General features: G+C 36.1%; 1 protein-coding gene and 1 pseudogene across 1 annotated transcript; one reads left to right on the forward strand and one right to left on the reverse strand.

Moving 5' to 3' along the window:
- Nucleotides 1–10,841: 10,841 nt before the first annotated feature.
- On the forward strand, nucleotides 10,842–17,022 carry LOC145108364 (phosphatidylinositol/phosphatidylcholine transfer protein SFH6-like). The gene is made up of 10 exons (XM_079045382.1): nucleotides 10,842–11,168; nucleotides 12,164–12,449; nucleotides 12,893–12,992; nucleotides 13,588–13,854; nucleotides 13,944–14,018; nucleotides 14,709–14,810; nucleotides 14,891–14,940; nucleotides 15,027–15,126; nucleotides 15,656–15,748; nucleotides 16,690–17,022. Exons 1-10 carry the CDS (start codon nucleotides 11,135–11,137, stop codon nucleotides 16,774–16,776), a joined length of 1,194 nt encoding a protein of 397 aa, XP_078901508.1. The 5' UTR covers nucleotides 10,842–11,134; the 3' UTR covers nucleotides 16,777–17,022.
- Nucleotides 17,023–35,541: 18,519 nt separating this feature from the next.
- On the reverse strand, nucleotides 35,542–35,922 carry LOC145105950 (putative mitochondrial protein AtMg00820 pseudogene; annotated as a pseudogene).
- Between the last annotated feature and the right edge of the window lie 36,167 nt (nucleotides 35,923–72,089).

Raw genomic sequence — 72,089 nt, forward strand, 5'->3', positions numbered from 1 at the left:
ATTGCCAAAGGAAGGGGCATTGGTTACGAAGCTGCCAAATTTACCTAAGGATGTTAAAGTCAGTAAGTTTGGCTCTACTTCAGGTAAAGTCCATTGTCTAACTCTATTAAGTACATGCTGATTCTGATCGCGAAGATGGATTTCAATCGCATGGTTCGGTGATCAGAATGTTGGGCTATTACTTAAGAGTTATGATATTTATATTGCTTAGGAATAGATAACAACAAGGTTTTCATATGGATTGTAAGGATAAGTTTTTCCGCAAAGTTTTAAAATAAAAGAAAAAGGTTTTGATTTTATTTATTTTAAGTATCCTTACAATGGCATTTGTGAAAATTTGTTGCTTATAAGATTCCATTGATAGCAATATTGGAAAAATGGATTTGATTCTTTCGGTTGTGGCAGTGTCTAATATTACCAAATAAGGAAAGATTCTCATCACCCAAGGTTCAATTGGACCGAAACTTGGAATCATGCAAGTTGTATAGTATGATGAATGAGAACTTTCAGCTTGGAAAATTAAGACTAATTCCTTATGTGAATAAGGAAAGGACTAAGGGATCGAGTACACATTCTTGTGCACTGGTCAAGTCCACCACAAAAGATCAAGAAGACTATTCGTCATGATTTACTTAAGTTCAGTAAATATGGTTATACTTATAAGTTTAAGTATAAGTCAGTAGCATTGGAGAAGTTTCAATGTGAGACAGAACGAATAAGAAGAATCAAAGTATGGCAGAAAGATAAAAGTTTCTCAAATCTGAAAAGATGGGAGAGTACTTTAGTATCATGTTTATGATCATCTTAATGATTAAGATACCATATCACAATTGGTCCTCTAAAGTCATCTTAGTGCATTCTTATGACTAAGAAGAGGAGTCATGAATTGTTGAAATGGTTAAATCAAAAAGATGAGTCATACTTCGTTCCAAAACAATTCTTAGAGTCATACTCCAAGATTGTAACTTGAGTGACATATCTTAAAGAGGGTTTGTTAACACTAGTCAAATGTAAGAGTAAAAGGTTATCTACTCTTGTACATTTGAAATTGGTAAGTTATGATGTTTTGGATAAAACAGAGACCAACTTAGGCCAATTGTGTAAAGTGTTAGTCTTGATAAAGAATCCGCACTATCTCTTGAATATTTGACAAGGGAGTCTTATATGTCAAGAGGACAGTGGGAGTCTTAAAGCTCTTGAAAGTTTCAAGACTTAATCAAGAATAAAACCTAAAGTCCTTCACTAGCACACGACTTGAGGTTTATAACCTATCGTGTTGAAATTTTTGTGCCTATTCAAGTTGGCTTTGCATAGGAGTTCTGAGAGTTCTCAATTGGTTGCACAACTACTTGGAAGCAATGGCAGGTACCTGAGCTGCCAAATGGCAAGAATTTAAGATTGCACAAGTTTAATCAATATGAGTTTGGATTTGTCACTAACCTTGTCTTGTGATTATGGTTTTGACAAATCCACATGGATAAGAACACATACACTATTAAATCTAAGTGTCATAAGGTTTCTCTCCGATTCATGAAAATGATGGTGAGGAAACACTTTCACTAAGTAGATTTTAGCTAGATAGCAATTGTGATATTTGCATTCTCAAAGTCGTTAGTGGAGCGTGTGTGGTTTACCGACACACTAACATGGACTTGTGAGAAGTGGCAAAGGTCTAAACAATTGAGACTATGATTACGACATCCCTTTTCATAGTTCTAAAATTGTTTAGACACACATGTGAGCTATCTAAGAGAGGTGTATGATTTTGATAAAGTTTTATCAAAACAATCTAGTATCAGAAATCTGAACTTTGGTAAGAAAGTCATCTGATTTCTGAGTACATGTCAAAGCTAGTGGGAGCATAAGTGTTATGCTAATAATCATCATGTTAGTGGGAGCATGATAATTATGACAAAGGTTTCAAGTTAGCAATGTTAATTATAGAAAACAAAAGTTTCAATTCGTGAGGTTGCAGGGGTTGAAAAAGTTGTTTTGCTATAATTAAGGGAGAGGAAATTATACTTCATTTCAATTCTAAAAGCTTAGATTGAGATTTTAATCGTATTTAATCAAGGATATATATATGAATTTCATGTTGGAATGGCTCAACATAAGGAAATTCTATATATGGGTCCATTATTTGCGTTCTAAAATTCGATTATGATTACGGCATCCCTTTTCATAATCTGAATTTTGAGAACTTGGCAAATTGAAATGGAAATATTATAGCAAAAGACTGGTTTAGTCTTTATGTGAGACATCATGAATCGTGTCCCATATGCTTCGGATATAGGATCGATTACATGTGCTATATTCATCCTTTCTAAAATTTTCCAAATGCCTGGGGCATTATGAAGGGAAAAGGTCTAGAATTGGATATGACTAAAATGATTAAGCAATTGTCGAGGACAATCTAAGGTTTACCAAAGATTGGTTGCTCAAGGACAGTTGGAAGTATAATGTTAATTCTGGAAGGACCATATTGACATAATCTATAAGGAGGCAACTCTTGTTCAGAAGTGATAGTCAAAATGGAATATGGAAATGTTTCAAAGTTAGAAATTATTCAATCTGTGTAAGATTAGGAAACTTAATGAAAGAAGGATGTTTCCAAGGAGCTGATCTCCTTTGGAATGCTCTGTAATGATTGTTGTCAAGTCTTTGTGACTTTGTGCATAATCATTAAGAGGATCAATGCATATAAGTTTAGAATCTAACAGATTTCAGTAAATGGCATGAATTTGGAATTCTTGCATTTGCAGTAAGGATTTTGGGACTGTGAAAAGAGGATCATTGGAGTGATGTTCAATTGATCTATTTTACAAAGTAAAGATCATAGACAAACATAGTATGCATACTTGGTGTATGGCATGACTAGTGTTTAGAAAACATAGTGTACATGCTTGGAGCATGGGACAACTATTGTTTTAAATTCAAGTATAAAGTTGATAAAACCGAAACAATGAATAATGAGTAATCAGTATGGTGATAAATAAAAGTGTTTATTTATATTTATAGGGTTTGATGCCATATTTGATTCATTTATTCTTGTGTTTCACTTTGCATGTTTTGACTTCCAGAATAACTAAGTCGCTCTTCCTGAATGATTAAGTTATTCAAACCATCCACAGTCGGTCATATGTTGGAAGTAGATATGAATCAAGACTGTCATGGGTTGGTTTGTAGAGGTCCAAGTTGGTGGACAAAGTGGTGCTACAACACTCATGAGTGCTCATAAGTTCTGAGTATTGGATTCAACCCGTGCTCATTTGAATCACTTCATGGATTTTATCACGAGTGATCATGAGACGATAATATCTTATATTCTTCAAACCTAGAGATATGAGTTGTTACTATGAGTTGGTTATACATTGATTGCACGAAAACGCATTGGTAACTCGATGTTATAAAACGTGCCTTTGTGTATGATTCAACAAGTAGTAGAACAAGCCATATGAGTCGAAGTTTATCCATTCCTTTTACCTTCGGGATAAAAGCGATATCTGTGGGCCCTCGATGATTTAAAGATGATACATGTGAGTGCTTGGCCAAGCCAGGACTGATTTGATTTGTTCAATCAGTCAGTCATCATGAATCGGAAATCGGGAAACAACAAATGGACAAAGAGAATGATTGATAATCCATGTCTCAGTCCATATGATATCTAGAATGGAGGAATATATGATCCCTTATCTAATGGACAAGTCATTGACAAAGGTCAGAGTTCATCGACAAGGTCAGAGTTCGACAGAAGCTTTTGAGAGCTACGATTGCTGATCGGTTCCTAAAGTCATACGCAATAATAGTTTTAGACTTATCCAAGTGGGAGACTGTTGGATTAATGTCTAAGTCCATAACTATAATTGGTAAGACTTGACCCGACCCGGCATGGTCCATTTGGGTTGCATGGCATCATGCATTTGGATAGACTATAATGAGAGAAATAACACTTAAGGTTGGTTAATATATTATAAGTTCTAATATATTAATAAGGTTATTTAATTAGTATTGATCAAGAATTAATTTGGAATTAATTAAGTGATCAAAAGGAGACTAATTAAATATATGGGTTGATTGTGTAAATCATTCATTCTTATATATGTGGGCTTGTGATCCAAGATTCCTTATGTTGGACTAAGTCCATGGGGTGACCCATGGATACTCCATGGAGGTTAAAATCCATGGAGCAAAAGGAATGGGTAAAGTTATGAGTTACATGGTGTAACCCTAATAGCCACCATATAAAAGAATCCCATGGCTCAAGAAATCGTGCACTAATGTGTGAGTGTGAGGGCTAGACGATTTCAAGGAGTGTTCAAGTTTCTCTCAAGTTATTCCAAGTGTATTTGGTGTTGTGTGAACCATTTGAGGTGTCACACTTGGGGCACTAGGCACTCAAGCTTCATGAAGACATTCTACATCAAAGAGGTATGTATTCTATCTTGTTATATTTATTATTTTGTATGCTAGATTAGGATAATACCTTGGATGTTCATAATTGTATGTATAATAGAGAAAACATAGATCCAAGGTATTTAGGGTTGCATGTACACTTAGGAGTGTTAGAATGCTCATAACCCAACAGGTTCCTCCAACATGCCTTGTCCAACCCTAAAAGGGGCTTTACTCCCAACAATTCTCCTCAAGATTCCGGGTATTACATTTATAGCCCAAAATTCCAAAATAAGAAACTTCTCAAAACAGGATGTTACACGATGCGGTAGATCTGGTAGATCTGGAGCAAAAATCACAGATCTAGATGGCGGCACCGGTTCCTACTTGGATTCTTCCAGAACTCCTTCGTCTGAATACTAGATCTCATAAGAAGTACTTTGATATTGTCAAAAATCCTTCCAAATCTCAAGATCTCACTGGGAATCCTTCTAAATTTTGAGATCTAGCTAAACAAATCGTAGATGTGGAGGTGGAAATTGTAGATCTAGAGGAAAAATGCATATATCTAGAACCGAAACTCGTAGATTTGTAGAAAAGAGTGTATGGTGGTGGTGACGATAGATGTTCAGACATGAAGGTTATGAAGATGATGTGACATTGGCGATAGGAGGGAGATGTTCTAATCAGAATATGAGAAAGCGCACCAGATAAGATATATAGGTGGTGGTGGAGACGTCGTCACTAGTGAATGTGGTGGTGAAGTCGTTGTCACCGGTGGTGGTGGCGGTGTAGTTGCCGCCGAGAGTGATGATATTCATCATCATCATCACTGGTGGTTGAAGGATATAAATGAAAGTTTTTTTTTCTAAATGTTGAAAGAGAAAAAGAAGTTGAAGTTTATAGATCTTAGTCCATTATGTGATTGTTTTTTTATGAATCTAGACTAGGATTTGATGTTATTTACAATAATGTTATTATTATTATTATTTTTAATAAGTGGTAGACAAAAATGCCATTTATAACATTTGTAGGAAAGAAATAAATAATATATCATTTAATTATAAGTTAAAAATAATAGTTCTTATTGATCTTTTACATATTTTAGTATTCTATGACTTTTTAAGAATATTTATTGGTTTAAATAGATGTTTATATTAATATATTTAATTTTGTTCACGAACCTTTTAAATTTTAATAGATGTTTATTTTAATATATTTTGTTCACGCGAGGGTAAAAACCATCAAATAATATGATTTTAATAAATGTTTATTTTATAATTCTTCGAAATAGTATTAATTTTTAGGGAAAATGACTTAAAAAGGTAATGAAGTTTCGAAAATATACAAAAAAGATCATTATTGGTTTTTTGGTACACAAAATACCATTGAAACGACTATTTTTGGTAACTATCAGGTTACCGGTTATTAAATGTTCAAAACATACCATTGTTGTTTCTTTAGTACAAAAAATACCATTAAAGTTACTATTTGTACACAGAATACCAACAAAGTACTCACGTGTTCAAATAAAACCTTGTGGTAACCGGTTACTTCAGGTAAACAAAAAAATGACGTAAAAGTATAATGAAGTTTCCAAAATGTTCAAAAAATACCACACTTTTTGTTAACATCGTTGTTATTGGATTATGTAGAACACAGTCACCGGAGATCATGCACCATCATATCAGTTCACAACAGTTGTGCAATCTCTTTCATTTCCTCACTCGATCGTTCTTATAGTAACATGAGAAGTAAGTGGTTAATAACCTTAGTTAAACGTTCTTGCTTGTAAATCGCATGATATGCCTCAAACATAAAACATATATACGTTACATAGATACACGTATTATACATCAATGTTAGCCGTTTAATTAGTGTTGCAGCACAAGAGAGACACAAAGGAGAAACGAATGTGACGTTATGACATGAGAATTCTTAAATGTGGATGTACAAAGTAGGAGTTGCGTTTAATTCTTCGTAACCAATGAGAGATGAATGATTAGGTACACTCAGTATCATGTGGCTGATTTGATGACGATTTGTAGTCAACATAGAGAGAGAGAGAAGAATATGTGTTGGAGCGCTTGAACGACTTACATCCTAATTGATGGATTCTTAGTTATGTGTTTTTCTGTGAATGTATTTAGATACAAACTGATCGAGTGAGGGAATGAAAGAGAGTGCACAACTGGTGGAAACTGGTACGACGGTGAATGATCTCCGATGATCGTTTTCTACATAATCCGGAAACAAAAAAGTTAACAAAAGGTGATCTAAAAAACAACAATGATATTTTTTTGAACATTGATGTGAATTATGAGCATTTGATTTGACATGTAGAATTAAAGAACACACAAAGAACATGGTGATTTGGGTGTTTAAGAGATGTATTCGATCATGAAAGATGTTACAAAAAAAATATAAGCTAGATGTAGACAAATAAATAGCTCACACTAACACTCTCAATGTTACATCTCTCAAGCACACCTCTACAAGTGGTATGAACCCACCTTATATAGAGGAGTTCACATGTCTCTCTCTCTCTCTCTCTCTTTCTCTCTCTCTGTCATGTCATAAGGCTACTCTACCACATGCAAGTGGGTCTACAACAGTAAAACCACAACAAAGTCATACATGGATAACTTTGCATCCCAACATTCTCCCTCAAAGTTAGGAATGGATGACCTGCTTCAATCTTCCAAAATCGAGCAACTTCACGAACCAAGCCTCAAGCGTGACACATGTAGAAATGAACTTCAAATCTTCAATTCTTCAATGACTTTTCAATCCGGGTTCTAAAGTGTGAGACCATACAAACCGAACATCAAAGGGTAATTAGGAGTATCCAAATCTCCAAAAGATTACCCAAAAGTTAAGCATAAAAGCACACCCCAAAAATCTTCAATAAATCCAAACGCATCATAAACCTGGAAAACCCAAATCACTTTCGAATCTCCAATCGAATCATTCATAAACTTCAAATGCTCGAGGTCACTTCGGTCTTCAAGTACGCGTAATATGAAAAATTCAACTTTCGAATTTCCATATCTAATTCTCTCCCCCTTTTTATAATCGAAAAATGATTATAAAACCAAAAAGGAATGAGAAAACACTCGAAATCGGAATTTTTCTATCCAAATCTCCCCCCTTAACACATGGCATGAACATTTTGTACAAATCCGGAAAATCCAAAAAGTCTTTAATTTTCGAATTCGTTCACGGACCGCCTTTGACAAAATTTCACAAATTTAGGTAGAAATTGTCAATTTCAAAATTCTGCAGTGACCCGGTGCGCCCAAAACAGCCAAAGATGCGAAACAATTCCCCAATTGCGAAACTGGGCATATTAACTGCAGGGACTGTTTCGAAAATAATCTCATTTCTCATAATTTTTTGGCCCAATGTCGAAATTGGGTGAATTCTGCCATTTCTCACGAACTCCAGGGATTCGAAACGAAACTTCAACTTTTAACTCCACTTTTGTTCCCATTTGGAAGTTGGGTCATTTTTCCCAAATCATTGAAAGATAAAGGATTCGAATCGACTTAATTCGTTTCTTCTTCTCTTTGCTATTTCAGTTATCCGATGTTGACTTCGCTACCAAATGACGATCGACCATAGCGAAGTCCTTTTTGACATCCAAAGCTATTAACCAAAAGCGAAGTCTTCAAACCCAATACCCAAATCAATCTTCCCATTTCGAAACAACAAACCATGACCCTATTTCGAAATCTCGATGCTCAGCCTTCGAAATCCAACATGCTACCATCGACATCAAGATTTTTGAGACTCCAAAATCGAATTCCCAAACACACTGTATTTGCTTTTAGTTTTCAATCCTCGACCCATGACCTATAACCATTCAAAATTGATCCTCAATTCTTCGTTTTCACAGCCTTCGTTCCTAACCACAACCCTTCGTTTCCAGTTTTTATCACAAAATTAATCAAATGAAGTTTAACTCCAAAAATCACAGTAACCATTTGCTTGTCAATGTCGACTCCAAAAAAAACAACTCAAATCCAAACTTCAATTCATCAGGCCTTTGAAATCAATCCTTCGAAATCACACCATCTCAATCGATGTTCTCATTTCGAACCTTTAGAGTTCGATGCCTGATTGACTTATTTCAAAATCATCAGAGTTCGATTCCAATAAAGTCGACAATCGATATCGATACCCAAGTATCGACCAAAATAGACATCAACAGCAATCAAGTATCCATCACCATTCGATTTTCAAACGTTTTAGCTTTCGTTTCTCAAATCCTTCGAATTCACTTCAACATTCAAATCCCCATTCAACTTCGAACCATCGATTCCAACCATCAAACTCAACGACACGTCGACACCAAAAACATCCTTGACCATTGAAAGTTCTAATTTTGACTTTTCATTTTAATGGTCGACAAACACCAAAATCTTTTACCCCAAACAATTTTCAGATCAAACAGACCGATTTAACAAATTCATCACTAACTTCATCATTCATCGTGTTCTTGAAACATTGAATAACATCATTACTTTTTCAAACCATTCCCTTTATCAGAAAATCCTCAAAGTATTATGAAGAACACTTGAATCAAACAATTCACGAAGAATAGTTGAATCAGAATGAATATCGGTGAAAGTCAACAAAACTCAAACTTAGGCGTTTACAAAATTAGAACGATCAAGTTATATCAAATCAGTTTAGAAGAATAATCCTGATTGAGTCGATTTGATAAAACGAAAAAAATACGACTTTGATCTTGAACCAAAATCGAGATGAGTTCTTGAATCGATTTGATTTGTTGATAACGTGAAAGTGAAATGCAAGTTGTAGACGTGATCGATTAACAATCTTGACTCCTCAGACAAAACCAATAGATGAAATAATGAAATCGATGAAGTAAAAAACAAAAATATGCGATGTAACTGATATGATCTTGGGCCATGTACTTGAATCGAAGAACCGGATGAGAATTTGGGCCAAAAATGACATGCGTAGTAACGAATCAAAGATTGGGCTTAAAGTTGAATATGAACATTAATAAACTCAAGATTTTGATTTGTTTGGGCTAGATCAATGAAATAAATTATTGGATCATAACAAATGAGTTTTTCAAAAAAATATTTGATCCAATGAGTCAAAATGATCAAAAATTCAAGAACGTAAGCACGAATCAAAGAGATTTAGAGAGATCATCGAGAGACTCACCATAAACGTTCCCATGGTGTTGAATCTAGCTAAATCGAGAACCGTTTCTTCAAAAAATCGCTTTGATCTTCGAACACCCTCTCTGATACCAATTGATGTGAATTATGAGCATTTGATTTGGCATACGGAATTAAAGAACACACAAAGAACATGGTGTTTGGGTGTTTAAGAGATGTATTCGATCATGAGAGGTGTTACAAAAAAGTATAAGCTAGATCTAGACAAATAAATAACTCACACTAACACTCTCAATGTTACATCTCTCAAGAACACCTCTATAAGTGGTATGAACTCACCTTATATAGAGGTGTTTACATCTCTCTCTCTCTCTCTCTCTCTCTCTCTCTATCTATCTCTCATGTCACAAGGCTACTCTAGCACATGCAAGTGGGTCTACAAGAGTCAAACCACAACAAAGCCATACATGGATAACTTTGCATCCCAACAATACCAACGAGAATTCTAGGTCACCGAGTGGTGATGGAGTGGGAGGATGAAGCAACATAGATGTATATAAGTTCACTCCATTTGAAAGTAAGAGGAATAAGCTGCTGAAGAGTGACGAAGCAACACCGACTGAAGAAGCATCAGTGAAGGAGGAATGAGAAAACGGTGTCTCCATTGTTCGTCATTTGGAATTTAGGATATTTCTATATTCATTATTTTTTAATGAAATAAAAGGGTATAAATGTCATATAAGTTTTTCTTCCGTGGATGAAGTAAATTTCTATGTGGAAGAATCATGATCCAAAAATTAGGTTATAAACCAATTGGTCCCGACTTTTGATCAAATACAAACTTTATGTTTCTAATTTGAAAAAATAAAAATATAATGCGAGTTCTTTTCCAAATTCTTAAAAGTAATCAGTTCAATTTAAAAGAAAACAGCTTAGTTTAAAAGGTTTTCCAAATTGAAGGTGATGTTTTTATTTAATTTTTGTATCTATTTATTAAAAAAATATATTTTAACTTTTATATAATTTTGGTATCTATTTATTAAAAAAATATATTTTAACTTTTATATATTTATCATATTTCTTTGTTTATAGATAAATCAAATCAAAAATATAAATAAAAACCTCCCTTTCTAAAACAAATTAAAAGCCAAAGAACCATAACCTGTTTCAACTCGGACTCGGGATTCAAATTTCAATCCCACTTTGTTTTTTGCGGTTTGTCGACTGTCGACCTATATACAATTGCATATCCAAGAAAAAGAAAACGTGGATAGAGTTGGAACTTGGAAGGGCAATTTCGTAATTGAGTATTAGGAAAGATGTTATCCTCACACATTCGCATATTCTCCATAAAAGGCGTGACGTTGCGAAATTAAACACTTGGAAAGCTGCACCATACCAAAACGGAACACTCAACTCTACCCGCCCTTCTCCGCCGTGCCGCTGCCGTCTCTCTCTCTCTCTCTCTCTCTCTCTCTCTCTCTCTCTCTCAATAAGCAATCGGTGATTGTATGTCTTGATTCCAATACACTTCGGTTCATAACATTCGAAGATTTATAAACTTCAACACAGCATAGAACACCATGTCTGGATCAATCGTTCGCAATTCTTTGCCTGGTAAGCTCCTATCTACATTTTCGTGAGAATTCCATTACTGATATATCATCTATTGTCGTCTCTATCTAATCATCTTATGAAGTTTGCATGGTAAAAACATCGACAAGTCTGTTTTAGTAGCATCAGTTAGTTGTGTTGATGTTATTGTTTTGTTTATTTTCCTATCAGTGTTCATCGACTGAATATGGCTTTTGGAGTCCAATTCAATATAAAAAATCTGAATGAAACAGGTTTTTTTTTTTGTGAGTACCTTTTTTTGTAAATACTTGAGGCATAGATGCATTAATTTTGTGGAAGGGCGAAATTCTGCTTGAAATTTGCATCTTCTACCATTTTAATTAATAAAGTTTGTGTTTCATAAGAAATAGATTTTTCTGTTTAAATATGAAATTTTGTGTCAGAATTATATCTCAACATCAAAATCTTTGCCAAAGTTTCTCTGAATTGATCAAGGAATGATGTATGGTAAAATGTTTAGACATAACTACTTTGCTTTGAGTCAGATTATATCTTGGTTAATTATCACTCTAGTTTCTATTAATGCTTTACTTTTTAAATGGAGGTTGGAGGATTGGAATGCAAAATAATTGGAATAGTGAATTTTACGTGATTCTATAACATCCAAATCTTGTAGGGTAACTCCTCATAGGTTTATGTAGCCAAAGAACTTATCTGAATTATTTTGCACATTTAGCCTTTTTTGTTTTATGTGTCTATATGGAAGGAATATATATGTCATTATCAGAAACCAGAGCCACAAAATTAATAATCAGAGGATTAAGAAACGTACAAATTTCAATACGTTGAGGAGTGATGAGATCCATATAATAAATAAACCAATGATAAAGACACATAAAAGTTTGAACTTTCAACACATCAAGCTGTTTGTCTTTAACATCCAAATAATTTAGGACTTTATGCAATTACTCATTTACAGTTGACATTTTTGAACGTATGTTTTTAATTTTTTCACCTCGATATAAATTTTCGTGAAGGGTTCCCTGGTTGTGATGACAGAAACTCATGGGATACAAATATTGAAGTCTCTGATGAAGAAGGCACAAGTGGAACATGGAAGAAAAATAAAGAAAATGCTTCTTCCAAAATCATCCAATATTCTCGAGAGAGAAAAAGTAGAAACAAAACAATCTATCAAGATTCTCTTACAATAGGGGAGGCTCAAGATCCTCATGAGGTTAAAGCACTTGATGCTTTTCGACAAGCTCTAATAAAAGACAACTTGCTACCAGAAATTCTTGATGATTTTCATATGATGTTGAGGTAATTAACAATCTATTACTTTAAAGTAGTGTTTTTTTTTTGCCTTAATATAAGTAGAATGGCTTTAATGGGAGGGTGTCTACGACTCTAAGTGTCTTTATCCACTAAGACTCTTTTTTTAAGTTGCTACCCTTTAACCAAACTCTCCTTTTTATTTCTTTTGAACATATTGAAACCCAATCATCTTCTTCTCCTACTAATTGGTCGATTTTCTCTTTTGTCTCAAGTATTGTTAGTCATGTAAACTTTTTTTTTTTTTTTCGTGGTCATTAACAATTTCAAGGTATAACGATCCCGGATCCCCAGATAAACATTCAATTGTTATTTAGCATCCCTTTTAAACAGAAGGGTAAAATGGTCATTTTCACATTGAGACTGTTCATTCGTCCAAAAAAAAAAGAAACAATCTTTGTTTATATCTAGACTCAACATTCTCCTTGCAGATACTTGGTAGCCAAGAACTTTAATATTGAAGGCGCTAAGAACATGTGGATCAGCATGCTTCAATGGAGGAAAGATTTTGGAGCCGACAACATTTTGGAGGTAAATTAACAATTTAGTGTTGCATTCTTTAATTTCCAGTCTACTTATTGGCTTTTTGTCACGATAAAGTGCATGCTAAAGTCACTTCCTTCTTTTTTAGGGTGTATTAAGACTTTTGCATAATATACATTTGTCTTGTTTTCTCTTATAATATTAGATATGTTTCCCTTGTTGAGAATTGTTGGTTAGTATGAAAAAAGGAATTTTCCCCACATTGGTAGAGTGTAGACAATTTAATTCACTTTTAGGATCCGATTCTTTCTTTATTCTCTTGTTTTAGATGTGAGATAAATATTTGGAGAGTGCCAAATGTGGCTAGAGAGATCACTCTATATGATTTTAATAACTTGTCGTATAGTGGCTTTGTCTGTTAGAAGACTCATTGTTTTTCTTCGGTTTTGGAGTTTTCCACATATATTCTTGTGTTCTTATTTCTCTATCATTTTTCATAAAACGGGTTATTGGGAATCTTTAAAGTATATTTTCCCAACATACCTATCACTCTTGAAGTCTATAATTTATTGTACTCTTAAAAGTTTGCTAAATTGTTAACACCTGGTATCTAAATCTAGTAAAAATATTTTTTTTTTGGCAGGATTTCAAGTTCAGTGAATTGGATGAAGTTCTTCGGTATTTTCACCAGGGTTACCATGGTATCGATAAGGAAGGAAGGCCTGTTTACATAGAAATATTAGGACAAGCTGATCCAAAGAAGCTTATGAAGGTGACAACTGTTGAAAGATATGTGAAATACTACGTACAGGAATATGAAAGGACTTTAGCCATTAGGTTTCCAGCCTGTTCAATTGCAGCAGGAAGACGTGTTTCTTCTAGTACAACAGTTATAGATGTTCAAGGCGTGGTATGATAACTTATTAGGCTTGATTTTTTTGGACCAAAGGTATTTCGTTTTTAAAGTTCTCATATGTTTTTTTCTTTTTCTTTTCTTAGGGTTTATGGAACTTTACAAAACCGGTGATTGAACTTATTAGGAGGCTGCAACAGATTAACAACAACTATCCGGATGTATATTTCTGCTACCATTAATTATTACAACAAATTAACAATGACTAACTGAAATTTCCTTACAGATTAATTAAAGACATACTGTGATTTTGAAATTTAAAGACGTCAAGTGACATATATATTAAGTTTAACTTCAAAATCTATAGAAATTTCTAAAATTTCTTGTCAAGTATATATGCATAAATCAACATATATATACTACACAGGTTGTAATACGAATAGGTCTAGGTTTGTGTTTAATGTAACGCCTTTGATATGTAAATTATATCTTGGTTTATTCACTAAAATGACCAAAATGGGTGGATTTCTAAGATAGAATGACCACTTTTTGAACAAATATTACAAAATGACCATCCATTTTACAAAATGGACTTGCAAAATTGATTTAAGATTGGTTCACACTAGTAAATCTTTTATAAAAAAAATTATTTGGAATTTTTCTTTCCGAAATGACATCATGATTTTGCAAAAAATGTATCAATTCACAAAAAAAAAGTGATTATGTAAAGTCCATTTTGCAAAATGGGGTCATTTGTGATATTTGTTCAAAAGGTGGGCATTTTGTAATATGGCCCACCCATTTTGGTCATTTTAGTGATTAACTCTTCTATATTTAATTTCAGAAGTTGAAGTTTATCTTTTTTGAAATATCGTATTTCATACTCTAAACTTGGGACATGAAATCTGCAGACACTTTGCCAGATGTTCATCATAAATGCTGGCTCTGGATTTAAGATGCTGTGGAATATGATTCAGTCCTTTCTTGAACCCAAAGCAAAATCTAAGATTCATGTAATTCGACTTAATGATTTTTTTCTCAAACATTAAGCTGTTATCACCACAACTTTTGTATTGATATTTTACATCCTCAGGTCCTGGGCACCAATTTTTTAAGCACATTGCTTGAAGTAATTGATGCAAGGTAAAAAATTTAAGGAAATAGTTCTTGAATAATTATGCAGATGTTTGAGTAAATTTGATCTTGATTACATCTTTTTAATTTTTCAGTGAATTGCCAGAATTTCTAGGTGGTAACTGCAATTGTGTAGAAAAAGGAGGCTGCATGCGATCTGATAAAGGACCTTGGAGAGACCCTCATATTACTAAGGTTAAAAAATACGAATTCTTATTACAGGATTACAATAATAAATGATTTCTTTTAAATTAATAAGAAGGAGGTTTTGAGGTCTATGAACATAGGGTCAGCAACATTAAGATGAATTAATGTCATAAATGGGTAATGGAGAATTTGTTTTCTTTTTACTGAACACCATTGTTCTAAAAAGGTACGATTTGTTTTTGTTCACGATATACCATTAAAATAATGGTATTATGTGAGAAGAAGGTTCCCGTGTCTTATCTTCTAATAGTACTTTTTTCAAAGCAATGTTGTTTTGTAAAAAAGGAATGTAGTTTTATATTACCCATTTATGACATTAACCCCATTTTCAGGAACCAAAATCTTGATCTGTAGCACATACATAAGAAGATTAACACCTTTAATAACAAATATTCTGTTTAAAATAATGTAAGTCATGTTCCATTTCCAAAATTCGTATATGTTTCAAAAGTTGATAGGGATATAAGCACTGCTTCTAGAAACTCATGGTTTTTATTTGTTTTGCACAATAATGCAGGCTATTTCAAGTGGTCAAACAAAAGATTGCATCTCAAGATTGGAGTCAACTAGAGAGGGAATAATACATGATGGTGCACGCTGTTCTTCATTGGTACCACCTTTATCACCTTATGCTACAATAATTTATGTTGCTATATATTATAATAAGATTGTCAATATACATAAAATTCATTATATTTTGGTTATTTTTACGGTTTAACCACTATGAATTAAAATATTTCACCAAAGTCTGTCAACTTTGACATTTTTTTCTATTATTACCACTTTAATATGCTATAGGCAGTTAGGTGGCTTTAGTGTAATATTCTGTTTCACAGTGATTAAACTTCCAATCAACTTCTCCCAATGTCTACAAGTGAACCGATTATGAAACTAGAATTTTTTTGTTATTGAATCGACTCATATTCCCTAAAAGGTGTTTCACTAAAACCACTCAACTTTGACAACTTTTTGATAGTATGACCACTTAAGCTAAGTTAGTGGAGTAGCTGAAAAGTTAGCAGATAAAAAATAGTGATTGGTAAAACTAGCTGATAAGATACCTAAAATATGTAAAACGACATAAAAGGACATGCAGAAAATTGAGTGTTTTATAATTAATAAATGATATATTTTAGAAAATTTTAAAGAACCTCAATAAGCTCGTTGAACGTCAGTCTGACTAGCTTTTTAAAAAGTTAGCATATCAGCTACTTTTTGGTTTGTTATACATGACAACTTAAAAAAATTCGAAAAATAAGCTAGCTTATAAGATAGTTGTGGCAAACATGGCCTTAACTTGCTATAGGAGGTCAAAGTGGAGGTCATAGAAAATTTGTTAAACACTTTGCTGCCTTTAGTGGAATATATGGAGTCAGAGTAGTTGAACCACAAAATGGCCAAAATACAGTTGTTTTATGTATATTGACCGAATAAGAAAGACATAAATAAAAATTTTCAAATATACTAGCATGGTGATTTCTGTATATTGGTTTTACTGATTTTAAAAATTGAATGAACTGACATGTACCTTTTATTATGTATACATTACAGGAAGATGCTTTTGTAAACAGAAGTACGATGTCTAAATCGACTACTTTGGTGGCTGATCACCTTGCTCCTGTTGAATGTAAGCATTAAGACATGTAAATATGTATATAACTGGGGTATAAATTAAATAAATTATTGATGATCAAAACTTAATTAACATTTAACCATTGTATGTCAGTATATAATTGTATATTTCATCCAGCCAGATATCTTATTTTTCTGATTAATTAGGGGCAGATTTTGGACTTTTTATTTTTACTGGCATTGTTAACCCCGCTAAAGTAATAGCAAACGATCATCTTCATTCATCAATATATCTTAATCTTATTAGTTGAATTTTAAATTGTGGATGAAATCGTAATTAATTATCATTCAGTTTATATATTTATGACATTCCTAAATTATTCATAGACTGATAATTTAAAATCATTAAAAGTTTTACCAACACTTATCAAACTTTCATTTTGCATACCTTTTTTGTTAGCGACGATTATGATGATAACTTTTTATCATTGAGATTGTTAATGCAACAACTCCATAAGGGGTAGAATGATTGCATCACAAAGATAACATCCGACATGTATATAGACCTAACATGTAAATGAGGCAAACAAGGGAGAGTAAGTCTAAATGAGCAGTAATACATATAAGCAGATAAATCATAATACAAGCATATGAACATGAAATCCTGCAAATAGGACAAACAATGTGATGGTTAGTCAATGTGGGCAGTAAAACAATACTTGAATAAATCATGATATTAGCATATGTGTAGGATGCATGTACACCCAATGATGACAACTTCACTTAACGCCTTTGAACCGTGGCATTCCAATCTTGTGAAGTAGTTTCTCAAATGTTAAAGTAGGTAACGCCTTTGTAAACAAATCTTATCCCCTCCATTTGAGAAAAAAAAAATTAGAGAAGGGAAGGAGAAGAGATCATGGTGATTTTCAGATAGGGGAGTTCATAGGGTGAGATTCTTACTCGGGGACAACAAGCGAATTGTTGTTGTCGATAGAATTAGGAACTATGAAGTCATTCTCTTTAATGTTTGAATAAAGGCTTAACCGAATTGTTGCTATTCGCATGATTTGGAAAGATACATTATTTCGTTCATACTTTGTACAGATAGATTTGACTTGGATTTTAAAAATGATTCAAACTTTAGTTATAAAACGTGTCCTTTATTGTAAAGCAAATTCTTTTCAAGGAATCTATGAAACTAGTATAAGCATAAGAAGCAAATAGTTTAATCTTTTGCGTTGATTTAACTACATCCAAAAATGGTTTAATTAAGACATATCTATGGCATTGTCGTCTTGGCCATATAAACAAGAAACACATCAATTAAATAAAAGGCTTAAGATACTCAAATTCGTTAGTGGTGATGAGTATCTTAGTCAAGATATTAGTGATCAATGAGGAATTATGGAATCATCTCACAACTAACTCCTCTCAGGACACGATAACATAACGTTGTAGTCGAGAGGAGAATTGAACATTACTATATATGGCTTAGTTCATGATGATTCATATTACGGTTCCTATCAACTTATGGGGCTAAGCCCTGAAAACTAATACAAGAGTCCTAAACCTTGTACCAACAAATAAGGTTTCCAAAACACCCTTTAAAATATGGGGTGTTCATAAACCACTACTAATATATTTAAAATCCAGGGGTTACGAAACTTACGTTCACCGTGAAGCTCTACGACAAATTAGAACCTGCAACAATTAGTAAATTAAGTTAACAATTGTCGGTCAATCGTCGTGAACATTACTATAATTAGACCTATTGTACAATACATCAATGTTTATTAAGCAAATTTAAGTGGTACTATACTTAATTACTGGAGAATTAATCCATTTAGAACCCAAAGACTTATGCTTATCGACCAGGTTCCTTTTAATGCTATTATATTTCAAAGAGGAACCATTTTCGAGAAAGCTATTGAATTGTAACCATTTAAACGCGAAACCTTAAATTGTTGTTTTAGCATGGATTCGGGTATCGAAATTTCATTCCGTGTACATTTTTTTGGGAATCATCACGTGCGACACTATTATTGGGCACGTATGAAACATTTTAAGAAAATTAAGTCTGTTTGTTGTGCATTAAGACGACGTGAAAATAATAACGTTATTATAGAACATGTATATGAACATATAAGTGTAAATGTCAAATTTTTAAATACCTAATATATATGCCATGTATTTTTTTATAAAAACCAAAATACAAATACATGTATGGTTTTGTATTTTTATTATATAACAACCCAAATACATGTATATTTATGTGTAAATTTATATATATGTAATGTAATCTAAATAAATATCTAACAAATATCTAATATATATATATATATATATATATATATATATATATATATATATATATATATATATATATATATATATATATATATATATAAATTGTACAACAAAATCAGCCAAGATTTCTAAAATCTATTGGTATTTACAAATCACAAAGTACACACAAGTGTGTATTTAAACTAGACCACCCAAGGATTTACTACAACAACAAAATCAAATATTTGTACCTCAAGAGATCATTTTTTTCATTCAAATCCTTCCCAATATCACACATGATATACATTCAATTACTCACGTATCTCTCTCCCCATACAAACATTTATCAACTTGCACATGCACAAGATTGTGAGTTATCTTGCTTTGTAATTACTCAATCCTTGCTAGATCATGAAGTACACCAAATTCACCTCAAAGTATTGATATAATCCCTTTTCATCTGCATTCAATCATTTTCTCACCCTTCCTCAATAATCTTCCTCTCGATCTCTCTCTTGCTCATCGAAAAAACGCAGCAGAAAAGAGGTTGTTGCCCATCATTTTTCAGCCACCTTCCAGCCCCTTTCTCTCCTCCTTCACATCAACCATAGCAACCCCAAACACCTCTGATCTGTTGTGCTTTGTTGCTGTTGCCATCGTGACCCAAAACAACCCCCAAAGAGGCAGTTTGCTGCCAAAGAAGCGAGCTGCCGGAAAACCGGCTGCCTATCCCATTTCGCTACCATTTCCAGCTCATTTCTGCAACCTCCTACTGCCCTACACCACCACAAAAACCACTTTTGTTCAGCTCTTTCGAATCACAACCAAAACAACCCCCAACAAAGCTAAAAACCATCCACACGCGCCGCCAGAAAGCCATGTGCTGCCGTAACGGCAACCCTCCTTCGGTGATCCGATTTTTGTGAAAACTAGTTTTCTAAGTTCTTTTTGTGCCGATCTACAGCCCTTTGTTCTCGGATCGTCCAAAAAGTGCTCAATTCAAAAGACGAGAAAACGAGTCTATTTCCGATTACCAAAACAAATGAGTTTTACACAGCTAAGGTGAGTTTCTACGTCCCCACTTTTATGATTTTACAAATTTGGGGAAGAATACATGCTTATTTGTTGAAGTTTTGATGGTTTACAAGTTTTCATACCCTAAAATGCATCATACTTTGTTATTGGTTAAAAGTTTGTGAAATAGCAACCTAAAATGATATAAATCATACAAGTTTAAGTAGAATGCTAAAATAAGACATACTTATACTTTGTTGTGAAATATGAGTATAAATGTTAAGAAAAATCACAAGATCATAAGTAGATTGTTATAAGGATACAAGTATAATTGATGATTTATAAAATTACAATCTTTGTTATATATTTGCATGAATATGTTAAGAGGGTATAAGAAGACATTATATATAACAAAAAATGTTATTCAACATAATCATGTACAAAATGAAAGTACATTGCCTTGAAAAACAAGGTTTGAATAAATATAATAGTAATTAGTCGAAAAATATCAAAAATCAACTCTTATTTATATATATTATATGGAATTATGTAAAAAATAAGCTTAAGAACGACTTATTTTATTTGTATAGTTATTATAAAAATATAAATCATTTTTACTAAATTACGAATTTCGTTACATATGATTGCATAATTTATTTTCGGATTTAAGAATCGTTAATAATGAAATTATGTATCATATTAACTGTGCAACTTATTGATTTTCATGGAAATTGTTGGTTTCACATTGGTTGAAACCTATAAAATGTTATAAGTCAGTCGTTATGCTGCCCAAATTTTATCACGATAAACAATAAAATTTAGAAATATGTTAAGTCTTATGAATCCCAAATGCTAAAAGGCTTCAATCAAATATTCTTCCTAAACAATAAGAATCATAAGTATTTAATAATCTTATAATGGAAAGTTTAGGATTAGGATGCCTAGACACATTGTTAGAGTCCAACACACACGGGTTTCCTGTATGAGCTATGTGCGTTTCTAAAAGCCATATGAGATAGTATCATTTCCTAAGCTATATGGGTTATGTTTGTAACTACACTAAGAATGTAAATCGTAGTAAATATCCTCTATGTTATAACCGTTAATACATATGGAACGTGGAACGTCAGGTATAAGATCGGTTGTATAGACTTATACGGGTAGACATCCCGCCAACGATTGCTAGCTACAACTATCGTCTGACGAGTCGAAATCGGGCGATGACGTTCCTACACTACTTAATCCACAAAGTTGATAAAATGTTGGTGTGGACTTTCAACACCCCTTTATAGTGTTGGTGAAGAGGTCTCGTGTCATAGTTCGGTTATGAGCTCATTATAAACCTTAGATTCGTTTTATTACCATATAGAATTGAAATAGAATTTATACGAGGTTTTTGTTCACGTATGCAAGGTGAAAGAGATTGTATGTAGTTGGTAGTTGTGTCTCAAAATGATGAGTGCCATTACCAAAATTAAGTCATATAACACTTAATTAACATCATGAAACAATTGGACAAGGTTTATTAACTTATATTTAATAAGTTATTATATAAACCCTTCATTTTTTGTACGAAAGTATTTTTGGTGAAACTGATTCTTTTGACACAAATAAAAAGGAAATGATTATTGCGACGTGAAAACACAATGTTTATGTGGGACGAGTTTGCCCCAAGGATTAGGTGTCGCTTCCCAAATTAAATAAGATAACACTTAATAAATACTACGACACGACCATACAAAGCTTATAAACTCAAAAGATTATGAGTTATACAAATAAATAATGCAATCTATTGTACGAAATTACAATAGTGAAGTTGGTTATTTTATATTTTCTTGAAGTGTGACATGGCTTTATTTTATATAACTTGGTATTCAAAATCCTTATATAAAATGAATTTTGGCCATTGGAACGGTAAAATTTGATATAAGTTTGACTTACTTATATATTTATCAAATTTTGTACTTTTGGATTTGAACAAACAATATTTCTATATGAGTCCAAAAACACTTTTAACTCATATATTTTATACTTATGATATAAAAGTATATATTTATAAAAGTTGTTCAACCAGATAATAATTTATAAAATACTTTTGGTTATAAAAGTATTTTGTATCAAAACCTGTAGAATTCACCAACAATCATTTGTTGACGTGTCTTAATGCACATATTCTCACATTTAGTAGCAGTTCAGGAGAGTTTGCATAGAAGATTTTTCGTTATTTTACTATACCCTTGTAAACGCCGAACTGTTAGGCGTGTGTCGTGATTTAGCAATAGTCATCGACAATGGAATTTTTATTTCGGTAATAATAGAAGATTATATTTGTAATGTTCAATGTATGTTCAATAATTGTGATCACTGATTTACGTCGCACACCTCGGCGTTTCCGCCGGTGGCCAGGGGCGTGACAGAACCCATATCATAAAAGTGTTATTTGTTAGATATCCCATCCGATCCTATGGATATTAACTTTATAAATGTTGAAAGGAGATTATATCTAAGGAGACTAGTGGGGCCACATTGATATTGAAGAAATTCAAGATTAAGACAATAAAGAACCTTATGTTAGAATTAGTACTCAACAAAGAGATGATAAAACATGTTGAACCACAACAAATAGTTATTGGGGGGCCTCGAATAATACCACATCTTACATATTGGTCTGATATATAATACGTCATGAAACATAAATATATGGTTTAATCATATATGATGGTAATGATTTATTGGTATATGATAATGAACCAACCAACTACCAAGAATCCATGATAGACTCAAAGTCTGCTAATTTGAAAGAGGTTATAGAAAGCGAGATGAAATACATGTACGATAATCAAGTATGTGTGTTGGTTGATCGATCACCTGACTATAGAATAGTTGGGTGAAAATAGGTCTTCAAGAAGAAGACTAATATTGTTGGTCCCGAACTATGCAATCAATCAATAAAGAATCTAAAGAGCACATATTATACTCTAAAAATGAAGTTTTATTAAGGAACGGTTTGTTTAGAACAAAGAGGATTATCATAAACTTATTATGATTAAGAACACGATCTTTAGATCTGATCTCACAACTCTCATATAGAAATTTATTTTAATCTCTTACATAATTAATGTGAATAAACGCTAGTATTACATAAATATTATGTTCGGTCGTCAATGCAATGCAATGCCTAAGAATATAGGAGTCTTCTACAAGTAAGGAAACTTATCTTGACTTGAAATAAGAACCAATACATATCACGAAGCTTCATGGATTGGTTACTAGGTGTATACGTCTCTCGATCCATGTTGTTGATCTTCCATAATCGCATACTGACAACACCATCTTTGACACATGTTGATGCAGTCAACTTCACCTTAAGGCAGTTGGCAGATAAAATACTTTTACTTATCAAATCATTGGCTTTGTGAAACATCCATCTTTTAATTTAAATGATTAATTTTTTTTAAATCATTTAACAATATTTTAAATAATTTTTACATAAAAAACAATCTTGTAGTCTTAAATAGTTAAAATCTACAATTCAAAACATTAAAGTATGAGGTTCTTCAATACGATGTCATAACAGCAATTCAAGGATCCACTACATGTGGCCTTCTAAATATCCATCCCATCCTTTAATGTCTTCAGTCACCATCTCATCAAAATATATGCACAATACTTAGGTAATGGGAATTCCTAGTGATTAATAATGCGATTCAATATCTTTATAGTTGAAGGAATTTGCACATTCCTTAAACACTACTACAAAAACACCCTTTAATGACGCGCATTGCGTGTCAAGGAAGGCCCTATCAGAAAGAAGACGGCATGCATTTGCGTGTCCTAACCTTACGAGGCACATTTACAACTCGCATTTTGTATCATTAAAGCCCATGTCATAAAGAAAGACGACACACATTTTTGCGTGTCATAATTTTAAATGTTTTAAAAATTATATATTTTGATAGATTTAGTAATTTTGAAATTAAATAACACATTAGAAGTCTCATAATACAAAATAAAATACAATAAATAAGAAAGATAATTCATTGCACTAATATGTCAAATACAAATAATCATTCCAATAGTAAGTAAATGTAATACATTGCTAATATTGCATAATAGTTATTATAGAAAAACAAAACATGTACAACCGGTTGGATACCTTTAAATGCTTGATTTGCCATCAACTCCTACTAATTTTCCGCCCCACTACCCCTACAGTTCAATCAAGACACATAATCAATCAAAAACTTCAACAATTAATTTCTTTCCTTGTTAAAGTTAGTTCTTTTACAACCATATGTTTACAGATACAAAGAAAAAAAAGGTTAAAGGAGAATATGGAAATGCTTAATGGTAGAACCTCAGTTTCAAAATGATCCAAGTGGGTAACGTTAGCAAGAATAGAAAGCAAAATTAAGCAGTCCAAACGCAAACCCTGTTCTCATTCAGATTACATAACTTCAATTAATATATATATATATATATATATATATATATATATATATATATATATATATATATATAAGTGATAAAAAGTTTTTAAAGTGGATCCTAATCATGAATAATAGTCAAAAAGTACCATCCGGACCAAGCTAGAAAAAGGGGTTGCCCTAAATCCTTTTGATCTTTTGAAAACTTGAACATAAACGTGTACATCAACACGGTTGGCTCCGTAACTCCTAAAATAAGTAGTGGTTGTCCTCCAACTATAGCATGTATGATGCCACATATTGTTGTTGATGCTAGATTTTGAAATGTAGTTAGACTTCCCTTCGTAACAATATAAGCATCATAAAGATTTATGTTTACAAAATCATAACTTTTTAACACTGGAATAATTTTCAAACCGGTGTCGCTTTCCAGTTGTTGGAGCTAATGTCATGTTCACGGGAAGAATCATCATTTTAGAGCTACCACATCAAATGTAAGCTATATTCACAAGAAACTAAAAAGAAGTAAACATATGTTTCAAGTCTATTATAACATAGAAAATATACCTAACTCTCACCACTAAGCAATCAGTTACAGCAAGTTGATGTTGCTCAGCAATTTCTGGGCTTATCCTTATCAATCGACCAAGTGCATCAATCCCCATATACCTTAGATTATGAACATCACTCTACAAGGAACAGATATACTGATAATAATATTTAGTATTATCAATATAAAAGGTTAGATTTGTGTGAGTGCAAAAAGTATTAAGAAGGGTAGACCTTCAAAAGCTTAGCAATTGCATCAGTTGCAGCTATAAATAACTTAGGGTTAGGATGTATAGATGAGACACAACATATACATTCATAAAGAATTGCATTTCCTATATTTCTAGTTGTGTCACTCCTTCTCATTATGTCTCCAATGATAGTATACATCTGTCCACTGGACTTCTTGTCACCATTACCAAGTCAAGCCAGGATTTTTAGCAACTTAATATGCATAACACAATTAACATGTCATGCCCCTCTTATAAGAAAAAATGTTATTACAATGATACTCTATATGATATCTTGTTACTAAATTAACAAAATATTGTATTCATGAAGGTCTATTATATATATATATATATATATATATATATATATATATATATATATATATATATATATATATATATATATATATATATATATATATATATATATATATATAAAGTTTCATACCTGTATGAATGGTGTAGGTGTCTGATGATAGTCATAACTCTAGGGCAATCTGCATTCAGCAACTTGTTTGAGGATGATTACAAAGTTGGCAACTAGATCCTTATGTGAATTTACATCTATCAAGATAAGATCAAATAGAGGGCAAAGAGTAGCACCGATTTCTCCAGGGTTATTATCACAAAGTTTCTGCAAAAAAAATGTAGCAATAAAGGATCAGCCTGCTATAACACGTTGCGGACAAAATCCTTGTTGTGTTTTAAAATCTATTTTGGGGTAATAGATGTGGAGATTGTGAGGTTGAAGTGTATGGTCATGATATTACTTAAAATCTTAACCTAAAATCAAATGAAGCATATATTATCAACCATCAAGCACTTAGACTTCTAAAATTTCATCTGGGACAAAGAAAAAGGGTAGATAATTATGGTTTATGTTGAGGGGCATAAGTGGAAAAACCATAAAACTTGGATTTTTGGTTCTTTGCTTCATATTGTACATACATAACTTGTACTAGAAATCTAGAATAAGAATTAAACTTAAAAGAAAGATAAACAAATGTCACAAAAATATATGTTTTGGTTCATGTGATGTGGGTTCAAGACACCATTAAAAAAAGAAACAGAAATTTCAGTTAAACAAACATTTGGATTTTTCTTCGTCTTTAACCGTAACTGTTAGAGTAAATATATATAAAAGACAAAAACGAAGAAACATAAATTTCAGTTAAACAAACATCAAGTGGCACAAAGTAGTGCATGACTGAAGCTAAAACACGAGGATTAAGATTCACAAGATAAACTCAAATTGTATGCTTAAATCAATATAAACTCTATTGATAAGTATCATTTTTAAAATTAAAAAAGATTTCACTGTGGCATTTTGTCGAACACCTAATAGGTCTAGAAATAGGAACTGTGTTTCTGAAGATCAGTGAACCAACCCCTCCAATCTATTGATGGTTTATTAACGCATGCGTTCAAAAATTATGATAAACAAAACTAAAAAGAAATCAAATAATAATCTTCAAATTTTGTTTCTTGATGAGTAGCTTCAACAAGCCCAAATGAAAGAAAAGCTTGGGATACACGTACTAAGAATCCAAGATACTCGACGACGTTATATAGATCACAAACAGTTGTTGTTGATTTAGATGATTTGGTGGCTAATTTGATGCGATAATGATGAAATCGATTTGATAAATGGAAAATTACATCTTCTGAAATTTTTGAGCGATACAAAACTTTCCGTCCGCATCTTGATGGAGACTAAGGGCAAAAGTGGAAGTTATCATTATAGGAGGGAATGGAATAAAAGAACGGGCAATACAGAACTTTCCTCCCTTCACCTCCTCTTCTTTCTTCTCCATCTCCACCGCCATTGTTGAAATCTCCGGTCAAACAATTAATCAAGCGACTAAACCCCTGAACTCTCACAATGATACCAAAAATAGGATCTTTTCTGGACAAAGCAAGATCGTATTTTTTGAAATCCTACGTGGGGGTTGATGGTGGTGGCGGCGGCTTAGGGTTTGTAGAGAGAAGGGAGGCGAGGTGAACAGTGAGGTCGTCAATTTTTGCAGAGACCAGAGAACACCGAGAGATATTTCTTGAAAAAAGCCCTAGGTAGAATGCTCCCTGTGATTTTGTGAAATGCACTTTTGAAAAAAATAAAAAGTGACATCTATTTCTACACGACGCTCAGTTTTTAATAAGTGCCCTCCGTGTTTCTAAATTTTTTTCTGTTGGACACCAATTTTAGGACGCGCACAAATGCGTGTCCTCTACCGTTCAAATTTAGGAAGATTGACATTTTTTTTATGATACGCAAAAAATGCGTATAGTAAATCAATGCGTGTCATTGTTTGCGTGTCATTAAAGGGCTGTTTTCTAGTAGTGAAACCAGTAAGAATTCATAAAACCAAAAGACTCATGGCAACTAAGATTTGGAGAATAATAAAGACATACTTAGCAACTTACATATATCATAAATGAGAAATAAAATAACTTAAACTAAATAAACATGAGAGTCATAATATAATGAGAAAGATATTATATTATCTGAATATAACAATGAGTTAATAGTTCTAGACATATTGCAACCTACAACCGGGTTGCCTATTTATAGGATAGGGAGAAGGATCCATCTTGTAAATAGTATAGTGACACAAGATTGACTGTTGACCCTAGTCCAGATTGCATGGATAACAAACAAGAATATTTTACAAACTAATGGTTACTGCATGAATATAGAAAAAAGACAATACACGAGTCAACTTCTTCAGATGGCTTTTAGACTCCATAGGATTTCACTTCTCTGGTCTTCGCATAACCCACTTCTTCGGACTCTTCTTATGAGGACCACTTCTGCGAATGTCATTTTCAATACAAACAAGAATCTCCAAATTCATATTTAAATATTTATGCATTACAAAGTAATCATTTCCACTTAAAACTCTAAAGTCTTTAGTCTAAAATCATCTTCGTTGGACATTTTTCCAAATCACAAGCCTTTTGTTATATGTATTTAGTATTACATATTTATTCTTACGTCTTTAGTCTTCATCATTAAACAATAGTGAAATCAATAAAAAGTCTTAAGTCATTCATATTTAATTAATATTTAAAGTTTTTAAAAGAAGCACGATTAATAAGATAATACTAATAGATGCAATGTATTATACTTTTATCTCTTCCCAAGTAATCTCATATCCAAATCATCACTAGTATTTTGTCTTTCATTTTTTGTATTAAGTATTTAGATAGAGTTTTTGAGAATATGTAGTATTTAGCACAAAGCACCCTACACATTTTTCCTATTTTAGTCTTCTATAAATTAAAGGTAAATGGATATCATCATCAAAAGTACCTTACATAAGGTAGCTAGCCTACACATACAAGTGAGGCATGTACAAAATACCATTAACTAGGACAATGGTATTTCGTCTTCCATCTTTAGATTTATATTTTACCATGTGTTTTATTGGATACTTAATTCTTTACCCAAACCTAAGTGGGCGCACAACTTTCATGAGGAAAAGTGTTTCCAAAATGTCAGTCTTTTAGTCTTAGTCAAAATACTCTTAAAAATATCATTTTCATGAATGCACATAGGTTATATATAGTAATTCACATAACATATAAGTTATGAAATCATCATTATTATATTTCAAATCATCATAATCATATTTAGTCATATAAGGAACATGTATGTGATAGTTACTGTTGAGAGAAGAACTTAATAAAAGTTAGTAACGAGATAATATATTGCCGAATAATAAGTTAATCTCAATGGATCTTTGTTAGCTCAACAATAATAGTTAGATTGCGGAAAAGTAAGGAATGTAAATAGCAGCAAGTTATATCAATAAGCATTAAACAAGTAGACACTTAGTTGAATCATAACATGGTTTGCATGCAAACACAAGTTAGTAAATGATGAACAACATAAGTGTAGAGGGACTCGGATAAAGTATCAGTCAGATAACTTTAGATAGTATAGAGATGAATAGATCTTCTATTGATAAGTTCAGAATTGGTACTTAAACATGAAGTGGAACCCTCTATTTATAGAGGTCCAAAAGTTACACGGAAATAATAAACAGTTACAAAGTGACTGACTTCGGTGACACTAAAGGGTACACCGGATAATACTAAGTTTACACGTATAGTCAGTAAAATAACTTGTAACAGTCTTCATGTTCTCATATGTCTTCGGGTCTTCATCTTATCTTCGGGCTCCATAAGATGACAAACAGTATTCAGTATCCACCTCTCCAGTTCACACGAGCATTTGGGTCTTCGGGGACATTTTAGTTGCCGAGGGTCACTTTCTTATATCAACAATTTCCCCCAAAGTGACCTCGCAGCTAAGTTCTTCATTGATTGAGTTTGAAAAACTTGATGAGAATCCACCAAAATTTCCTAACTTCATAGAGCCATTTTATTCTTCAGGTGATTTCAAACTTTACCTCTTTAGTGGTATGCTTGGATCTTTGTACCGCAGTCATTGTAATCTCTAGTTGTTTCTTAGAAAGGCGATGAATGGCCATGACTGGGACGAAGAACTTTGAACTTGTTTGGGACTTCTTGTACACAATACCAAGCTCTAGAAAGTTTGTTGCTCCGAGATTCATATCTTGATATCCATCATTGATCAATGAAATTGGTTCGAATGGAGGAAAATCGAACTTCTGAGAAAGTATCGGGTGGATTTTAGTGTTAATTCCCAAATTCGCATACCAGGGCCTTAAGAAATTCACAAGCCCTTTTAAAAGCAATCTTCATCTTTGGATACTTCTCAGCTTTTAGTTGGATTACTCGGGCAATCAAGAAGATTTCTTTAGGGTTCATGAATACGAAGTCTGCTTTTGTTCTAATGTAGTTACACTCTCTATGGGAAAGAGTGTACTAGAAGAACTCACTTTTCTTGAACCTTCTGGCCTTGTAAGTCTTCACTCCTTTTCGTTTATCATTTAACCAAATATTTTCAAACTTATCACCATGTATGGCATGAAAAAGATTCAGCCTTTCAAATTCCATGGGAAGTCTTCGGTCGTCAGGAATGGTGAGTTCAAAGGATTGAAAAACAGGGAAGTATTTGGATTTGGGTGAGATAGGAATATCCCAATATCCATCATGATGCGGTTCTGTGTGGGTGAGACATGGAATGTAGTCTGAGTCCAAGAGTCTTCGGGTAGGATTCACCTAGGAGTTAATCATGGTTTCATCAAAAATGGTGTCGAAGCCTTGTGCTCTCTATATTTCATCTGCAAACTTTGCAGCTCTCCAATATTGTTTCCTTTGAACCGTGGCCGGGAGTCATCGGAGTGAATTGATGAAACATCTTCCTCTAAATTTTGCAGGTGAGGAGGAATTTGAGCCTGAGGAGAATTATGAGAAGTTAAATGCCAAAGAGAATCGTGAGGAGTTGGGTCTTTGTTGTGCTCTGAAGAAGATTGATGCCAAGGAGGAGTGTTGGATTGGTGAACCGAGGGAGTTTTTGACTTTGAAGATTTTGAGGATGAAAGAGTTTCAATCCTTATTCCCTGGTTTGGATCACTTCCCCCTTTTGAGGAAGCAGGCTCCATCTGCTCCTCAAACCAAGTTTTCAAGTCGTCAAGCTTCTAGAAAGTGGTGTTGAACTGGGTTGCCATCTGAGCACTCACTTCCTCGTTGGTCGACATATCAGGGTTGAAAAGTGTTTGATAAATTCCCTTGGTAAGACGAAGGATTTCATCAACACTTTCTTTTGCAGTTAGAGATCGCCTCAACCCTTTGATTGTATCGTGAAGAACTGAATAACCCGTTTCATAATCCATGTGAGTTTCACTAATGAGTTGTTGAGACTTGTTTTCTTGTTCTTGCATGGCTTTCTGAAGTTTTTTCTTTAGATCTTTGACCTCATCGATGAGATATGTGGACTTAGATATGAACTCTCGATGATTGGTAGTTCTTTGATTATCCAGCTGAAGAATGCCCATTTCTAACCATAGAAGCATTCTATCAGCAGAGAATTTATCTCTTGTTTCCAAAGCTTGAACTTTTTCGACCAGTGATTGCTCAATTAAGTCTTCAGTAGTCTTCGGGGTAGCAGATGTGAATGCAACTAGTATTTGATCCACCTTAGATTGAAGATCTAGGAACTCTTTTCTTGACACTGCCAACTTCTTCTTTTTCTTCTGCTTGGGCTTGGAAGTAGAATGATGTGACCCGCTGGATTCTTCATCATCGAGAACTATAATAAAGTCATCTGAGGGGCGGGGTTGTTGAACTTCATCATTATTTTCATCATCTAGCCCGAAGATAGGTTCAGAACTTATTTCAATCTTTGTTCCTCCTTCGTTCGAATCATGCACTTCGGTGTTGGTGGGAGGAGGATTTGAAGCACCAACATCGTCTTCCATGGCTTGAACTCTTTGAACTATTTTTTCCATATCAGACATCCATTTCTGAATTGTTAGGATGTCGTACACGGTTTTGGCATTATTGATGGCAGTGACCCAGTATTTGGCAACATGAAGAAGAGACTCTTCCTTTTGTTGTTGCTGTTGAACTTGCCTTGCTTTCCTTGCCTGGAGTGCCCTTTTGAAAGCTTCAAACTTTCTTATCCTTGATTTTTTGTTGGTCGATACCAAGACCAGGTATCATCAGGTGCATATCCATCAATTCCTTCACGCACTGAGGTGTCCCTCGGGTCCATGGATCCTTGCAAAATTGTGCTCACTCTGCCTAATTCGCTTGGTTGTAATATCGACGACATAGGATTTCCAGAGCTTCCTCGGTCTCCTTGGTCTAAAACCAAGTATGGCCTCGTCACTGTTCTGGAAAGGGTCTCTGAAAAAGGACCCTGCAGTGCAACTGGTGTTTGAAGTGTTTGTGTGACATGAAGAAAAATGGAATGCAGTTCCTCAGGAGTTACAAAGTGTAGACGCGAAGCCCTGGAGGCCTTAGGGAAAGTATCAACATCTAGATCCACTTGGAATCCAGATTGGGTTTTGTCTCCATGTTCTAGTGAAACTGATACACTCATTGTATCAGAGTGGATGGAGTGGGTTGCTTCGGGTGAATCAGCGTTGACTTGAATGGCTGCAGGAGTCTTTTGATAGACTCCATCATCTGCCTTGTTTCGCTTTTGGCCATGGTTAGGGGTAAGCTTCAACTTCTTCCTTCTGAAAATATCTCCGGAATCAGAAGGCTCATTCAAACTGTCATAAACCACATTCACTGGTGGATCATGAGCCTTGGATGGAGAAGGTTAAACCCGATGAGTGGACTCTGAAGTGGTGGATTTTATCTTCTTCGAAGCACCCACACCCTTTGATACAACATTTGAAGGAGTGTGTTTTATAGCCACGGAGTTTACCCTTTTTGGCTTGGGTTGCGGGGCTTGAACCTCAGGTAGCTGTAGGGGGTTTGGCGGGGTAGATATTTATGGGGCAATACAACTCGTAGTCACAATGTGATCAGCTGCCTCAAGTTTAGTGAGTCCAATAGACTCGAGAATATACATAGGAATACGTCTAATGGGACCGAAGAGATATTGGTCTTTGGAGGGATTGTACCTTTTGAGATCTCTGCAGTAGAATAGGTTGGTATCATCGCCTAGACTGAGCTTTGCATCTTTGTGTAGATCAACCAAACACAGAGACCAATACCTTGCTGAGGTAAGTTCCATCATCCCTTCCTTCAGGGTTCCCTTGATAACATATTGGAGGAAATCCTCCTAGAGGATGTTCCCATAGTTCACAGGTTTTCGTGTAAAGATGCTCCAAAAGATGTCGAGTAGTGGCTTGCCCATGTTGTCAGTACCTCCAGTCCTTCCAGACAAACATCTGATCACGTAGTGGCAAACGTATTGCCAAATAGCAGGAAATTTCGCTTTCTTGAATTCAACTACCCTTTTCAGTTTAACTTGATACCCCATTTGGTAAAAGTCAATGAAGGTGTCGTTGGTGCTGGGAGTGTAGAACTCGGTGGATGGTAAAAATCTTAAGTTGATGGCTTCCAGAAACTTTTCCTTTGTTAGAACAACCAGGGAATCATCAATCAGTCGAAGATAAACTTCTTGCAGCTTATTCAAGGGCCTAAATGCAGAGAAGGCACACTTGAACAGGATCGCTTGTGGAACTGCTTCTATGAAGGAATCAAACGCGCCAAATAGTGAGTGATTGGGAAGGAATTTGATCATAAACTTGATGGATTCGTTGTAGGAATTATGATCATCAAAGATTCCTCTGTAGTTGCTTGTTGCGATGGATAGAGTGATGTTCTTGATGGTTGATCCAGAGCCAGTAGGTTTAGCAGAACAGGAAGCCTTGGATTGCTTCGTTGATGCACTGAATTTCACCATTGTTATGAAAAAGGGTTTGAAGAACTTGCACGAAAAGGGTTTTTGCAAGAAGAAGAAGATCGTCGTAAGAGTTCAGAAAGCATAAAATTTTTGGAGAAGAAAAGGGGGTTTTTATACTTTCGGATTCCAAAATTGGTTAACATGAGTTTAATGACAGCTGGTGAAAAACCTTTGGGTTTTTTATCTTTATCGGTTGAAAAATAAATCAAAAGTATTTTCCAGGAAAAGAGGGACCATTAAATGTTGTTGCAGGCGCGTGATGATGCGCCAGACAATCGTGGGGTGCAAATGGTTTCATCTGTTGAATAAAGTGAGGGAGTGGAATGGATGTGACCCCAACGGCTGCTTGATAGGATAGGTTAAGGAAAACAAGATTTTCAAAAATATTTCTTTTAAGGAAAATCAACATGTTCATCCTATACCAAAAAATAGGCCTGATTAAGAAAAGTCATTTGAAGAGCAATTGTTTTTATGTGCAACAAATTAAATGAAGAGTAAAACATTTTCCTTTGAAAGATTAATGTTCCAAATTCATTAAAAAGCACACAACGAAATTTAATATGTCTGATGCAAGATGGCTTCGGGTTGTTGGATGAGTTTGCAGGAGATGATACTAAAGAACAAGTTGAACACAAAGGTTAGAAATACAAATAATAAATAGACCCAAGGAGTACATAGATCATAATGGGTCTTCGGTATACAGATCATACTGAGGAGCAACTTTTGAAGTATGCACTACATTAATTATTCTAGAAATAGATAAGGTAAGTAAAATGCTTCAAGATTTTTGTTTAAAAGAAAAGAAGCAAATTTAATTATACCTGAAGATCATGAGATCTTCAGTCGTTATCCTTTCAAAAAGAATTGAGGGTCTGGGTTCATCATTCCTAACATTTCTAAAAATCCATTAAGTTTTGTGGTGTCAAGTGCTTTTGTGAAAACATCAGTTATTTCCTCGTGAGATGGAACAATGATTAGTTCAATATTACCTTTGAGGATATGGTCCTTGATGAAGTGATAACGTAGCTCTATGTGTTTCGTCTTTGAGTGATGAATAGGATTGTGTGAAATGGTTACTTCACTCTCTGAATCACAATAGATAGGTACCCATAACATTCTATACCCGTAGTCTATAAGCTGAGTTTTCATCCAGAGGACCTGAGAGTAGCAACTGGTTGTGGCAACATATTCAGCCTCTACGGTGGAGAGTGAAACACAATTTTGTTTCCTTGAAGACCAACTCACTAATCTTCTACCTAGAAATTGGCATCCTCCCAAGGTGCTCTTTCTATCAAGTTTGCACCCTGCATGGTCTGCGTCAGTGAAAGTCTGCAGACTGAATTCATTTCCTGCTGGATACCAGAGAACTAAGGCCTTTCTCCATTTGAGATATCTGAATATCTGCTTGACTGCGGTCAAGTATGATACTTTGGGATTAGCCTGGTATCTAGCACATAAACCCGTGGCGAAAGACTGTATCTGGTCTACTTGTGGTGAGGTACATCAATGAACCAATCATTCCTCCGTATATCTTATGATCAACTGACTCTCTGGTAGGGTCAACTGAGATCTTATACCCGAAGGCCATGGGGACCTTTGTTGAGGAGCAGTTGTCCATTGAGAATTTCTTCAAAAGCTCAACAGTATATTTTTCTTGATGGATGAAAATTCCTTGAGAGACCTGCTTGACCTGAAGACCTATAAAGAAATTAATCTCTCTGTTCATGCTCATTTGGAATTTGTTGGTCATAAGCTTTCCAAAATCATCCACCATTCCTTGATCAGTTGAACCAAAGATAATATCATCCACATAGATTTTCACGAGCATCAGGTGTTTGCCATTTACTTGTCTGCAAAGAATGGGATCAATTATACCTCGTTTATACTCGGAGTTGACAAGAAACTATGAAAGAGTCTCATACCAAGCTCTTGGTGTTTGTTTTAAACCATAGACTCCCTTCTCTAGCTTATAACAATAGTTGGGAAAATTTGAATTTTCGAAGCCTGGAGGTTGCTGAAGATACACTTATTCTTTCAATTCGCCATTGAGGAAAGCACTTTTCACATCCATTTGATGGACTTTGATGTTCTCATGTGTTTCATACGCAAGAAAAATACGTATGGTCTCCATCCTTGCAACCGGAGGATATGTTTCATCATAATCAACTCCTTCAAGTTGACTATATCCTTTGGCCACAAGACGAGCTTTGTTGCGGATCATCACACCCAATTCATCTAGTTTGTTCTTATAGACCCATCGGGTCCCAACTACAGTATGACTTTTGGGGTTCTGTACCAGTTTCCAAACCCTGTTCCTTTCAAACTCTACTAGTTCCTCTTGCGTTGCCATAATCCAATCAGGCTCCAGAAGCGATTCTTTGGTGGTTTTGGACTCGATTGATGACATAAACGTTGTATAGTGACAATAATTAGTTAAATCAGAAGAGGAACAAGTTTTTATACCTACAAATGGATTCCCGTTGATCTCGTCGGGTGGGTGGTCTTTCGTCCAGATATATGGACGAGATTATTGATGTTCAGCAACTGCATTATAGGGAATATCCTCTACTTCAGAGGAGTCTTCGGGTATGTTTATTGAAGGTTGATCCCCCTTGGTTTGTGAGCATCCCAGAGATGAGTCTTGGACTGTTGGGGTTAGTTTAGCAGCTGAATCTGGAGGTTCGCCCTAGACTAATGACGGATCCCCCGGGACCGATGATGGTTCCCCCTGAACCGAAGATTACGTTACTATCCTTGGATCCTCTTTGGTATCAATATTTTCAACTTCTTCGTCCCCTGAATCTTCAGAGACAGCTGATTGATTGGTCAGTTTGTAGACAGGTACCGGAGCAGCATCTTCAAGTACTGGAACCTCAATGGATGCGATTTTTAAAGGATTTGAGTTTTCCCCCTCAACTGGCAAGGTGGAAGTATTAAATGAGGCTCCTTCAGAAATGGTTGGTTCAGATACTTCTAAATGTTGTTGTTGTGCTACCGGAGATACCAATATGTCTGACAGATGTGCAGTCTCTGCGGGATCAAAGAGGCCATCATAGTTAACTTCAACTAAGTTTAAGGGTCCCGATGAAAGTGGAATGTCATTTTCCAGTATGAACTTGGTTTAGTTGATGGGAGCTGTGTTATGGACATAATAGTCATAGAATTTGACGTTGAAGCTTTCAACTATTAGTCTTGTTCTCCGGATGAGAACACGATATGAAACCTTGTTTTTTGAGTAACCCAAGAAGATGACTTCATCATATTTTGGTGCAAATTTGTTGAGATGATCCTTGTTTTTTACCACAAAACACATGCAACCAAAAATGTGAAAGAAACGTACATTGGGTTTTCTGTTGTTAAGACCTCCATATGGAGTTTTGTTGAGGCGTTTGCAGATGATACTTCGATTTTGAACAAAACATGCAATTGCCATTACTTCAGCCCAAAAGTAGAGAGGTAAGTTGGCAAAGTTGAGCATTGATCTAGCAGCTTCGACCAACGTTTTGTTCCTCCTCTCCACTACTCCATTATGCTGCAGTGTGTATGGTGCCAAGAAGTTATGGCTAATTCCTTTTAATACTAAAAAACTATTCAACAACTGATTAGTTAACTCGGTACCATTGTCACTTCTTATTCTTCTGATATGCAGCTTGATCTGTAGCTCTATCTCTTTGATGAAGTTGATTAGAATCTGCGGTGTGTCTGACTTTAGTCTTAGGAAGAATACCCAATTGAAACGAGTGTAGTCATAAACTATAACCAGAATGTATTTTTTTTATGATGAAGACTAGCTATAGTTGAAGGATTGCAGAAGTCTATATAAAGGAGCTCCAGAGGTTCAGTAATTGAAGAATCAACTATCAGTGGATGATTTCCTTTGGTTTGTTTACCACACTCACATGCTGGGCACAAAGTATCGTTGTTGAATTTTTGAATCGGTAATCCTCAGACTAGCTCTCCAGTCACCAAATTGTTGATGTATCTGAAATTGAGATGTGCAAGCTTTCGATGCCATAACCAACTGACCTCGGACACTGCTTTCGACAAGAAACATAGTTGTGGTTTTCCAATGATTTGAGAAACATCCAGTGGGTACATTGTCCCTTCGGCTTTGGACTTGATCAAGCACTTGTTTCTGTCATTTGTCATGATGTAGCAATACTCATTGTCGAACTCTACCCAATGACAAGCTTTACACAATAGAACAACACTGATCAAGTTGTCTTTTAAACCCTCTACGTAAGCTACTCGCTGAATAGAGAAGTTACTCATAGTTAACACACCATATCCCTTGATTATCCCGTTTGCATTATTCCCGAAGGTGACGTGTCCGCCACCACTGATCGGCCTGAAGTCACGAAGGTAGTCTAACCTTCATGTCATGTGCAAGGAGTAGACACTATCAATTAACAATTCTTCTTCATGGTCCTCCTCGCACATAGCCTGCATGATTAGTTGGTTAGTTTGGTCACCCAAACTAGTTTGGGGCCCGTGGTAACATGGGAAACGTTCCTATCAAAAGTATGCATGTGGGAATGATGAAGAGATTTCTTTTTCAATATTTGTTTGTGTCAATGATGTTTTATTTTCTTTTGGACACTTCGAATTGGGATTAGACGTGTCTCTTTTGATATTGGGTAGAAACAAAAGGTGAGGTTCTTTTCATTGACCCCCAAACCGTACTTGGTCAAAGGTCCGGAGGGTGTGGTTTGGTTCTTTTGACTAGTCCTTGGGGTGTGCTTTATATAAGTGTCTGTTCAGTTTGAAGATGACTTGTTAAATGACCTAAACATAGATTTTGACTTCCTGATGTATTGATGGAATTTTGAAAAATGTAGAGTGTTCAAAATACCTTTCATTTTTGGTTCTTGTAAGGAAGTTTGTGACAAGGACTCGACCTTGTTGTGAGTGGGTACAATGTTGTTGTTTTGAAAGATTTAGCCACTGTACATTATTTTTGACAAGATCCATCGACTGCAGTGTCATTTTAAAAAGTTTTTGCAGTGATGGGTTTTTAAAAATTCCTTTTGTTTGAAAATTTGGCCTGAGTTTTGAAAGATTTGTTTCTTAACTCAGCTTCCCTCTTTTCAAGTCGGTATTTGACTTCATTTTTCAGAGCCAATTTTGCCTCAACTTTTGGTGTGACAACATCAGAAGCATTTACTTGGGGTTTTTTGAAATTCTTTGATCTAGACATTGACCTAGGGGTTGAATCACCGGAACCATAGAGTTCATGATTTTGGGAGCACTGTCCAAACTCAAAGTTGTTAATGGGCAGTTTATGTGTGAACTGTTGAAGAGTCGAAGTGGACTTGATTGGGGTCTGTGGGATGTCATTTGTTGGTAATGAGGACTCAAGTACCACATAGTAGGTCAATGGAAAATCTTTGTTGGGACTTGGCTTGGTTTCAGGTTCTTCCATAACAATTTCCTCGTCCACTATAAAACTGGATTGAGAACTGGGACTAATCGTACAAATGATAGGCAATAAACCTTCCGAGTTTCCCGAGGATTCTGGATGAATCTCCTCGATCACACAATTGTTACTGAGGTCATGAAGTCTACCGAAGTGTCATCGAATGTCTTCGGGAAAAGTCTTGCCATTGACTGGATAATGAAATGTCCGGTCTGGTGGGACATAAGGACGTTCGACATCAAACCGAGGAGGATAGTTCTCTTTGGTAGAGTACCCATTGGACCATCCCCAATTATATGTGTTATCAATAGTCCCATTATTAACTAAGTTTTCAATGGCCTCACTTTCATTAACGAACTTTTCAATTAAACGATTCAGACGTACAATTTCCTTGCGGGGTTAATCTTGTTGATTGAAAGCAACTTCTAACTGAGTCTCAATAAGTAACCTAGCATATTTTTCTAACAACAAATCTTTTTCTAACATTGTGACCTTAAGATTCTTGTCTTCTAGTGAAGTGGATATCGTTGCTGAACTGTCTCCCTTAAGTCGAGCTCTTCGAACCCCATTTGATCTGATTTCTTCCTAACGTTCGACAATAAGTGCAGCACTGGAAACAAGTTCATCAATAATTTCTTCACTACTTTCTTCACCCTGATCCGATTTATTGTTGGGTTTTGAGCACTATAACACTCCTATGGTGCACATGCAACCCTAAATGCTTTGGATCTATGTTTTCTCTAATTATACATGCATTTTCAGTTTTCCAAAGCATTCTCCTAACTAGCATACAAATTGTCAAATGAACAATACAACTAGTTAGATGACTTACCTCTTAGAAGGACTTGTAGTTCTTGACCTTTGAAAGCTTGAGCACCTCAAGTGTCATGCCTCTATTGGTTCACAAACACCAAAATGCAAGAGGAGGCTTGAGAGAATAGGTTACTTATCTCAAAGAGATGGGGCAAACGATTTTGGTCCATGGGGGGTTCTATTTATAGTGTTGCACATGCTAGGGTTACACTTTGTAAACCCTAATTCTCCATGACTTTTCACATTCTTATGCTCCATGGGTTTAACCTCCATAGACTATCTATGGATTAACTTATTGGTTTAGCCCATCTAAATAATCATAGATCATTAGCCCACACTACAAGAATTATTGATTTACATAATCAATCCCCATATATTTAATTAGTCTCTTTTGATCACAAAATTAATAAATTAATTTTTTATCAATACTAATTAAATAATATGATTTCTCAATTAATATATTATACTTATAATATATTAATAAATCATAAATAGCCTTATTTTCAAAAGTCCATCCTCTCAAATTGCACTGGGGAAGGCAACCCAAAATAGACGATGCTACAATCGGGTCAAGTACATAACAATTATAGTTATGGGCTTAGACACCAAATCCAACAGTCTCCGACTTGGATAAGTCTAATAACTATAACTGCTAATGTACTTCAGGATCTGACTTAGCAATCGTAAGATTTCAAAAGCCGCTGTCTAACTCTGACCTAGTCAGTGACGCGTCCTTCAGATAAGGGATCATATAATCCTCTGTTCTCAAGATATCAGTTGGACAAATACATGGAACAATGTCATACTTATTGTCCATCAGTTTGTTTCCCGATTTCCGATTCGTTTGACATAGAACATAACTGAACACATCAATTTAGTTCTGATCGGGCCCGGCACATAGTCAAAACAGAATCATCGAGGGGCCCAAGATATCGCTTTTAATCCTCTTAGGATAAAAGGGAACAGATAAACTTTGACTCATATGCTTGTACTAACTATTCATTGAATCATACACAACACCACGTTTTGTAATATCGAGTTACCAATGCATTTTCGTACTATCAATGTACAACCAACTCATAGTCAATAACTCATATATCTAGGTTTGAAGACTTATATGATATTATCGTCTCACGATCAATCGTGATAAATTCCATGAAGTGATTCAAGTGAGTGCGGGCTGATCCAATACTCAATTCTTATTTCATTAGTACTCATGAATGATGTAGCAAACTTGTTGCTATGTCTAACGCCTTAAACAATCTACAAGCCACTTCATGACAGTCTTCTTTCATACTTACTTCCAACGTATGATTGACTGTGGATAGTTTGAATTAATCTTATTATTCTGGAAGTCAAAACATGCAAAGTGAAACACAAGAATAATACTAGTCCTATATGGCCCCAAAACTTTTGAGCGTAAATAAAACACCTTTTATTTAATCACCATATTGATTACTCATTATTCATTGTATAATGTTTCGATTGATCAACTTAATACTTGAATTAAAACAATAGTTATCCCATGCTCCAAGCATTCACACTATGTTTACCTATAGTCCTTACTTTGTGAAATAAATCAATTTGATTTCCAATTAAACAAATTTCATAATTCCAAATCTTTAAGTGTAAGAATACCAAATTTTTGCCACTATTAGAATGTGTTAGTTCTAAACTATTATGCAAAGATTCCTTTTTTAATGTCTAGGTACCAAAAGTCACAGACTCTTGACCAACGGTTTTACAAAGTATTCCTTTGGAGATTGTTACAAGACAATTCCATGGAGATGAAGTCTCAAATTCAAAGTACATTCCTTTGCATAAAAGTTTCTAACTTACTCATATATTCTTGATATCCAACTCCTATTATGTAAACATATCCATATTCGCCATATGACAACTTATTGTTAATAGAATCTTGTATATTCATAATAATGTCAATATGGTCCATCCATTACTATACTTCCAGCTATCCATAAGCAAGCAATCTTTGGAGAACCTTGGATTGTTCTTAGTAGTTGTTTAATAACTTTAGTCATATCCAATTCTGGTCCTTTTCCCTCTTAATGCCCTAGGCATTTGGAAAATTAGAACACATGAATATTATAGCATATGCAATCGATCCTATACCCGAAGCATATGGGATACGATTCATAATGTCTTACATAAAGACATGAGACTTGACTAGTCTTTTTCTATAATATTTCTATTTGCCACGTTCTCATAATTCGAACTATGAAGAGGGATGTTGGAATCATAATCGAATTTTGAGAATGCAATTAACATTTCCATACATAGAATTTCCTTATGTCGAATTCATATATGTTTTTGACTAAATTTGATTAAAAATCTCAATCTAAGCTTTTAGAATTGAAAAATGAAGTATAAGTTCCTCTCCCTTGACTAAATATGATTAAAATCTCAATCTGAGCTTTCAGTATGAATTCCTCTCCCTTAATTATAGCAAAACAACTTTTCAAACCCTGCAACTTTGCGAATTGAAACTTTTATTTTCTATAATTAACATTGCTAGCTCTCAACACTTACCATAATAATTATGCTCCCACTAGCATAATAATTATTATCTTACTCGTATAACACTTATGCCCCCACTAGCTTTGACATGTATCCAAAAAACAGCTGGACTTCTAGAAATCAATACTTATTGACTTTCTTACCAAATTTTAGATTTCTGACACGAGATGCTTCGATAAGCCTTTATCTAAGATCACACACCTTTTATTAGAAAGCTCATATGTGTGTCTAAATAATTTTAGAACTTACAGTAATAAGTCTCAAATGTTTAGACCCTTTGTCATTTCTCACAATTCGAACTATGAAGAGGGATGTCGTAGTCATAATCGAATTTGAGAATGCAAATATCACAATTGCTAACTCTTTAAAATCTACTTAGTGAAATCATTTCCTCACAATCATTTTCATTAATTGGAGAGAAACCTTATGACACTTAGATTTTTATTGTGTATGTGTTCCTATCCAAGTGAATTTGTCATGACCATAATCTTAAGACAAGGTTAGTGACAAATCCAAACTCATATGGACCAAATTTGTTCATACTTAATTTCTTACCACCTGGCAGCTCAAGGGCCTACCATTGCTTCCAAGTTGTTATGAAAGCAATTGAGAACTCATAGAACTCACATGCATAGTCAACTTTAACTGGAATGAGCATAGAAACAAGAATGTGTCAACACGATAGGTTACAAACCTCAAGTCGTGTGCTAGTGATTAACAATGGGTTCACTCTTGATTAGTTCTCGAAACTTTTCAAGATCTTTAAGAGTCCCACTAACCTCTTGACATATAAGTTTCTCTCTGTCAAGAAACATTACTTGACAAACAAATATTCAAGAGTTAGTGCGATTTCTTATCAAGACAAACATTTTTGACAATTGGTCTTAGTTGATCTTTGTTTTATCCAAAACATTACAACTTACCAATTTCAATCATTTTACATTTGTTGATATGTCACTGAATATACAATCTTGGAGTATGACTCTAAGATTTGATTTTGGAATGAAGTATGATTCATCTTAATTGATTTAACCATTTCAACATTTCCCGATTCATCTTAATTGATCTAATGTTTCCATTTTCAATGTCCATGGAAGTTTGGGAAGTAGATCTTCCAATTAAATTTGCTTGACCATTGCGCCAAATCATTGCTGACTCAGCAGCAATAAGCAAATAGGTAAGATCAATAAGGGTCATATCGGGGTCTGTCATATAGTAGTCTTTAACAAACTGACTATATGATTCGGGGAGTGACTGAAGAACCAAGTCAACAGCCAACTTCCTTGGGAAAATGACACCCAACATTCCCAGCTTGTCAATGTGTAACTTCATATCCAAGACATGTGCACACACAGACCTTCCATCTTGGTGTTTACTAGCCAATAGGGCTTGAGTGACCTTGAACTTTTCAAGTCTTCGAACTTGTGGGTCATGGAGAATAATTGGAGGAGGTGGAGGAAGTGAAGTATGATATTGTGGAATATCATCTTCATGTGGAAAGCTTTTTCCAAAAGATTCGGGAAGACCATAGTTGTCTGAACTAGACATCTACAAGGGAGAAATTCAAGTTAGTTGATTCAAGTCCTTAATATAACACCCAAAACGAAATATTAAGGCTAGGACCCAACACAATATTTTACAATTGCGAAGAGGGATGCCGTAATCCAATTGTAAAATATTTGAAGGTAGGTAAATGACGATTTACCAATTTCCACCATGGAAAAACGAAATAAATTATTAAGTTTTAATTGGTTTGAAATTCCTAGATCTTTGAGATTCATTGAACTTTTCAAAGGCATGTTTAAATCTCGATTATGCCCTTCAAGTTTGTGACTGGGATGCCGAGGATCACAAACAAGGTATCAATAACCATTCAAATTAGCTTGGTACATCCAATGTTACAAATCACCTAATCAATGTGCCGGTTAACCGCACACGCTCCATTGATCTATGATTAACATCAAGCTACCCTTTGCCACACACTGTCAGTCCCAGATTAGTGTGTCGGTTAACCATACACGCTCCACTAATGACTTAACAAGGTGAAAAGTGCAATTTCATGGATTAGCACCATTTTCACAATTTTCCTAAAGTAACTAAGATTGGGAATTTAATAAAAGATTAGTTACTTCATTATACTTTTAATGAGGGAGAATTAATGTCCTATCCTACCCGTTCGGCTAACGACCCTCCACAAGTCAAGGAAGCGGTGGGTAAGAGTGGACACCCATTAAACTACCATTTTATAGGTAGTAACCTTATACCCCCTTTATAGACCGGCTTCGTGAATGAGGCCTACTAACGGTAAGACTGACTTGTCTTATATATATATATATATATATATATATATATATATATATATATATATATATATATATATATATATTATTAAACTTATAATATTATAAAGTATAAGGGTTGAATTTTAACTTTTAAAACTCTAGGGTTTGGAATTAAAGTTCCATTAGTGAGACTTATAATATATATATATATATATATATATATATATATATATATATATATTATTAAACTTATAATATTATAAAGTATAAGGGTTGAATTTTAACTTTTAAAACTCTAGGGTTTGGAATTAAAGTTCCATTAGTGAGACTTTACAAATTCCAAAACTTGAGGACAAGTTTTGAAACTTGTAAAAACTCTTCATTTCTATAACTTATGATTTTAATGTGTGTTTTATGAAAAGACTATTGATAATCCATAACTTGAGGACAAGTTATGGAGTTCATTAAAAACATTTATGAAAAGACTTTTCATGTTCCATAACTTGAGGACAAGTTATGGAACTCATTAAAGAATATTTAGATCAATTCTAATAAGAAAGATTATCATATAATATTCTATTGATCTAACTCATATAGCAAGGCAATTCATATCAAATAATACAAATAATTAACCTATTATCTTAATATTTGACAATTGTCCTTTCAATTCCATAACATATGAACTTAATGCCATTTTAATGTATGAGACTTTTCATATTCCATAACTTGAGGACAAGTTATGGAGGTCATTAAAATTCATTTAGATCAATTTTTTAACAACTAAAATTATCACATAATTCATGATCTAACTAAACTCATAATCAAGATAATTTCAAGTCAACAATTTGAAAGCAATTTTGTTTATCATATAAAAACAACAATTATTTTAAAATTTTGACAATTATCTTGTGGTTGGATGAGTACAAACACTATCATATCATAAAAAACATTTCCAATGATCCAAAACAGTTTCTAGTAGTGTTCCCAATCCAAACTAGGACAAGAAACTCGAAATTCTGCACACAGGGGCACCAACTCGGCGAGTACATGAACTGGACTCGTCAAGTTGGTCCATTACTGGGTGGACTCGTTGAGTCAGCCAGTGGACTCGGAGAGTTCACCAGTCAGAAGGCAGAAATTCGACTTTTTCAGCTTTGAAAAACTAGTAAGCATCAAATATAATAGAAAACAAACCTAGGCTCTGATACCACTGTTGGGTTTTGAGCACTATAACACTCCTATGGTGCACATACAACCCTAAATGCTTTGGATCTAAGTTTTCTCTAATTATACATACATTTTCAATTTTCCAAAGCATTCTCCTAACTAGCATACAAATTGTCAAATGAACAATACAACTAGTTAGATGACTTACCTCTTAGAAGGACTTATAGTTCTTGATCTTTGAAAGCTTGAGCACCTCAAGTGTCCTGCCTCTATTTGTTCACAAACACCAAAATGCAAGAGGAGGCATGAGAGAATAGGTTACTTATCTTAAAGAGATAGGGCAACCGATTTTGGTCCATGGGGGGTTCTATTTATAGTGTTGCACATGCTAGGGTTACACTTTGTAAACCCTAATGCTCCATGACTTTTCACATTCTTATGCTCCATGGGTTTAAACTCCATGGACTATCCATGGATTAACTTATTGGTTTAGCCCATCAAAATAATCATAGATCATTAGCCCACACTACAAGAATTATTGATTTACATAATCAATCCCCATATATTTAATTAGTCTCTTTTGATCACAAAATTAATAAATTAATTCTTGATCAATACTAATTAAATAATATGATTTCTCAATTAATATATTATACTTATAATATATTAATAAATCATAAATAACCTTATTCTCAAAAGTCCATCCTATCAAATTGCACTGGTGAAGGCAACCCAAAAAGGACCATGCTACAATCGGGTCAAGTACATACCAGTTATAGTTATGGGCTTAGACACCAAAACCAACAGTTATCTGAGTCGATGATGAGCTTCATTGCTTCCTTTCGAGAAACCAAAGCTATATACTTTTCTTTTCTTGAGTCCTTCATGACGTCTTTACGAAGAGCTTTTGTCTCTTTGTAATTTCGTAGATTTCCAAAAAAGGAGTTAAGATCCATGGAATTAATCTATTCACTGTTCTTAAGTACATCAACGTGATGTTCCCAGCTTTTCCCAAAAGAATCCAGAAACTTTAGAACCAACTGAGAAGAAATCTTAACAATTTACAGCCTATGCATATCATTTACCATATAGTTAAACCTGTTAAAGGTTTGGGTTAGAGACTCACCTGGTTGAGCGAAGAAATGCTCGTATCTTCGATTGAGGTTGTTGATGGTTGTGGCTTGAACTTCCACAATGCATTCATAAGTGACAGTCAGCACAAGCCCATTGGCCCATAGGCCCATAAATGGTGACAACCAATCATATTCCACCATGCATCATCTTCTGGAACATTCTTCCATGTCATACAACCCATGAGCATCAGCAACACACATGATGGGGCACCTAGTGTCATAGTGGAGCATCATGATGTACAGGTTGCGCATCATGAACACTAATGGCCCAACATCCATAATTGTGGCACAACATGGTGTAACCCTTGATCAATACCAATTTTTGAGCATCCTTGAACGATATTGAGCATCATAGAGGACTTTATAGCATACTTGGCTCATCAGGGACGAAGATGGTTCATCTTGCGCCATGATGGCACAACAAGTGTATGGATGGCACAACAAGCTTCTAGTGTGGCGCAATAACTTCTAGGTTGGAGCAACATCACCATCTTGTCTCAACAAGAACATGCATGGCGCAACAAGGCCATGCTTGGCGCAACAGCATACTCAATGGCGCAATAGGATTACCCCATGGCCCAAGAGGGATACCCCATGGCGCAAGAGGGAGTAGCTTGGCGCAAAATCATCCTTCTTGGTCCAACCCTTTATAAGATGGCTCAACAAGGTCCCCTTGTTTCTCCATATCACTCCCAAGTGCTCCAAACCTCTTCCAGGTGCTCCAAACCCCTTTTTATATGATCTGTTCCTTTCTCACTTGATCCATTACTTTGTCAGATGATCCATTCCCTTCTCAGATGATTCGTTCCGTTGTTATATGCTCCATGAACCCCAAGTGGTCCATTGTGATCTAAGTGCTCCAGATGCTCCATGAGCATGATCCAAATGCTCGAGTCACATTTAACAATCTCCACCTTGACTGGAGCATCCTCTGAGCTCCACGTCGAGCAAGAACTTCCTCTCCCATCCTACCATTTGTCCCTGAAAGGACCTACCTCCTGCGAACATCAACTAAGTCCAAGAAAAGCTTGATCTTCTCTATGGGCAACGACTTTGTCAACATATCTGTTGGGTTGACCTTGGTATCAATCTTCAGTATTGAAAACTTGTCTCCTTCCAGAATATCCTTAATTAAATTCAGCCTGACATCAATATGCTTTGTCTTCTTGTGATATATAGGGTTCTTAGCAAGACTCAAATTACTTTGACTGTCATAATACAAGACATGCTTCTCCTCATTTAGACCAAGAATTTGAATAATCCCTTGCAACCATATCTATTATTTTATTCATGTATTCATGGACATGTACTCGGATTCAGTTGTAGACAAAGTAACAGTATCTTGTAAAATTGACTTCCAACTCATGGCACATCCGAATAAAGTGAATATGTAGCACGTCCATGGCCTGCACTTCAACAACTCACCACCATAACCAGAGTCAACATATTCCACCAATTCATTCTTCGTATTATCTCTATACACCAAAAAAACATATTTCGTTCCCTTTAAGTATCGCAAGATTCACTTTACAGCTTCCCAATGAGTCTTCCCTGGATTGCTCATAAACCTGCTAACCATACTGACTGTATGAGCCAAATCAGGTCTGGTACAGACAGTAGCATACATGAGGCTTCCAACAACACTTGAGTATGGAACCCTTCTCATGTACTTCCTTTCTTTATTAGTAGTGGGTATTGTGTTTGGACCAAGTTTTAAGTGAGCCGCCAAAGGAGTTCCAACTGGCTTGGACTGATCACAATTGAAGGATTACATAACTTTCTAAATGTACTTCTGTTGAGAAATATACAATCGGCCTGCTCTTCTATCCCTTTGAATCTCCATCCCCAATATCTTCTTTGATGCTCCCAAATCCTTCATCTCAAACTCATTCTTCAGGGTCGCCTTCAAGTCATTTATTCCAGCCATGTCCTATTGGAGCATGAAAATGCTCTACAATGATGAATCTTTATTAGGTTAGAATATTCTCTTGTATGGAAAGCATATTCCCTCCACTAGTATATAAAGTGGAGGTGAGTGGTCATTTTGTTTTATGTGTGCACCATGTAGACATTTAGATTAGAGAGTGTTTGACTAGGGATTCTCCCTAGCCACATGAGTGTTCTTCATGTAACATGTTTATTTTCTCTATCTATCCATCACAATTTACTCACATATTATGTTCATCATGTTCATACGATTATCTTCTTGATATTATTATTCTGCACTAATTCAATCGACAAAATGGGTTCCTATAATTGGTATCAGAGCGAGACCTTGAAGATCTCATTATTAGTTCAAGGGAACAATCCTTATCGGTTTAATATCTTGAAGATTTCGTCATTTGTGAAGCATTTCTCAGCCTTCGCAACTGAAAAATCTTCTATGAGTTATTTACTGTTTTTTGTTGGTGATGTTTCTAGAAAAATAAATATTTTGTTGCTACTGTTCGTACATTTTGTTGGTGTTAAATCTAAGTTATGGAGAAAAATATTTTTTGCTGAAGAAGATGAAGTTTTTGTGAAAAAGATGGTGTTTGATCTTTTTATCCCATTCAAAAAGGTGTTTTGAAAAAGACAAAAATATAGTTGTGGGATAAAAGATTAAACAGTGGTTATTGAGTTTGGAAGATATGATTTTTAGAAGTGTTTGGATATTTATTCCAGAGTGTACAAGGTGACTGAGCTGGTGATACAAGTGCTAAATGCATGCTATTTCCGAGACGAAATTGATTTCAGTGTGTTTGGGTATAAAATTTCCGAGATTATAAGTGATTTTTGTTGTTGGTACATGACTTTTAAGCCTCGTATGCATGTGTATCACATCTATAATATTGCATGGAAAATAAAAGAGTTTATCAGTCAAAACGCGTGCATGCCTCGTTGGTCCCACATTCCTTGAATTTTACTCTCACTTTCAGTGTGTGTGAGACATGCTCCAATCCATCATTGACACATCAGCTTTGGGTCCCTCGATTGTTGTTCACTCTATTGTTCAGCCGGCCCACCTACTCTTTGTTTGATGCCCATCAGGCGCTCTGCCAACACTTGAAACCCACACCTATGTCTGAATTTGACACGACATCAGAGATGGTTGACTTGTATCGATTTGAGTTCAGATGGGTCCCACTCCATGTGCTTTGGTAGACTACATCTTGACCAAACTAAGTCCTTCTCACTCTTCTCGGTTTTTGTGATAGCCGACTAACTGCCTTTTGTCAGACGTGTGCTTCAAAACCCGACGACCAGCTGTTGTCCCATATGCATTCAATTCCTTGGTCTCATCTATTTGTGAATTCTGAGACCAAGCCTTTTTTGTCGCCTTCACAATTCCGAGATGGACCCCACCCACATTCAATCAATTTCTGAGATCTGCCCTTCCGAGACCCAATCAATTTTCGAAGTGAATCCGTTTTCCTTGTTGATGAATCCATATTACATGGTTCGGATTCACCTTACCTGTCTTGGACCAAAACTCAAGTGAATCCATTTTCACTTCGGGTCCACAAGATCCGAACAACACATTTTTTTGTCTGTTAATTTCGGACCTTACCTCTTTCAAACCCATTTTTTTGTGAATCCATCTTCAACCTGGATCCACCTCCTACCCATTCCGAAATTATTTTTATTTATTCCGAAATTCTTTTTTATTTCACTTCATTTTTTTAAAAACCCATTTTTAAGCCTTTATTTTTTTAACCAATTCATTCCTTTTTTTAAAAAAAACAATTAATTTTATTTAACACCCATTATCTTTCTTAAAACCTATTATTTTTTTAATACCAATTATTTTATTTTATCCAATTAATTTTTTTTAATACCAATCATTTTTTTATTAAAACCAATTTTTTTAATTAAAACCAATTATTTTTTAAACACCAATTTTAGCCTCATGGTTTAATGCTTCATTCTTCTTGCTGATTACGAGTGAAGACACAGTTGGTTCAAAGATTATTATTTGTCTGTTCTTCCTCTTTTCGAGCAACTCGTATCTGCATCCTCAAATTTATATGCTTCCGATATTTGGATCCACAAATTTTCATTCGGAAACTTTCCTGATCAACAACGTTTTTCGAGGTTCGCATTTTACTTCCTTCGGATTGGTTACATATGGTCTCGGACCATCATTCAGACCGATTAGAGGTCTAGACCGATTCACTTCGACTGTGGTTGATGAGTCATTGGTTGTGCTTCGGGAGTTCGGGTTTGCATTTCGATTATCAACATTACTTCGGTTCAGCATTATGATTCTTCAGCAGCGGATTTTATCATATATATATATATATATATATATATATATATTCTACAGTGTTTGTTTAGTTCGGCAATACATCACTAAGTCTACCCATGACCGAAAAATAATATCCTCATTTTTTACGGGTAGATGTTCACATCAAGGGGGAGCGTGTGATGCTCCATCATATCCGACATATTATCTTGCCCGATTTCATGATTATTTTTGGTCTTTATCGCATGGTCGATCAAAAATAAGGAGAGAATCATGAGCATCAATTTTGAGTTTATTATTGGAGTTTTGACGTTAAAGACATTTGAAGACGGAGATTGATTTAGTAGTGTGATGTGGCACTGATTTTTTATCTTCCGATCAAATTTTTGGCATTGCTAGACCATGTCTTCGGATTCATATTATTTATCATTCATATTCAGACTTTATTATTGGATGCTTCACATTTTCAGCAGGTTATTCTTCAGAGATTTTTTGGTGCATTATCACTCGAATTTGGAATATTGAAGACGTTGTGTGATCCGACATTATGCTCTTCGGTTCAATAGTCGAGGGGGAGACTGTGAACATGATCGGTTTTCGGGGACTGATCACATTCGAAGATTGGAATTTCATATTTTTATTCATAGATTGGGTTCCTCTGTATGTTCTTTGATGCTAGAGATTCCATTGCCAGATTCCAACATCATGACAACTTCAGCTTTTCCGAGACACTTCAACACCAGATCTGTCGGACCTGCCCATTGGATGTTCTTCCTTTTATCACTACTTTACCCTCACCATTTCCAAGCACTTAAGGGGAGATTGTTGGAGCATGAAAATGCTCTACAATGATGAGTCTTTATTAGGTTAGAATATTCCCTTGTATAGAAAGCATATTCTCTACACTAGTATATAAAGTGGAGGTGAGTAGTTATTTTGTTTTATGTGTGCACCATGTAGACATTTAGATTAGAGAGTGTTTGGATGGGGATTCTCCCTAGCCATGTGAGTGTTCTTCATGTAACATGTTTATTCTCTCTATCTGTCCATCACAGTTACTCACATATTATGTTCATCATGTTCATACGATTATCATTATTTCGCACAAATCCAATTGAAAAAATGGATTCCTACATGTCCTTGGTTGTGATGAGAATCTCATCAACATATAGCAACGGATATATGTAGGAATCTGGTGACAATTCCTTAGATTAGAAATAATTGTCGAACTGGTTCCAAGTGTAGCCATGTAAGTTCATGAATGAATCAAATTTCTTTTACCATTGTCTTGGGGACTGCTTCAAACCAGACAAAGATTTCTTCAGCAAACATACATAATCCTTCTTAGAATTAAGGAACCCTTCTGGCTGGGACATATAAATCTTTTTTTCTAAGTTCCCATGAAGAAATGTAGTCTTCACATCAAGTTGTTTAAGCTCCAGATCAAATGCACTCACCATGGCTAAAAGAACCCGAATTGACTTGTGCTTCATGACCAGTGAGAACACCTCATGATAATCAATTCCTTCTTTCTGAGAAAATCCTTTCGCCACCAACCTTAACTTGAACGTAGTTAGTTCAACTCCTAGTATTCATTCCTTCTTCTTAAAGATACATTTGCATCCCACTGGATTTGCTCCCTTTGGTAATGGAACAATATCCCATGTTTCATTCTTATCTAAAGATTGCATTTCTTAATTCATGGCCATCAACCAGTCGTTTGCTTCTTTACTTACCACAACCTCTTTACATGAGGGGGGGCTAGGGTTTGTCCACCCTCAGCCTCCATCTACCCTCTCAAGCTCGGAAAGAAACCCTAATCTTTTCCTCTCCTATGTGTGAAGATAGTTGGTGTTTGGAAGGGAAAAGGTGAAAGAAGAAAGCAAGGATTCAGCTAGCTAGCATCATACTTCAGTGTAGAACTCTCTTGGACCATTGTAAGTGTCCAAGTCCTGATTTTTATCATTCATAGTCACTAGATTTTGAGTTATGTCCCCTTTTCTCTTTGTTATGAGTTGATGCATGGAGGGATCTCGTAAAGTTTGCAACTTTATGAATCTCCAGGTCAAGGAGACCTTGTAGTGGCTTGGATCTGGTTTCAACCAAAGTTTTGATGCCATGCATGGAAAGTAGATCTTGAATCCCCTTTTTGACCTAATATGGGTGTGAGACAAGCATAGGAAATGCATGTCTTAAAAAGCACCAATAATTGGAAGAGTTTAGGTGGTTGAACCACTTCTGGAAGGAAGGGGCTTTGGATCTTAAGGATTAAGTACTTTATGGTTAAGCCCTTGAATCTTCAAGCCTTATCGATGGGTTTTTGAACTTTTGGGGTGGTCCAGATGGATAAAGTTGGAAACCTTATCCTTTTTTGTAGTATTGGAGTCCAGATCTAGGCATTGGAGTCCCTGGTATCGAAGGAACAGCTGAATGTATTAAGTTCAGAAAAACACGACGTGGTTGAAAGCCAACACGACGTGTTGGTTGGGGTTTTCTCGACCGTCTGATTGCTAACAAAACACGGTGTGTTTGCTAGTACACACGACGTGTTGGGTCAACATGGACTGTTGACCTTGACCGTTGACTTTGACCATTTGACTTTGAGTCTGCCCAAGTTTGACCTTGAGGGTTGGGTATTCTGGGTTTTGATAGAACTAGTCATTTGATGGTTGTAGGCATTTAAGTTGAGAGCTGAGATTTGGAGTCGGACCATGTCATTTTTGTGCTGCTTGTGAGGTGAGTTGTCCTCACTTTACTTACGGGTCAAAGGTACCAATACCGACCTATTGGATTGATATCTTGTTATGCATGTTATCATATTGTTATGATATGTTAGATCGGTATCCTAGTAGATAGGATGTTGCTATGCTTAGTGATCTGTAGATTTGTGTGACTAGCTATAGACTGTTATATGATTATCTGTTATATGTGCACATATTTGGTCGGTGAATGAGGCTTTACTGATTTGTGCGTAAGACAACAGGCCGGGGCATTCCAACCTGATGGTTGAGGGCCTAGGGTATTCCATCCCGAGGATGGTTGGACCCATAGTATATTGGCATTCCAACCTGATAGTTGAGGGGTCTGGGGTATTCCAACCCGATGGTTGATTGGACCCATAGTATATTGCATTCCAACCCGATGGTTGATGTGCCTGGGGTATTCCAACCTAATGGTTGATTGGACCCATAACATGTTGTTATTATATTTGTGTTATTGTTTGTGTATTGGTATTTTGGGGAAAACTCACTAAGCTTTGGGCTTATAGTTCTGGATTATGTTTCAGGTACCTCAGGGGATCACGGGAAGGCGAAGGCGTGATCGTGCACTTCCTCATGATCTACTTTATGATTTTGGGATTTCTCTGATAATGAACTTATTTTGAAAACAAGATGTAAACAATGATGGTTTTTAGGTTGTTTAAAAAAGTTTAAATTTTTCATGAATTTTGCGTATGTTACAAGTTGGTATCAGAGCCTTGGTTTGAGTGAATTGGAGGAACACTCGTGTGAATCCAGTCTCAAACTAAGGAAAAAGAATTTCAAAATGATTTTCAAATGGTTTTCAAAATAATCAGAGGATGTGATGTGTACGATCAGCCGGAGCCAGTAAGTAGACCCCAAAATACCATATTGTTATTTGATATTGTGATATGTTAGAACAACATGTTAGCGACATGCTAGGGATCTTTAGGATTTTGCATGATAGGGTTGCCTGATTATATGATGCCTGATAGCCTAGGGTTTTCTCTAATGGAATTGACATCATTACTGTAGTTTCTTAGTGTATGCATTATGGTTATACATAACTAAGATCTTATAGCCTTAGAATTTTTGGTTTGGCCTTATTTCCAGTTCTTGTTTGATGAAGGGCTTAGGGTAGGATCAGATATTCAAATGTCTATAGGGTCCAGTGTTGTGTATGGCTAGCATACACGAGTGCTGCAGGGTTGGTGGAAGTTTTATGGATGAGTCGCGTGGGTTCAGCCGACCAGTTTTGATATGTATATATATAACATTCCTCTAGGGTGAGGGGATTGAGTGTATGAGTATGTTAGCAAGTATTTTTAAGGTGTTGTGATGACTCTCTGAGATAACTACGGTTAGGTGTGGAATGTAGTATGGGCTCGTACTACTGAAAGCACAGGACCCGTACGCGTAATAGAAATGTCACAATCCCTAGGGCTTCATTGGGAGTTGGTTCCCCGTTATGATATCCGTATTATCTGATATATTCCTGGTGTATTTTCTGTATAGTGACTACGAGACGAGTTGAGATCGGATCCGGATCGGGATCAGGAGCTGACAGGCAGATTGGATCAGATGAGTTGGATGCCAGGATTAGGAGGATTCTCCATGAGGAGTTTGTGGCCATTGTCTGAGATTAGATACCGGAGCTATTTGGTTCTATTAAGACCGCAATGATGGAGTTATTTGATGACAGATACGCAGCCATTGCTGAGATTGTTGCTGATGTAGCCTCTGCAGCCGTGGCTGCTGCGCGGGTTGGATCGGGTCGGGATTTTAAGTATCGGGACTTCGACAATACGAAGCCCCCGACTTTCGATGGGGTGTAGGACCCGATCATCTCCATGAGGTGGCTATCTGATGTGGAGGGATGTTTCTTCACTTGTTTGTTCCCTGGTGACCAGAAGGTCAGGTGTGCTCTGAACCTTCTGAGGACCGGAGCGAAGGATTGGTGGAGGCTTGCCACTAGTTCATTTTCTAAGGTGCGGAGAACTGTTGTGTCTTGGGAACAATTCTCGGAGATGTTCTGCTCCCGTTATGTACCGCTGGTGGTGTGTGAGAGGCTGGCGTAGGAGTATTTGGATTTGAGGCAGGGATCAGAGACCGTGACGGATATCACCAAGATGTTCACAGAGAGGGCCATGTTCTGCCCTGAGTTTGTTGCATCTGAGCAGGCTCAGATGACCTGTTACTTGAGCATGCTCAAGACGGAGATCAGGCAGTTTGTTTCTACTCAGCACTATGGTTTATTTTTAGAGATGCAGGTGGCCGCCAGGCGGCGTGAGATTGAGATTGATTTGCAGACTAGGGAGTCGAGACTGGCCCCGCCGCAGTCGCAGCCACCGCTGACTCCAGGTCGGGGAGTCAGAGGGACCGCACTTGTCAGGTCTTCTTTGGGTTGCCACAAATGTGGCAAGCAGAGCCACATTGTGAGGGATTGTCGACAGCAGACTCCAGCTTCTGGCATCAGACTTTGTTACCATTGTAATCAGGTGGGCCATATGAACGCCCAATGTCCTTTTCTTGCTTCCAGGCCGGCACAGGCTCCAGTTCCGGCTAATTTAAGGATCACTGATAGGAGTCAGGTCAGAGTGGAGCCCCTGAGGGCTCGAGGGCGTGCTTTTCAACTTATCGTCGAGGAGGACACAACAGCACCAGATGTTGTGACTGGTATGTTTCTATCCTTTATTCTTTTGATTATGATTTATGTTATGCTTATCTGTGTACCTCTGTTACTGAACTCTTTTCCTGCTCTTGTATTGTTTGACTCGGGTGCGATTCGGTCCTTTGTGTCTCGATCGTTCAATAGAGAGTTTGATATGCCCGTTGGGGAATTAGAGCATCAGTTGCGAGTTTCTATCGCCAATGAAAACGGGGTTTCTGCTTCTTCAGTCTATCAGGGTTGCATTCTGGAGATCTTTGGGGTATCCTTTTTGATCGATTTGATCCTTATTCCCATAGGGAATGTCTGCGTGATTGTTGATATTGATTGGATGAGCCGTTTTGGTGCTATAATCGATTGCGAGGGCCAGTACGTGGTAGTTCGAACCCCAAGTGGGGGAGAACTCGTTATTTATGGGGAGGGCACTAGGATGGGTTTAGGCTTTTGTTCTGAAGCCAGAGCTCGGCAGTATATTCAGCATGGGTGTGCGGGTTATTTGGCCTATGTGGTGGATACACGTAGTGGGGATCAGGGAATTCGCCGATGTATTTCCGGAGGAGTTACCCGATGTGCCTTCTGAGAGGAAGGTCGAGTTCCGGATCGACCTCGTGCTAGGTGAGGCCCCGATTGCCAAGACACAGTATCGTTTGGCATCGTCCGAGATACAGGAGTTGTCATCCCAGTTGCAGGAGCTGCTAGGCAAGCAGTTCATCATACCGAGTAGTTCTCCATGGGGAGCACCGATTTTATTCGTGAAGAAGAAGGATGGTTCACACCGGATGTGCATCGATTAGCAAGAGTTGAACAAGCTTAAAGTGAAGAACCGTTATCTCCTTCCGCAGATTGATGATCTATTTGATCAGTTGCAGGGTGCATCTTGGTTCTCCAAGATACACCCGAGGTCTGGGTACCATCAGGTCAGGGTGAGAGAGGAGCACGTGGAGAATACCGCGTTCCGGAATCGTTATAGGCATTACGAGTTAGTGGTGATGCCATCTGGGCTCACCAATGCGCCTGTAGTACTTATGGATTTGATGAATCGGGTATGCAGGTCGATGCTCGATCATTCACTTATCTAGTTTATTGATGATATCTTGGTATATTCCAAGACCAGAGAGTAGCATGAGGAGCATCTTCACGAGCTTCTGGGGGTTTTAAGGCGAGAACGGCTTTATGCCAAGTTCTCTAAGTGCGAGTTTTGGTTACGAGAGCTTCAGTTCCTTGGACACCTTGTTAACCAGGATGGGATATTGGTCGATCCAGCCAAGATCGAGGTGGTGATGCAGTGGGAGGTTTCGAAATCTCCTTCGGATATCAGGAGTTTCTTGGGATTGACAGGGTACTACCGGAGATTTATTCAGGATTTCTCCAAGATTGGAGTACCCCTCACTCATCTGACGAGGAAGGGGGTGGATTTTCGGTGGGGCCCTGAGCAGCAGACAACATTTGAGACCCTTCGGCAGAGGCTATGCGAGGCCCCAGTTTTGACCCTCCCGGAGGGAATTGAGGATTTCGTGGTCTTCTGTGATGCATCCATCACTGGGTTCGGGGAGGTTCCTATGCAGATAGGACGAGTGATAGCTTATGCTTCGCGGCAGCTGAAGCCGCATGAGATGAGATATCCCACGCATGATCTTGAATTGGGGGCTGTGGTTTTTTCCCTCAAGATTTGGAGGCATTACCTTTATGGGGTCCGTTGTACTATCTGCACGGATCACAAGAGTTTGAGACACATTATCGATCATCCGAACCTGGAGGTTCCCATGTGGAAATGGCAGCAGATTTCGATGGACTTCATCACCAAGTTACCGAAGACGGCAAAGGGTTTTGAAGCGATTTGGATCATCGTGGATCGATTGACCAAGAGTGTCCATTTCATGGCGATTTGGGAGAGTTCATCGGCCGAGAAGTTGGCCGATGTGTATATTCGCGAGATCGTTGCTCGCCATGGGGTTCCGGTCTCCATTGTTTCAAACCGCGATGTTCGGTTCACCTCTCATTTTTGGCAGAAGTTCTATGAGGAACTGGGCACGAGGTTACACTTCAGCACAACTTATCATCCGCAGACTGACAGCCAGAGTAAGCAGACGATACAAACTCTTGAGGATATGTTACGAGCATGTGTCATTGATTTTGGTGGGAGCTAGGATTCCTACCTACCTCTTGCGGAGTTCTCCTAAAAAAACAGTTTTCACTGCAGTATTGGTGCTCCGCCTTTTGAGCTCTTATATGGACGAAGATGTCGTACCCCGGTCTGTTGGGGAGAGGTTGGTCACAGGGTTATGGGTCGGACCGAGGTGGTCCTTCAGACTATAGATATCATTCAGCAGATCAGGCAAAGATTGCAGACTGCTCAGAGTGGGCAGAAGAGCTATGCCGACAGGCGCTGATCTGAGTTGGAGTTTCAGGTCGGTGACATGGTGTTACTGAACGTCTCACCTTAAAAAGGTGTGATTCAGTTCAGAAAGAGGGAAAAAATGGGTCCCCGATATATTGGGCCATTCCGGGTTGTTGCCAGGGTTGGCAAGGTCACCTACAGATTGGATCTTCCTGAGGAGCTCAGTCAGATTCACAGCACTTTCTATGTTTCGCAGCTGCGAAAGTGCACATTGGACGATGATGTAGTGGTGTCCCTGGTTGATATTCAGGTCGATGAGCGTCTGAACTATGTTGAGAGGCCCGTAGCCATTCCAGAGAGGAAGGTAAAGGTTTTTCATAGCAAGGAAGTGATGGGTTTTGAGCATTCTAACACTCCTTAGTGTACATGCAACCCTAAATACCTTGGATCTATTTTTTCTCTATTATACATGCAAATATGATTATCCAAGGTATTATCCTAACTAGCGTACCAAAACATTGATACTAGGATACTAAAATAGATAGAATACATACCTTGTTGTTGTTGCTTGACTCCATGAAGCTTGAGAGCCTAGTGCCCCAAGTGTGACACCTCAAATGGTTCACACAACATCATGAACTCTTGGAATAACCATGAGAAGAAGACATACATGTTCAAATCGGATAGCCCTCAAAATATGTATCACTAGTGCCCATTTCTTGAACTAAAGGGGTTCTTATATAGTGTGGCTATTAGGGTTACACCATGTAACTCATGACTTTACCCATTCCTTATGCTCCATGGGTTTTAACCTCCATGGAGTATCCATGGATCACCACATGGGTTAAACCCAACATAAAGGAATCTTGGATCATAAGCCCACATATATAAGAATGAATGATTTACACAATCAATCCCCATATATTTAATTAGTCTCTTTTTGATCACTAAATTAAGTCCAAATTAATTCTTGATCAATACTAATTAAATAACATGATTTCATATTAATATATTAGAACTTATAATATATTAATATGTTACAAAATGTCTTTTCCTCATAAACGGTCTATCCAAATGTTCCGATGCCATGCAACCCAAATGGACCATGCCGAGTCGGGTCAAGTACATACCAATTATAGTTATGGACTTAGACACTAATCCAACAGTCTCCGACTTGGATAAGTCTAAAACCATTATTGCGTATGACTTCAGGAACCAACTGGCAATCGTAGCTCTCAAAAGCCGTTGTCGAACTCTGACCTTGTAGATGAACTCTGACCTTTGTCAATGACTTGTCCATTAGATAAGGGATCATATATTCCTCCATTCTAGATATCATATGGACTGAGACATGGATTATAATCATTCTCTCTGTCCATTTGTTGTTTCCCGATTTCCGATTTATGACGACTGACTAATTGAACAAATCAAATCAGTCCTGGCTCGGCCGAGCACTTCCATTTGTCATCATCAAATCATCGAGGGGCCCACAGATATCGCTTTTATCCCGAAGGTAAAAGGAATGGATAAACTTCGACTCATATGGCTTGTTCTACTACTTGTTGAATCATACACAAAGGCACGTTTTATAACACCGAGTTACCGAATGCGTTTTCGTGCAATCAATGTACAACCAACTCATAGTAACAACTCATATCTCTAGGTTTGAAGAATATAAGATATTATCGTCTCATGGTCACTCGTGATAAAATCCATGAAGTGATTCCAATGAGCGCGGGTTGAATCCAATACTCAGAACTTATGAGCATTCATGAGTGTTGTAGCCCCTTGTCCAACATCTTAGACCTCTACAAGCCAACCCATGACAGTCTTGATTCATATCTACTTCCAACATATGACCGACTGTGGATAGTTTGAATAACTTAGTCAATCAGGAAGAACGACCTAGTTATTCTGGAAGTCAAAACATGCAAAATGAAACACAATAATAATAGAATCTAATATGGTATCAAAACCTATGAACATAAATAAAACACCTTTTATTTATCACCATATGATTACACATTATTCATTGTATACTGTTTCAGCTATCAACTTTATTCTTGAATTTAAAACAATAGTTGTCCCATGCTCCAAGCATGTACACTATGTTTTCTAAACACTAGTCATGCCATACACCAAGTATGCATACTATGTTTGTCTATGATCTTCACTTTGTGAATTAAATCAATTAAACATAACTCCAATGATCCTCTTTCACAGTCCCAAATCCTTACTGCAAATGCAAGAATTCCAAATTCATGCCATTTACTGAAATCTGTTAGATTCTAAACTTATATGCATTGATCCTCCTGTAATGATTATGCACAGAGTCAGAAAGACTTGACAACAACCATTACAGAGCATTCCAAGGAGATCAACTCCTTGGAAACATCCTTCTTGCATTAAGTTTCCTAATCTTACACAGATTGAATAATTTCCAACTTTGAAACATTTCCATATTCCATTTTGACTATCACTTCTGAACAAGAGTTGCCTCCTTACAGATTATGTCAATATGGTCCTTCCAAAATTAACACTATACTTCCAACTGTCCTTGAGCAACCAATCTTTGGTAAACCTTAGATTGTCCTCGACAATTGCTTAATCCTTTTAGTCATATCCAGTTCTAGACCTTTTCCCTTCTTAATGCCCCAGGCATTTGGAAAATTTTAGAAAGGATAAATATAGCACATGTAATCGATCCTATATCCGAAGCATATGGGACACGAGTCATGATGTCTCACATAAAGACTAAACCAATCTTTTGCTATAACATTTCCATTTCTATTTGCCAAGTTCTCATAATTCAGATTATGAAAAGGGATGCCGTAATCATAATCGAATTTTAGAACGCAAATAATGGACCCATATATAGAATTTCCTTATGTTGAGTCATTCCAACATGAAATTCATATATATATCCTTGACTAAATACGACTTAAAACCACAATCTAAGCTTTTAGAATTGAAATGAAGTATAATTTCCTCTCCCTTAATTATAGCAAAACAACTTTTTCAACCCCTGCAGCCTCACGAATTGAAACTTTTATTTTCTATAATTAACATTGCTAACTTGCAATCTTTATCATAATTATCATGCTCCCACTAACATGATGATTATTAGCATAACACTCATGCTCCCACTAGCTTTGACATGTAATCAGAAATCAGCGGGACTTCTAGAAATCAATACTTTATTGACTTTCTTACCAAAGTTCAGATTTCTGATACTAGATTGCTTTGATAAAACTTTATCAATATCATACACCTTATCTTAGATAGCTCACAAGTGTGTCTAAACAATTTTAAGAACTATGAAAAGGGATGCCGTAATCATAGTCTCGATTGTTTAGACCTTTACCACTTCTCACAAGTCCATGTTAGTGTGCTGGTTAACCACACACGCTCCACTAACGACTTTGAGAATGCAAATATCACAATTGCTATCTAGCTAAAATCTACTTAGTGAAAGTGTTTCCTCACCATCATTTTCATGAATCGAAGAGAAACCTTATGACACTTAGATTTTATGGTGTATGAGTTCCTATCCATATGAATTTTGTCAAAACCATAATCACAAGACAAGGTTACTGACAAATCCACACTTATATGGATTAAACTTGTGCAATCTTAAATTCTTGCCATTTGGCAGCTCAAGGGCCCGCCATTGCTTCCAAGTAGCTGTGCAACCAATTGAGAACTCTCAGAACTCCTATGCAAAGCCAACTTGAATAGGCACAAACATGTCGACACGATAGGTTATAAACCTCAAGTCGTGTGCTAGTGAAGAACTTCAGGTTTTATTCTTGATTAGTTCTTAAGACTTTCAAGACCTTTAAGACTCCCACTGTCCTCTTGACATATAAGACTTTCTTGTCAGATATTCAAGAGATAGTGTGGATTCTAATCAAGACAAACACTTCACACAATTGGCCTTAGTTGGTCTTTGTTTTATCCAAAACATCACAACTTACCAATTTCAAATGTACAAGAGTAGAAAACTTTTACTCTTACATTTGACAAGTGTTTTAAACCTTCTTTAAGACATGTCACTCAAGTTACAATCTTAGAGTATAACTCTAAGAATTGTTTTTGGAATGAAGTATAAATCATCTTCTTGATTTAACCACTTCAACAATTCATAGCTCCTCTTCTTAGCTACCAGAATGCACTTAGAGGATGAATTGTGATAAGGTCTCTTAATCATTAAGATGATTATATAACATGATACTAAAGTACTCTCCCATCTTTTCAGATTTGAGAAACTTTTATCTTTCTGCCTAAGTTGATTCTTCTTATTCGCTCTGCCATACATTGAAACCTTTTCCAATGTCTCAGAATTACACTTAAGCTTGTAAGTATAACCATATTTACTGAATTTTAGTAAATAATGACGAATAGTCTTAACGATTATTTGTGGTGGGCTTGATCAGTGCACAAGAATGTGTACTCGATCCTTTAGAATGTGTACTCGATCCTTTACTTGACTCACACATCCATGTGAACAAGTAGTTAGTCTTAATTTTTCCAATGCTTGAAAGTTCTTATTCATCATGCTATACAACTTGCATGATTCCAAGTTTCTATCCAACTGAAACTTAGGTGATGAGAATCTTTCCTTATTTGGTAAATTTAGACACTACCACAAATGAAAGAATCAAATTCATATTTCCACTCTTGCTCTTAATGGAATCTTATAAGCAACAAAAGTTTCACAAATGCCATTGTAAGGATACTTAAAATAAATAAAATCAAAACCTTTTTCTTTTATTTTAAAACTTTGCGGAAAAACTTATCCTTACAATCCATATGAAAACCTTGTTGTTATCTATTCCTAAGCAATATAAATATCATAACTCTTAAGTAATAGCCCAAAATTCTGATCACCGAACCATGCGATTGAAATCCATCTTCGCGATCAGAATCAGCATGTACTTAATAGAGTTAGACAATGGACTTTACCTGAAGTAGAGCCAAACTTATTGACTTTAACATCCTTAGGTAAATTTGACAGCTTCGTAACCAATGCCCCTTCCTTTGGCAATAGTTACCTATGGACCCTTGATAATGGGACTATCTCAGACTTCGCCTCTCTCTTTACCATTGGGTCAACCGAGTTGACTATGGTCGATCCCTTTCCATTGGGAAGAGAGAGCTTTACTGGATATCCAATGTCATCATTGTCAATGTCCATAGCGTTTTAGGAAGTTGATCTTAGCAAATAGATAAGATCATTAAGGGTCTTATCTTAGTCTGTTTCATAGGATTCCCAAAAGAACTCACTATGTGACTTAGAAAGTAGTTGAGCCACCAACTTTCTCAAGACTTTGACACCCAACTCTCCCGGCTTGTCAATATGTGACTACATCTCCAAGATGTGATCACACCTAGACCTTGCCTTGCCAATAGGGCTTGAGTGACCTTAAACTTTTTAGGAACTTGTGGGTTAGGGAGAATAATTGGAGGAGGTGAAAGAAGTATGATATCCATGGGACATCATCTTCATTTAGGAAAGCTTGTTTCAAGAGATTTGGGAAGATCATAAATTTCTAGACCAGACATCTTTTTGGGAGATATTCAAGATAGTTGATTTAAAGTCCTTAATATGACACCCAATATGAAATATTAAGGCTAGGACCCAACAAACTATTTTATAACTTAGAAGAGGGATGCCGTAATCCAAGCTATAAAATATTTGAAGGTAGGTAAATGACGATTTACCAATTTCCACCATGAAAAACGAAATATAATTAAGTTTTAATTGGATTTGAAACTCCTAGATCTTTTGAGATACATTGAACTTTCAATGGCATGTTTGAATCTCGATTGTGCCCTCTCAAGTTTGTGACTGGGATGCCGAGGATCATAAACAAGGTGTGAATAACCATGCAAATTGACTTGGTACCCTTAACTTTATCACCTAATCGATGTGCTGGTTAACCACACACGCTCCACCGATCTATAATAGAGTCAAGTTACCCTTTGCCACTCTTACTAGTCCTTATTAGTGTGCCGGTTAACCACACATGCTCCACTAATGACTTGGTAAGGTACAAAGTGTAATTTCATGGGTTAGCACCTTTTCACATTTTCCTAAGTAACTAAGATTGGGAATGTACAAGTGTTTAGTTACTTAGTATTTATCATTAATACTTTTAATGAAGGGAGAATTATAGTCCTTTCCTACCCGTTTGGCTAACGACCCTCCACCAGTCAAGGAAGCGGTGGGTGAGAGTGGACGCCCATTAAACTGCCATTTTATAGGCAGTAACCTTATACCCCCCTTATAGACCGGCTTCGTGAATGAGGCCTACTAACGGTAAGATTGACTTTATCTTATACATATCTATATAATTAAAATTATAATAATAGTATAAGGGTTTGAATTTTAACTTTTAAAATTCTAAGGGCTAACTTGGAATTAAAGTATTCATAAGAGAAAACTTTTCCAATTCCAAAACTTGAGGGTAAGTTTTGAAACTATTCAAAACTAATTAATTCCATAACTTATGTGTTTAAAGTAGTTTTAATTAAAAAAAACTCTTCAAGTTCCATAACTTGAGGACAAGTTATGGAAGACTTTAAACTAATAAAAGAATGTAACTTTTCTTTATTTTGTAATTTATGGAATTAATTAAGGTTACACATTTTATTACTTAATGAAGTGACTCTTGAACCTCCATAACTTGAGGACAAGACTCTTCATTTTTGTAACCATTACCAACTTTTATGAGTTTTATGAAACTTAAATGTGACTTTTCATATAACTTGAGGACAAGTTACAAAAACACATTTTAGAATCAACTCTTAGATTAAAATGGATTGAAAACACATAATCAATTAACTTTTCTATTAATCTAAGCAACTCATAAGAACAAGATAATTTAATCAAACTTTTTCATGTAATTAGCCTAATCACTAAACTAATACAAAACATGAATCCATTGATAATTATCTTTGAAATTGGATTAGTATGAACATTACCACATCAAAAACAGGATTATAGGTTCAAAAACAGCTTATGGTAATGTTCCTAGTCCATTTCTAGCCAAAAAAACTCGAAGATATGTTGTCAGGGGCTCCTACTCGTCGAGTGTATCAACCTACTCGCCGAGTAGGATGGTTTTCTTCATGGACTCGGCGAGTTCATCAGTGGACTCGGCGAGTCCAGTGCCCAGAATGCCCGAAATTCGACTTTTTCAGCATTTTTCAGCAATTTGCATCAAGTATAATTGAAAACAAGCCTAGACTCTGATACCACTGATGGGTTTTGAGCATTCTAACACTCCTAAGTGTACATGCAACCCTAAATACCTTGGATCTATGTTTTCTCTATTATACATGCAAATATGATTATCCAAGGTATTATCCTAACTAGCATACCAAAACATTGATACTAGGATACTAAAATAGATAGAATACATACCTTGTTGTTGTTGCTTGACTCCATGAAGCTTGAGAGCCTAGTGCCCCAAGTGTGACACCTCAAATGGTTCACACAACATCATGAACTCTTGGAATAACCATGAGAAGAAGACATACATGTTCAAATCGGCTAGCCCTCAAAATATGTATCACTAGTGCCCATTTCTTGAACTAAAGGGGTTCTTATATAGTGTGGCTATTAGGGTTACACCATGTAACTCATGACTTTACCCATTCCTTATGCTCCATGGGTTTTAACCTCCATGGAGTATCCATGGATCACCACATGGGTTAAACCCAACATAAAGGAATCTTGGATCATAAGCCCACATATATAAGAATGAATGATTTACACAATCAATCCCCATATATTTAATTAGTCTCTTTTTGATCACTAAATTAAGTCCAAATTAATTCTTGATCAATACTAAATAAATAACATGATTTCATATTAATATATTAGAACTTATAATATATTAATATGTCACAAAATGTCTTTTCCTCATAAACGGTCTATCCAAATGTTTCGATGCCATGCAACCCAAATGGACCATGCCGAGTCGGGTCAAGTACATACCAATTATAGTTATGGACTTAGACACTAATCCAACAGGAAGTACCTTTGGTAAAGGTACGATGGCAACATCGTAGGGGCTCCGAGTGGACCTGGGAGCCGAAGGCTGAGATGCAGGAGCATTATCTGGATTTTTTCACCGTAGCAGCCTTCGAGGATGAAGTCTAGTTCAAGTGGGGGAGAATTGTAACATCCAAATGTTCAGGTACTTCTAACTCTTTCATGTCATGATAATTGGTCTGTGCTTGCAATCTTGGGATTTAGACACGGCGTGTTGGAGGCACCAACACACCATGACTAGACATTAAAAGACACATGTTTCAGCTGAGAAACACGGTGTGTTTTCCCTCTGGGCACGACGTGTTGACCACTGTATGTGAAACCCTAATATTTTAGGGTTTAGTCCCCTATTTAAGGATTATTGGGGCTAAGGTTTGTCCACCCTCAACCTCCATCTACCCTCTCAAGCTCGGAAAGAAACCCTAATCTTTTCCTCTCCCATTTGTGAAGATAGTTGGTGTTTGGAAGTAAAAAGGTGAAAGATGGAAGCAAGGATTCAGCTAGCTAGCATCATACTTCAGTGTAGCACTCTCCTGGACCATTGTAACTGTCCAAGTCCCGATTTTTATCATTCATAGTCACTAGATCTTGAGTTATGTCCCCTTTTCTCTTTGCTATGGGTTGATGCATGGAGGGATCTCATAAAGTTTTCAACTTTATGAATTTTCAGGTCAAGGAGACCTTGTAGTGGCTTGGATCTGGATTCAACCAAAGTTTTGATGTCATGCATGGAAAGTAGCTCATGAATCCCCTATTTGACCTAATATGGGTGAGAGACATGCATTGGACATGCATGTATTAAAAATCACCAATCTTTGGAAGGGTTTAGGTGGTTGAACCACTTCTGGAAGGAAGGGGCATTGGATCTTGAGGATTAAAGACTTTATGGTTAAGCCCTTGAATCTTCAAGCCTTGTAGATGGGTTTTTGAACTTTTAGGGTGGTCCAAATGATAAAGTTGGAAACTTTATCCTTTTTTATAGTATTGGAGTCTAGATCTGGGCCTTGGAGTTCTGGTATCGAAGGAACAGCTGAATGTATTACGTTCGGAAAAAAAAACGGCGTGTTGGCATGCCAATACGACATGTTGGCTGGGGTTTTCCCGACCGTCTGATTGCTAACAAAACACGACGTGTTTGCTAGTACACACGACGTGTTGGGTCAACATGGACTACTGACCTTGACCGTTGACTTTGACCATTTGACATTGATTTTGACCAAGTTTGACCTTGACGGATGGGTATTCTGGGTTTTGATAGAACTGGTAATTTGATTATTGTAGGCATTTGAGTTGAGAGCTGAGATTCAGAGTTGGACCTTGTCAGTTCTGTGTTGCTTGTGAGGTGAGTTTTCCTCACTGTACTTGCTAGTCGAAGGCACCAATGCCGGCCCATTGGATTGATATCCTATTATGCATGCTATCGTATTGTTATGATCTGTTAGATCGGTATCCTAGTAGATAGGATGTTGCTATGCTTCGTGATCTGTATATCTGTGTGACTGGCTGTAGACTGTTATATGATTATGTGTTATATGTGCACATGTTTGGTTGGTGGCTGAGGCTTCACTACTTTGTGCGTAAGCCAACGGGCCTGGGCAATCCAACCCAATGGTTGAGGGCCGAGGGTATTCCATCTTGAGGATGATTGGACCCATAGTATATTGGCATTCCAACCCGATGGTTGAGGGGCCTGGGGTATTGCAACCCAATGGTTGAATGGACCCATAGTATGTTGGCATTCCAACCCGATGGTTAATGGGCCTGGGATATTCCAACATGATGGTTGATTGGACCCATAGTGTGTTGTTATTTTATTTGCGTTATTGTTTGTGTATTGGTATTTTGGGGGAAAGTCACTAAGCTTTGGGCTTACAGTTTTGGATTATGTTTCAGGTACCTCAGGGGATTACGGGAAGGCGAAGGTGTGATCGTGCACTTCCTCATGATTTACTTTATGATTTTGTGATTTCTCTAATAATGAACTTATTTTGAACACAAAATGTAAACAATTATGGTTTTTTGGGTTGTTTAAAAAGTTTAAATTTTTCATGAATTTTGTGTATGTTACATTCATCCTTCCCAGCATCAGCACCACTGGACAAAGATCTGATGGGTTGCTCTTGGGTTTCATCTTGTCCAGGCTGTTCACTGCCGCCTTGCTCTTTGTCACTTATCACAACTCTGTCTGGAGTATGAGTTGTAAACTCCACCTTCTGGCTAGCACCCTGCTCTTTGTTCCCTGCTTGACTTGTAACACCTCCTCCCTAGTTACCCATGGAAGATGCATCAAAGGTTACATATCTGGTCATGATAAATTTAGGAGTTTTTCTTTCTTCTATACACCACAGTCGATAACATTTTACTCCTATTGCATATCCTAGAAATATGTACTTCATTTACCTTGGCTCAAGTTTACCATCATTCACATGAGCATATGTGGGGCATCTAAATATACGTAAACCATAATAGTCATAGGGTTTCCCGGACCATACCTCTTGAGGAGTCTTCAAGTCTATAGCGGTTGATGGTGATCTGTTTACTAGATAGTAAGCAGTGTTAACTGCTTCCGCCCAGAATTGCTTGGATAAGTTAGCAAAATATTCTCACGCACCTTGCACGTTGCATGAGTGTTTGGATCATACGTTATGCCACTCCATTTTGTTGTGGTGTGTGTCATATAGTGTGGTGCCTCACTATACCTTTTGCCTTGCAAAACTTATCAAATGGTGTAGTGCAGAACTCCAACCCATTGTCAGTTGTCAGAGTCTTGACCTGTTTTCTAGTCCTTTTCTCAATCATGGTCATCCACTCCTTGAACTTCCCAAACACCTCATATTTGGTCTTTACAAAGTACAGCTAAATCTTCCTTGAATAATCATCAATGAACGTCAAAAAGTATGAACATCCTCCTTGAGACTTCACTGGTGCAGGACCCTACAGATCTGAGTGAATATACTCTAGGATTTCCTTGCTAGCATGTTGATCGGTACCGAACATCACTTTGCGATGCTTTCCTTTGATGCAAGATTTACAAAACTTTATCTTTCCAGTAGCCTCTCTACGAAGCAGTACTTGTTTACTTAGAATTGACATGCCCTTCTCAGGCATGTGCCCCAACCTATGATGCCACAACTCCGTATTGTCATCACCTTCATTCAAGGATTGGGAGATAGCCACCGTTCCTATAACCATACTGCCTTCTCGAATATAGATCCCTCCATGGTTCATCTGCCCTTTCATTATAACCAGAGAACCTTTGGTCACTTTGATGGAAAACATAGATTACATAACAATGTTCTAAGCGGAAAAACATTTAACAATTAAATGATTGGGGAACATGTAACCTAATGAGGATCTATGTCTTTCACATAAAGGCAACATACTATGAACTATCAAACTACAAAACCCTAATGAAATCTTAATTCATAAGGAAGATCACATACCTTGTTGATTGTTGTACCAAACAATCAAGAATCCTTTCTTCAATAACTTGGAAGCTCGCACCATAAGTGGCATGCCTCTGATGGTTCACACCTAACACTAGCAAATAAGAAGCTTTTGAGAGAGGAGAGAGGTAATACAAATTTTGGCTATCTCTAGAGAAGATTTATGAAGCTATAGGACCCTTTATATAGCTGAAGGAAACTTGGGGCCAATGTTAGGGTTTTTGGGATAAAGTTTAGATTAATTAATATAATAATCAGGTTGGTTTATCTCCTCATCCAAGCCCCTTGGAAGATAATTCTAGATGATCTCTAGCCAATTTTCGTCCACCTCATCCCATAGGGATTCTAGAGTATTCCTGCTTCAGCTTTCAATAAATAACCAAACAGTCCCTGCACTTTTAATTAATCCCAAAATTAATTCTAAATTAATTTCTGATTAATTATTAATTAAATAATATGATTTCTAATTAATATAATACTTTCATAACATATAAATAAATTCATTTTGATTTTTAATTAATTTATTAATCACATAATAAATTAATAAATCAGTCTCTCTCTCTCTCTCTCTCTAAAAGTCATCCAATTCCATTACTAGGTTTGAGGGCAACCCAAAAGGACTTTGCTAATAATTCAAGATTATAGTTATTTAGTTATTGGCTTAGACACCTAATCCAACAGTCTCCCACTTAGATAAGTCTAAAACATAATTACTCGTATAAATTCTAAATTAAACAACATATAGTGCTTCCTTAGCAACTGTCGAACCCTGAAATAAATAGACATTGGTCATAAGATAAGTGAACCAATTTCTACTAAATATCATACAAACATGAGAAATAGATTAGAATCAATCTCATTGTCCAAAATGTTGTTTCCTGATTTCCTGAATTGCAATGACGATATAGGACTTCATATTGAACACATCAACTGAGCCATGGTTGGGCCCAACATTATAACTCAACACCAAATCACTGAGGGGCCCAAATATATCGCTTTTCCCGTTAGCAGAAAAGTAACAAATAAACTTTGACTCATATTCTTGTATCCTTTACTCATCAAATCATACATGACACTGCGTTTTATAACATCATGTTACTTATGTGTTTTCGCAACAACAATGCACAACCGACTTGTAAACTACAACTTATATATCATTGTTTCAAGAATATAAGATATTATCATCTCAGAATTACTCGTGATATAACCCATGAAGTAATTCTCTGAGCGTGGGTTTATCCAATACTTAAATCTCTATTTATAAGTACTCATGAATGTTGTAGCAATACAATTGCTATGTCTAACCTCCTTAGACAATCTACAATCCAATTCATGACAGTCTTAATTCACTACATACTTCCCAAGTATGAGCGACTGTGGAATTTGAATAATTAAATTATTTGGGAAGTAAAACATGCAAAATGAAACACAAGAATAAATAATTGACAAAGGCAATAAACAAACTTATAAATAATCTCTATTATTTAATCACCAAAAAAGTCAATTACATTTATTTTGTGATAAGTTTCAAACTAACCATCTAACTACTCAAACTAATGTCATCTCTCAACCCAATGCTCATAACATGTTCTCTATATCCTACTCAGAGCGTTTATTAGAGAATCTGCAGGATTATCTTCTGACGAGACTCTCTTCACTATGAGATGATCTTTTTCAACTCTATGTCTGATATAATGGTACTTTCTGTCGATATGTCTTGATTTTCCATGATCTCTCGGTTCTATGGT

This window comes from Lactuca virosa, chromosome 4 (assembly GCF_052849685.1).
Source record: "Lactuca virosa cultivar CGN04683 chromosome 4, Lactuca_virosa_CGN04683_v6, whole genome shotgun sequence".
Taxonomy (NCBI): Eukaryota; Viridiplantae; Streptophyta; class Magnoliopsida; order Asterales; family Asteraceae; genus Lactuca; species Lactuca virosa.

Bases quoted from the DNA above. Each gene is read 5' to 3' on its own strand.
- LOC145108364 (XM_079045382.1), top strand. From the start codon at position 11,135: ATGTCTGGATCAATCGTTCGCAATTCTTTGCCTG. The intron at 12,450-12,892 runs GTAATTAACAAT...TTCTCCTTGCAG, and splicing joins GATTTTCATATGATGTTGAG to ATACTTGGTAGCCAAGAACT. The intron at 14,811-14,890 runs GTAATTCGACTT...TTACATCCTCAG, and splicing joins AAGCAAAATCTAAGATTCAT to GTCCTGGGCACCAATTTTTT.